This window comes from Equus asinus, chromosome 25 (genome assembly GCF_041296235.1).
Source record: "Equus asinus isolate D_3611 breed Donkey chromosome 25, EquAss-T2T_v2, whole genome shotgun sequence".
NCBI classification, from domain to species: domain Eukaryota; kingdom Metazoa; phylum Chordata; class Mammalia; order Perissodactyla; family Equidae; genus Equus; species Equus asinus.
Window position 1 is genome coordinate 28,190,604 of NC_091814.1, and position 54,957 is coordinate 28,245,560.

At 44.6% G+C, this 54,957-nt stretch overlaps 1 protein-coding gene and 1 long non-coding RNA gene across 3 annotated transcripts; one reads left to right on the plus strand and one right to left on the minus strand.

Moving 5' to 3' along the window:
* Window positions 1-7,970: 7,970 nt before the first annotated feature.
* LOC123280611 (palmitoyltransferase ZDHHC19-like) lies at window positions 7,971-23,760 on the minus strand. Of its 2 annotated transcripts, XM_070496826.1 has the most exons (13): window positions 23,553-23,727; window positions 20,868-20,994; window positions 20,340-20,555; window positions 19,845-20,041; window positions 19,368-19,422; window positions 16,565-16,686; window positions 15,887-16,026; window positions 14,951-15,123; window positions 14,721-14,826; window positions 9,249-9,334; window positions 8,831-9,035; window positions 8,374-8,439; window positions 7,971-8,192 (listed from the first exon to the last, which is right to left on the minus strand). In XM_070496826.1, the coding sequence occupies exons 4-12, from the start codon at window positions 19,954-19,956 to the stop codon at window positions 8,410-8,412; spliced, it is 1,029 nt and encodes a 342-aa protein (XP_070352927.1). In that variant the 5' UTR covers window positions 19,957-20,041; window positions 20,340-20,555; window positions 20,868-20,994; window positions 23,553-23,727; the 3' UTR covers window positions 7,971-8,192; window positions 8,374-8,409. The 2 variants fall into 2 exon arrangements, with proteins under 2 accessions (XP_070352927.1, XP_070352926.1); XM_070496825.1 differs by having other exon boundaries at window positions 19,845-20,555; window positions 23,553-23,760.
* A 5,581-nt stretch (window positions 23,761-29,341) lies between these two features.
* LOC139042020 (uncharacterized) lies at window positions 29,342-37,667 on the plus strand. Its single transcript, XR_011498211.1, has 2 exons — window positions 29,342-32,375; window positions 32,619-37,667. It is a non-coding gene; the product is annotated as an uncharacterized lncRNA (long non-coding RNA).
* The last annotated feature ends 17,290 nt before the right edge of the window (window positions 37,668-54,957 follow it).

Below are 54,957 nucleotides of genomic sequence, written 5' to 3' on the forward strand. Positions count from 1 at the left end.
GCTGTGTGTTCCATCTCCAAAGTCTGACTTTCCCAGGCCATGACCATGACTATGACAATGGTCAAACTTACCTGATTGTTGGTTTTTCATTTCAATCTTTCCTTGTCTGACATATTGATCCAAAATATTTGTAAACAACAACCCAGTTTTAAAGAGCACAAATATTTCTTCACCTGGGCACAGCCTACATATGTAGGACCTGCAAGTGGTCCTACCTATGATCACTGTGAGCCTGAATATTGAAAACTGGGAACATATTTTACCAGCTCATTAACTCTCAGGAAAATTTTAAAATGATGCCCTAATAATTGGAATTCAGAGGAGTGCTTTTACATAAATTTAAGCCTGGGGAAATTCCAGCTGCCCTAGGAACATTCTATGAAACTTTTAAAGAAAAGAATAGGCAAAATCACCCAAGCTGTACAGATAAGAGAAAGAAGAATTAACGACAATGAGGAAAGTCTATGGGACCTGTGGGACAACATCAAGCACACTAACATTCCTATTTTATGTGTCCTAGAAGGGGAAGAGAGAGACAAAGGGGCAGAGGATTTATTACAAGAAATAATAGCTGAAAACTTTCCTAATGTAAGGAAGGAAATGGACATCTAGGTACAGGAAGCACAGAGAGCACCAAACAAAAGAAGACCAAAGAGGCTCACACTAAGATACATTACAATTAAAATGTGAAGAATTAAAGATGAAGAGAGACTCCTAAAAGCTGCAAGGGAAAGGTAACAAGTGACATACAAAGGAAATCCCATAAGGCTATGAGCTGACTTCTAAGCACAAATATTACAGGCTACAAGGGAGTGGTACATTGTATTTAAAGTGCCGAAAGGAAAAAACCTACAGCGAAGAATACTCTACTTGGTAAGGTTATCGTTCAGAATGAAAGGAGAGAGAGTTTCCCAGACAAGCAAAAATTAAGGGAGTTTATCACCAAGAAACAAGTCCTACAAAAAATGATGCAGGGACTTATTAAACCCGGAAAGAGAAGACCACAGATAGGAATAAGAAATTTATCAAAAAAAAACAAAAGCTATAAAATCACTGGTAAAGGCAAAAATACGGTCAAGGTAGCAGATCAATCACCTATGAAGATAATAAGAAGGGCAAAAGACAAAAGTACGAAAATTACCTATTGCTATGGTAAAAGAGTAATGGGTACAGATGCACAAAAGAAGAGGTTAGATATGACACCAAAAACATGAAATGTTTGAGGAGCAGTGTAAAAGAGTAGAGTTTTTAGAAGAGGTCAAACTAAAGAGATCATCAGCTTCTGATAGATTGCTATGTGCCTAAGATGTTATCTATGAACTTCATGATCATCACACACCAGGAACCAACAGAATCGGACACAGAAAATTAAGAGACAGAAATCCAACCATAATACTAAAAAAGGCAGCAAACCACAGGAGAAGAGAGCAAAGAAGAAGAAAGGAGCAGAGAAGAACTACTAAATCAACCGGAAAAAAAGTAACAAAATGGCAAGGACGTCCTTATCAAGAGCTACTTTCAATGTCAACGGACTAAATGCTCCAATCAAAAGGCAGAGTGTGGCATACTGGACAAAAAAACAAGACCCATATATGAGCTACCTACAAGAGAGACACTTCAGACCTAACCACACTCACAAACCGAAAGTCAAGAGATGGAAAATGATCCTCTGTGCAAACAGCAAGGAAAGAAAGTGGGGCTAACAATACGAATATCAGAGAAAACAGTCTTTCAAACAAAAATGGTCCCAAGAGACAAAGCAGGTCACCACATAATGATAAAGGGAAAAACCCAAGAAGAGGATATAACACTTGTAAATATGTACGCACTCAGCATAGCAGTACCTAAACATAAAAAGCAATTATTAACAGAAATGAAAGGAGAAAGAGGCAGCAACACAATAAACAAGAGGGGGCTTCAACATGACTATAGCAATGGAGAGGTCATCCAAACAGAAGAACAACAGGGAAGCAGTGCTGTTCAACAACACTACAGACCAGGTGGAGTAGTAGATGCACAGAGAACATTCCATCCAAAACCACAGAACACACATTATTTTAAATGCACATGGACCATTCTCCAGGACTTATCACTTATTAGGCTGCAAACAAGACTCAACAAAGTTCAGAAGACTGAAATAATACCAAGCACCTTTTCTGATCACAACAGCACGAAACCAGACATCAACTACAGGCAGAAAATCAGAAAAGACACAAATATGTGGAGACTAAACAAAACGCTACTGAACAAGGATTGGGTCAATGAAAAAATCAAAGGAGAAATAAAAAAATACCTGGAGACAAATGAAAATAAAACATGACATGCAAAATTTATAGGATACAGGGGCTGGCCCTGTCGCCGAGTGGTTAACTTTGTGTGCTCCACTGCAGGCGGCCCAGTGCCTCGTTGGTTCGAATCCTGGGCGTGGACATGGCACTGCTGATCAAGCCACGCTGAGCCAGCGTCCCACATGCCACAACCAGAGGGACCCACAACAAAGAATATACAACTATGTTCCGGCAGGCTTTTGGGGAGGAAAAGGAAAAGAATAAAAATCTTTAAAAAAATGTATAGGATACAGCAAAAGTAGTTGTAAGAGGGAAGATTATAGCAATACAGACTACCTCAACAAACAACAAAAATCTCAAATACACCATCTGACAGAGCACCTAAAGGAATCGGAAAAAGAAGAACCAGGCCCAAAATCAGCAGAAGGAATGAAATAATAAATTCAGAGCAGAAATAAATGAAATATAGACTAAAAAACAGTAGAAAAAAATCAATGAAATCCAGAGCTGGTTCTTTGAAAAGATAAACAAAATTCACAAACCTCTAAATAGACTCACCAAGAAAAAAGCAGAGAAGGCTCAAATCAAAAAAATCAGAACGGAAAGAGGACAAATTACCAGGGACACCTCGGAAATACAAAAGATTATGAGAGGATTCTATGAAAAGCTATATGCCAACAAATTGGATAATCTAGAAGAAACGGGTCCATTCTTAGAATCTTACAACCTTCCAAAAGTGAATCAAGAAAAATTAGAGGATTGGAAGAGACCAACACGAGGAAGCAGATCAAAACAGTCATCAAAATCCTCCCCAAAAAGAAAAGTCCAGGACCGGACGGCTTCCCTAGTGAATTCTCCCAAACACTGAAAGAAGACTTAATATCTATCCTTCTCAAACTCTTCCGAAAAATTAAAGAGGAAGGGGAGCTTCCTAACTCATTCTATGACGCCAACATTACCCTGATACCAAAACCAGACAAGGAAAACACAAAAGAAAGAAAACGAAAAGCCAGTATCACTGATGAACATCCACGCAAAAATCCTCAACATAATACTAGTAAACCAAATACAACAATACATTCAAAAAGTCATACCCCACGATCAAGTGGGATTTATTCCAGGGATGCAGTACGGCTCAACATCTGCAAATTAATCAACATGATACATCACATTATGAAAGTGAAGGATAAAAATCACATGATCATATCTATGATGCAGAGAAAGCATTAGACAAGATACAGCATACATTGATGATAAAAACTCTGAACGAAACATGGATAGAAGGAAAGTACTCATCAGAATAAAGGCCATACATGTCAAACTCACAGCTAATGTCATTCTCAATGGAGAAAAACTCAAAACTATCGCTGTGAGAACAGGAACCAGACAAGGATGCCCACTGTCACTACTCTTATTTAATGTGGTATTGGAAGTCTCAGCCAGAGCAATCAGGCAAGAAAAAGAAAGAAACGGAAAGGAAAGGAAGGAAGGAAGTGAAGTTGGAAAGGAAGAAGTGAAACTGTCACTATTTGCAGATGACATGATTTCACTTATAGAAAACAATAAGAATCCACCAAAAAAGATTTAGAAATAATAAATGTATATGGTAAAGTGGCAGGAAACAAAATCAGCATACAAAAATCAGCTGCATTTCTATATACTATCAATGAAGTAGCAGAAAGAGAAATTAAGAATACAATTGAAATTAAAGAATAAAATACCTAGGAATAAGATGAAAAACAATTAACTCCAAATGAGTGAAAGACTCGAATGTAAGACATGAAACCATAAAACTGCAAGAAGAAAATATACGCAGTAGACTCTTTGACACTGGTCTTCACAGCATCTTTTGGAATACCACGTCTACTCAAGCAAGAAAAACAAAGGGAAAAATTAACAAACGGAACTACATCAGATTAAAATCTCTGCAAGGCAAAGGAAACCACGAGCAAAATGAAAAGATGACCTGACAACTGGGAGAAAACATTTGCAAATCATATATCTGACAAAAGTTTAGTCTCCAAAATATATCAAGAATACGTACAAGCCCTCAAAAACACAACATGAAACCTTTCCAAAAATTGGGCAGAGGATTTGAACATTTTTCAAGGAAGATACACAGATGACCAACAGACAGGAAAAGATGTTCAACATCACTAATTAGGACAGAAATGCAAATCAAACTACAATCAGATATCACCGTACCCTGGTCCAAAAGGCTATAATCACCAAGACAAGAAACAATAAATGTTGGAGAGGATGTGGAGAAAAGGGAATCCTCATACACTGCTGCTGGGATTACAAACTGGTGCAGCCACTATGGAAAAGAGCATGAAGATTTCTCAAAAAATTAAAAATAGAAATACCATATCACCCAGCATTCCCACTACAGGGTGTTTATCCAAAGAACATGAAATCAACATTCCAAAGAGATTTAGGCACCCTGATGCTCATTACAGCATTACTCACAAGAGGGACGACGTGAAGCGACCCAAGTACCCTTCTAAAGATGAATGGATGAAGACAACGAGGTGTGTCTATACAACGGACTACGACTCAGCCGCATAAAAGAGACAATCATCCCATTTGCAACAACATGGATGGACCTTCAGGGTATGACGGTAAGCGAAGTAAGACACACAGAGAAAGACAAATATTGGATGATTTCACTCATCTGTGGAAGATCAACAAACACATGGACAAAAAGAACACATTAGTGGTGACCAGAGGCGAAGGGGGCTGGAAGGGAACAAAAGGGGTAGAAGGGCACATGTAGACGGCGAGAGATAAAAATTAGAGTAGTGGTGGTGAGCACGATGAAGCGTGTACAGAAACTGATACATAGTAATGGACGCTCGGAATCACACAATGTTATAAACCATTGTGAACTCAATAAAATAATTGAACACTTAGTAAAACTAGATACCCTGGAGGCTGGTTAGACACACAAAGTGCCTTGATTGAGTCCCTTTACTTATCATGGCAAATGATTATTTTCAAAGTTTCCATCAGAATGAGTCCTCTTTCGTAACTGCATAAATCACATCAGTTATGAGGGCCATGACTGAAGTGTCACTTTCAGAAGGAAATTTCATTTATTAGCTATGACTAGCTCACAACTATGGAACAAGCACCATCCTTCAGAAGTAGAAAAATCCTAAAATTTCCTCCTAGGAAAACGGTAGCTGCCCCCTGGCTTACTTGAGAACACCTCTCCCCCCTCAGTGGGCGAGGGACCTCCAGGGGCGTGTGTGGGAATCAAGGGCAGGTTAGCATGAGTGGGGAGGAGGAAAGGGAAGGTGGGGGCAGCTCGGCTGAGGCCTCCAGCCTGGCACGAGAGAATCTCTGGGGGTGGGGGCAGCGCTCAGCGGAGAGGGTGTGTGGGAGTCAGAGGAGGGGGTGGGCTAGGGCCCTCTTAGCCCTCGAGGGGCGGACAAGGCTGAATGAAGGGGCTTTCCTAAGGAAATCCTAGAACTCTCTGGTGGGAGGGACCACAAAGAGCCAGAATCAGCATCCCAGAGCAGGAGGGGTCATGGCCACCTATCAGCGTCAGAGGAAAGTTACGTCCTTGCCCGGTGGGGAAACTGAGACCCAGGCTGTTACGGGACACGACACACGTGGCTGAGGACTTGGAAGGCCTGGCCTGAGGCTGGGTGAGTCCCCCTTATAGCAGGAGGCAGGGAAGCAGTCGATGCCATCCCGATGACCAGGCACCCGGCTCTGAACCAGGCAGGGCAGTGGAGGGGCGGGCAGCAGGGCAGGGCGGGACTAGGGGTCCCAGACCCTGGGGGACCCTGGGCTTCTCAGCCTCCTGCAGAGCATGGCCTCCAGCAGCTGAGACTCCTACAGCCAGCCCCTTCATGAACATCAACCTCCAGGCCCTGTCCCAGGTCCTGGATCCTCTTCCCATGGAGCTCAGGCACACACCCCCCCAGGACACCTTTTGGGAGTGGGCCTGAGCACCTCTTCTCAGTGGTGGGCAGCCTGGGCTGCGCTGTGCCTCGGAACACACACACAGGAGGCCCACACAGATTTGGGCACCACTCATACACCTGGGGTCGGGGGCTCAAAAGGTCTTATGTCCTCCCTCTCTCTCATGCGCCCATGGACTTCGGGCTTCCCAGACAGATGAGGCTGCTTTAGCAGGACTCAGAAATGCAGGCCCCAAGAAGTTTAACTGTGGCAACAGAAGCCATTTAAGGAGGCCACGATTGGGCTGCCTTTCTGTATGTCAGGAATATCCTACAGCCCTCCCCAGAACCCAGGGTCAACCCTGAGGTCAGCAGGATGAGAGCTGAGAAAATGCTTGCACCCCAAGGGAGCTTCAGACCTGGGAGACCCTGACTCCAAAGCAAAGGGGACAAGGGAGAGCTGGCATCCCTGGGGTTGAGCCCAGAGAGCCAGAACAAGAGGCATGGGTGAGGCTGGGCCAGACACAGAGGTTTCCAAGTCCGTCTCGGTCAGGCTGGGAGAGGAGGGAGGGGCAGCCTGTACGGGGACTCATTGTGTAGAGACCTGGAGCCACGTCCTGCACAGAGGTCACCCACCTCCCCAGATGGGGCTGACGCTCCCCAAGGATGAGCTCCTGCCCCAACACACAAGCACGGGCATGCACACACAGCACACACACCTCCACGGGCCCTGGGCTGTTGATCTGGCCCTCTGGCGACATCGTTCCTTCTTACCCTCCTCCGTTCCCGATTTCCCCTGGGTACAGGGTGCCAGGAAGCAGTGTGGTGGTGCCCGTCCTCCTCTCCTGAGGAGGCAGTTCTGAAACTCCAGGGTGGCAGGATCACACGAGCACCTAACGAAAACTCAGATTCCGATTCCCGCCCTCCCCCACCCGGAGATTCTGAGTCGGTGACCTGGGGCCCTGGAATTCTGAGAAGGTGGCCCTTGGAGGAACACTGGGTGGTCTGTTAGCTGTGTGATGGAGAAAAGGATCATCATCATACTGGCTGCTTTCAGTGTGTCCCTACTGTGTGCCTCGTCTTTGCATGAACCACCTCATTTCATCCACTGACTACCTTCCAGGAAGGTGCCGTTATTTCCCATGAGCAGGGTCACATGCTGGCCACCAGAGGAGCCACAGTTTGATGTACTGCCCTCTCCCTGCCCCCTAAGGCCAGCAGAGGCACAGAGCCTAGGGCACCCCGACAAGGACAGGACGTGAAACAACATCTGACTCCTCAACAGGAGGGAGTGACCAGGGTGAGAATGGCTCGGAGCAAAGATGCAGGGTGGACTGTGATGGGCAACACGCGCACTTCACCTCCCAGGGATGAGGCCGCGGGAAGGCCCCCTCCTCACCTGAGGGCCAGCCCAAGCTACCCAGGAGGCTCCTATGCTGCGATGCCAGAGCAGGCCACTCTGGGGGGATTCCTGGGCAGCGCACGCCCTCTTCAGGCAGACAGGGGAGCTGCAGGGTGGAGGCCAGGACTTTCCTGGGAGGACAGCCAGGCACTGCTGGGTTTTCTCTTCCATCATCTGCAGCTCTGCTGTGGTTGTTAGGGTTGCCCCATTTTAAGGATGACAGAAATGTTGCGTGTCTTGCCCAAGGTCGCAAAGCCAGCCAGTATTGGACCTTGGTCCCTCCTCCCAGGGTCTTTGTCTCAGCCCCCAGAATGCCCCATGTCCCCCAGCTCCGTGGAAACTGGGACAGACAAAGCCCCAAGGCAGTTGGAGGAGGCAGGCAAAGGGTATTTAATGGGCTTTCGGGGGATCCAGGCACTCCCATCAGGGGAGTAGGCAGGGACAGGGCACGGAGAGCCTCCACGCGGGATAGAGGAGTGAGGTTCAGGTGTTGAGGCTCCTGGCATCTCCAGGGGCCAAATGGCGAGAGCAGACCAAGGCTGATATGCAGCCTCATGCAGCAGGGGCAGCACTGGGCAAGCCGGCATGGACCTAAATGCAGAGTGGAGGATGCGGGCTGTCCCAAAGTGCCCACCCTACAGCGCATGGCCCACCAGCTGGGGAGGAAGACGCTGTCCAAGCCGCCACCCCCTACACACAGAGCATGGGTGTGGGCTGGCACCACAGAATGCCACTGCAGGGGCCCTTGGGCGGGGGCTTGTGAATTACCTACCCCCACTTCATTCCTGATGGTCCACTTCCACATGGTTCATACACTCAGCTCCAGATTAAAAGTTGCCTTTAAAGAAAGGAATCGGTCCCCCCGAATTAGAAACCACTGGACCACCTTCAGTCCTAATCTGGGCACTGAGGCCCAGAAAGGGGAAGTGACTGGGCCAAGGCCAACCAGCAAGGTTGTGGTGTGGTCTTTTCCCTTTGTGTCTCCAGGATCCGCCGGATGCTTCTGGAGGCCTGTGACTCTACTTCCAGCGCTCCTGGGGACTACAAGCCCCCTCCCTCGAGCTCTCAGTGCTCCAGCTTCAGGGCTACTGCACCATGCGGGAGCTTCCCCCCACATCCGCACAATCTGGAGATGCCCATTCCCAACACCACAGGCACAGGCAGCTGCACTTGTACACGCGCACACACACACTCACGCACGCACGCACACAAACACACAGACACCTCACCTCCTGGAGATCTGCAGGATGTCGACGCCCTGGGGGAGCCCGTCCCGGTGTGTAGAGACCCCGAGTTTGGATGTGGGGGCGAGCCCCTGGCCCGGGGACGGCCGGAGGACTGGGCCCCGAGGGGCCTCTCGAGCAGTGCAGGGTCTGCATGGGCACCCAGTCAGGCCCCACCGCGCTCTGTAGCCCAACGGCTTCGGCCATGTACCTGGGGAGCACAAGCCAGATGGAAGGGGTCGCAACCCTCCAGGCCTGGTCCCCCTCAGCTTGGGGAGCACAAAGCACCAGCTCGTCCGTGCAGGGAGCTGGGGCCCGTCGCATCCAGGCTGCCGGGCCCTCTGCCCCATTTCTTGGATGAGAATCCCAGCTTCACCCCACCAGCCCCAGGGTCACCACTTGGGCCTCTGCTGTGCCAACTCACTTGGGTCCTCGTGGCGCAAAAATTGTGAAACACCAGTTTCTGGCACAGCCAAGGTCGAAAGGGTTGTTTAGATGCAGGTATTGGTACTGGAGGGGGCAAGGGGAGGAAGAAGAGCTCAGATCCAGCAGGACTGGGACGGCCACCACCACTCCCCACCCTGAGCCCGTCAGCTCAGCCCAGGGCTGCAGCAAGGTCCCAAGGGACAGAAGCCGCGAGTGTCAGCCAAGGCTTCCCCCAACCCACCTCCGAGTAGCTCTCTCCAGGCCACCCCTGGCCCTGCACCCCGTCTCCTGCCGTCTCAGGGATCCTCCCCTCACCCGGCACCCCCTTGGCAGCATCCTCCCCTCTCTGCCTCCTTTGGCCACACACATCCTCCTGCCGCCTCTTTCCAAACACCCTCACACATCGACCGTTTGCTACGAAACTGCTCCAAAGACACGTCCACCCCCCGCTGCCCCTTCTCTGCTGTCCCAGCTCTCAGTTTTTCTACACTTGTGCCTTCACTGAATTTCACTCTCTGGAAGGGCAGTTGGTTGGGGCCCAATCCTACTTCCCTAACCACACTCACATGGCCCTGGACATCTGGGCGCCACGTCCTGAGCACTCAGTGCAGGAAAGGTGAGGCCCAAAGGTCAAGTCCTTGCCTGGACACTGCTGACCAGGCTCTGCTCCTCCCTGCCCTCCACCCATCGGCCTAGCTCCGACCTCCTCCGCAGGGCAGGGCCCAGTCTCACCCCGAATACAAGAGCCCCGGCTACAAACTGTCTGTCACGACCAAAAGTGGCCAGGAGCACCTCTGCTCACCGCCAGCTCGCCTTGAGCCCTGCCCCTGTCACAAAGGTGTTGATCTTCAGAACTATTCTCCTCCAAAAGGAGCCAGGACTCCATGCAGGACAGCTGAGCCCTGGGGCAGGAAAAGTCAAGAGGGCTCCAGAAGTTCCCATGGTTGCCATATAGCAACACTAACCACTGCGAGAGATTGAGTCCTGCCTTCTTGAAGGTGTTGAAAGCATTTAAGGGACACTAAATGGTGAACAGAGTTAGGGGAAATTTACTATCCAAATTTCAAATGTAGAGCAATCCATTTTGACGTCTGAGATGTCTATGCAGCAGAGGAGAACGTTGCTTGCTCGGTGCTTAAAGGAGTGATAACTGTTGGACGGATTCACGAGGACTGACTAAGAGCTAGCGCTCCTTCCCCTTCCCACAGGGGACCAATCGGCCGTGAGTGGAGCCAACAGCTCCGAGCTCCCACCCTGTCCTCTCTCACTGGCTCCACACCTGGGTCTCCTGCCCCAACTGTGAGTCTCAAATGTCCTCACGGTCCGCAGGACCAAAACCAACGTGGGCATCTCGTTGCCCATCTCCTGCCACCTCCCTGCGGCCTCTGCTCTGTCGCCTTCTTCCCCAGGGCTTACAGCTCCAGGCTTCTCTCTCTCTCTCTCTCTCTCTCTCCCCCCCCTTCTATCCCAGAGCCTTATGCATTCCTTTGTCTGCAGTTTCGCTCGTTAGCTCATGAATATTTGGGGCCTCAACAACCTTCCAGGCACATCAGTGGGGACTGAGGACACCCCACAAACAATAGAGCCAACTGTGACCTGCAGGGTGGGGAGGGCAGCTGGGGAGGGAGAGCAGCAGAGAGAGGGGATGAGAACGAAGAGCAGGCAAACCAGGCCAAGACTCCAGTGTGCAGGCAGAGGAGCAGCAGCCAGGAAAGCAGGGGGAGCCGGGCCTGAGGGGCCGGGGACGGCCACGGCAGGCGCCCTCAGCCTCAGGTGGTGCTGAGTGCAGCCCAGAAACATCCATCTGAGGACCGCACACCGGCTTTGGCCACCTGGAGGGCGCAGAATCAGCGTGACAGTGAGGACAGAGGCTGAAGTGGGCTGAGCAAGGTGCAGAATGGCACTCAGGAGCACAGACAACCCTCTCAGGAACTACGGCTGAGCTGAGGGGAGAGGAGGACATGTGGAGCGGAGGATGGTGTGTGATTGGAGGTTTGCTTTGTTTTGAAGATGAGAGAGACGTGAACATGCGGAAACGATGATGGGAAGGAACAGTAACAACAATGACGACGTATAGGACACTTACTTATATCAGCCGCTGTGCTATGTGTCTTACCTAAAGTAACCCACGCGACCTCCTTTTACAGATGGGGAAACTGAGGTACCAGGTGAATAAGTCACATGCCCAAACTCTCCCTGCTGCTATGCTGTGCAGCCGAGATTTCAATTTACGTGGACTGGCTCCAGAGCCCTTGCTATATCAACCACTAAGCAAGCGGCCCAGCAGAAGTGGTGGTCAGGGGAGGCAGGTAGAAAGGAAATGAAGTTGAGGTATGTGAAGAACACCTGAGTGGGTTCTGCAGGTGATGGGGAAGAGTGCCTGGTGAATGTCAAAGAGAAGACCACATTTCCGTTTCTCAAGGCTGGAGAGCCTGGATGGGAGACCCCCATTCTGAGCGGTGGAGGGAGGGCAGGCCTCTGGCCTGACCTAGGACTGAAGAAGCACAGGATGTGCGAAGGGACAGTGCTGCCCAAGAGAGGCTGAAATGATGGACTGAATGTGGAGAGGGAAGACAGGCAGACCACAGGGGGCTGGTGAGTCAGGGCTGAGCAGACGAGGCACAGGTGAGCTGGCAAACAAATATGGGTGGATGGAGTGATGGAGTGGTGACTGGAAGGATGAGAGGTGGTGGGCAGAGAGGATTCCTCCGTCCTTTCAGCTGTCTTAATGTCACCAGCCCCCCGCCCCCACCAACGTGGCCCACTACAGTCTTTCTAAAACCGCATGGTGTCAGGCCATAGTCCTGCCAAAGGAAACCCACGGCAAGGATGTTCACTTTGACCCCTCCAACTCAACACAGGACCAGAGGTCCAAGACATTGTAGTCAGAAAAGGAAAAAATAAAGACATGCTTATCGGAAAGGAAGAAATGAAACTGCTCTAACCCACAGATGACATGTTTTTCTACGTGGGATCAACAAAAAAGCTTGGAGAGCTCATAAGAGACTCTAGCAAGACTGCAGGGTACCAGTCCGATAGAGAAAATTCCATTGTGATTTCTTATAATAATAAACAAATGGAAAAGAAATTTGAAGAACTTTAGAGTAACACAAAAACCCGTGAAGTACTCAGAAAAAACCCAACACAATGTATGCAAGATCTATACTAAAAACTGCAAAAACACTCATGAAAGAAATCAGGGATGACCTAAATGAATGGAGAGGAATCCCGCGTTCATGGATTCAAAACTCAATGTTGTGAAAAGGTTCAATTTCCAAATTGGTCTATGGGTTCCACACAATCCAAATGAAAACCTCAGCAAACATTTTTATAGAAATTCACAAGTTGATTCAAAAAATTATAAAGACAATCAAAGGAACTAGGACAGCCAAAGGCACTTTGAAAAAGAAGGAAAAAGTTGGAGGCCTCATATTGAGTGACTTCGAGACTCAATAGAAAGTTACTAATGAAGCCAGTGTGGCATCGGCCAAAGAGTTCAGAAAGACACCCAAACCTGTAGAGTCAATTGGTTTTGGACAAATGTGCAAAGGCAACTCCATGGGAAAAGGATGGTCTTTTCAACAAACGGTGGTGGCACAACCCATACGCAAAAAAAATAAATCTCAACTCATATCTTGCATCAGATACAAAATTTAAGCTGAAATGATTCAGAGGCCTACCAGGAAATCTACAACTATAAAACTTCTTGAAGAAAACATATGAGAATATCTTGGGGATGTCTGCTTAGGCAACGATTGTTTAATTACAACACCAAAGACACCATCCTTAAAAGAAAAGCTGATATGGCACTTCACCAAGTCGAAAACTTCTGATCTTTGAAAGACGCTGTAAAGAAAATGACATGACAAGCCACAGTCTGCGAAAAAATATTTGCAAAACACATATCTGAGTCCAGGATACAGACAGAACTCTTAAAACTCAATAAGAAGAAAACAACACAATTTTTCTGAATGGGCAAAAGATTGGAACAGACACAAATCACAGATAGACGGTCGGCAAACAAGAACACGAGAAGATGCTCAGCATCATCAGTCATTAGGAACACGCAAACACAACCACAACGAGATCCCACCACACGTTCGTTAGACGAAAGTAAGGAAACAAAACACGGAAGACCTGACGACGCCAAACGACAGTGAAAATGGAGAAACGACTGGAGTTCTCATACGTTGCTTGTGGGAATGCCAAATGGTACAGGCATTTTGGAAGACAATTGGGCAGTGGCTTACAAAGGGAAACATTCCGGTACCATACAACCCAGCAAGGCCACCTTTAAGGATTTATCAACAAAGAAGTGGAAACATGTCCAGGGGCCTGGACACGAATGTTTATAACCACGTTTCATGATCACCAAAAACTGGAAACCACCAAAAGATCCTTCAATTGGCAAATGGATCAACAAGGCATGCATAGGTATATCCATAGGATGGAATAGTACAGAGCAAGAAAAGGAAGAACCTCCTCATATAGGCAACACCACGGATGAATCTTGAATAAATTTTGCTACGTGAAACACAGCAGACTCAAAAGTCTGTGAATTCCATTTACAGGAGGTTCGGGAAAGAGAAACACTATGGGGATAGTACAACTCAGTGGTTGCCAGGGGCAGCAGGTATGGGGACATAGTGACTGCAAAAGACCGTCAGAGAATTTGGGGGCTGACGGAACTGTTCTGAATTTGAATTATGGTCGTGGTTACAGGACTGTCTGTGCTTGCCCACACTCATAGAATCGGGTGCTTAAAAAAGGTGAATTTTACCGTATGTCAAAAAAAAAAAGGAGTCCTGCCGTGGCTCCCAGGTTCCTGGTCCCAAGACTCAATTTCTCCACCTGACGTTCCGAGCCTTTTCCGTCCGGCCAGTGCCAAGGAGGCCACTTCATTTCCCATCCACTTTCTGCTCCCTTTACAACTGTCTCGTCACCATCTCGTCAACAGTCCGCACACTTTCGGGCATCCCTGCCTTTTGGCAAGCTGTGCCCCTCACCTGCAATGCCCTCCCCTCTGCCCTCGCCCACCCAAAACCTCTCCACCGCGGTCCTCTCTGAACTCTCCGTTCCCTCTCTGAGTCTGTGCTGCACAGAGCGGTCAGGCCCCTCTCTCAGTGTTCACCAGCCTCTGGTGGGAGTTATTCTGACTTCAGGCTCCTCATCACCACCAGCACAGGACGGAGCCTTACTCACCACTGCGCACAGCGCTCAAAATACTGCATGCGCGACCTGGCACACAGGAGGCCCTGGACGCAGGGCACCCAGTCGGGAGAGTGACACTGAGCCCCAGTGGAGGCACCACAGGAGCTGAATCAGGGTCTGAAGGGCTAAGGAGGCACCTTCGAGGGAGGGCAGGCCATGAGGACCAGGGCGGTGGAGGAAGAGTGGAAGGTGCGGAGGTCCGGGAGGGACAAGGGGACCGCCCACAGCCCGGTGTCGTGGCTCCCCCGGGCCCACATACCTTGCCCTCGTGGGAGCGCTCAGCCTTGCTAACCGACCAGGCCTTGATGAGCAGCAGCACGAAGAGAGGCACCAGGAAGCCGGCGGCGGGTACAGCCACCACGATGCTGCCCTGGAGCTAAGGAGCCGGGCCTTGAATCTTGCCCCCTGCCCCCGCACCTGGGCTCTCCCAGCCCTCCTCATCGCTCCCACAGTGGGCCCCCAAAGTGGGCCCCACAGCCTGGTGGATACGTGATGATCTTGTCCAGACCGTAGGGCAGGTGGGTCGTGCGCACCAGGACCATCACACAGGCGACCAGCACGGCGAGAGTGTATAGACACAGGGACAGGACCAGCAGCAGGTAAAGCCGGTAATTGCGGTGCCCGACACAGTTATTCACCCACCTGTTGTGGTGGTCAAAGTCCTGGGCGACAGTGAGAGGGGGCGCCCTCCAGATCCAGACCGTGGCCCAACGCCCCTAAACCTGAGCCACAATGTCGCTATCGCTGGCGTTTCTGTGGTGAGAGCACTTTGGGGCTCTGTGGCTCAAGGTCACTTGTCACGAGGCCTCTAGAGACAAGGCGCGCCTAGCCTTCTGTGGGACACTTCCTGCTGTACCCTCAGCAGGACCTCTGTTTTGACATCCACTGAATGAGAGTAAGAATGACACAGCCCCCCGCACCCCCCAGCCTCTCTGGGTTGTGAGCAGGAGAGAAGACAGCACATTTGTAAACCTTGGCAGGCTAGACACAGGAGAGACAAGCTCTCAGAATCCAGAAGATTGTCGGGCCTGGAGCCCCAGAAGAGGACAGGCGAATCTCCCCAGGCCAGATCTGCAGCCAGCCATAGGCCCCCTGGGCATCTAGTGTCAGTGAGGCCTGGGGTAGGACACGGGTGCCTTTCCTCCCCCTGGCCTGACCAGGGCAAGCATAGATGTGGATGCACCTGTGCCTGTCAGCACCTGGGTGGGCAAGGGCCAGCCTCCCAGGACAGCAGCAGGCACAGACGCAGTGACCTGCATGAGTGACCAAGAGTGCCTGGGAGTTACTGCCACCCTTGGCCTTTTGTAGTCCTGGTAGTGTTTTCACGCCTGCCACGGGCACCCGGAGTCAATGGGCCTCTTGGCCCAAGCCGAGTTCAGGGCAGGGGTGGGAGGGGGCAGGGGGGCAGATGAGAGGGGTGCTCACCTCCACACAAATGTTGCACCGGGGGCAGTGGGGGGTCCGGGGCGGGCGGTGGAAGCGGCACTTTGGGCACCACTGCAGGTGGAAGGCCATGTGGTTCACCCACACCACAGGCATCATCATGGGGTCCAGTTCGTTGGAGCCTGGCATGGGAAGAGGATTGGGCAGCAGCAGGAGCCCTTCCGTCACTCTGCTGCTGGCAGGGGTGGGGGCAGCCCCGCAGCATCACAGGGCTCCAGGAAGGGTGGGGAGGAGCTGGGCATGGGAATCCCCGGTCCCCACTCGGCTGGCTGACCGAACCGGGAGACGCTGGCAGCCCAAGGGAAGGTAATTTGCAGCCAGAGGAGCTCTGTTAGGACGCAGGCCTTCGCAACTGGGACTGATGCTTTCAGGAGTGTGTGCAGTGGGAAGGAAGAAGAGAACTGAGTGGTTGTCAATACCTGGCTTCTCTCCCTGGTCTGCCCCGCCCTCCCCTCCAGGGTAACTGGAAACCTCCAGAATTCTCTTTCCCACATCTTGGCGGATTGGGTCAGGAAGCAAAGAAGCAGGGCCCAAGCAGGTGAGGAGGGGGGAGAAGGGGTCTTGAGGCCCGGGAGGGGAGTGGGGAGCACGTTAGGAATCATCCGTGCAGGCAGGAGCCTTTCGGCTGCTGCCTCCTTCTCCCAGGGGCCGAGAACTCACCTTGATGTAGGATGCCAGGGTCTGACCCATTGAGGGCGATGAGACTCCAGAAGCTGAGTACGAAGAGGGGGCCCGTGACAATAGGATAGCCCCACTCGCCGTTCTGGACCAGCCATCTGCAACTGAGACCAGAGCAGGACTCAGCCCTGATCTGCGGGAGGCCCTGAGCTCCCCCCAGGACTCAGTCCACCTGGTCAGGACTCACAGACCTTCAAGCCTGCCATCAATATCCAGGCTAGTGACAGATCCATAGAAGCTCCACCAGATGTCACCCAACACGACCCACCATCACCAGCTCCCAGGGGCAGCAAGCACTCTCTGCCTCGGTGCCTTTGCGCATTCGGGTCCCTCTGCCTAGAATATCTCCCTTCCATGACCCCTCTTCTGCACTTCCCCTGCTCCATGTTATCATCATCTCTTTTTCTTTCTGTGTCTGTCAGAAACCTGCCGGCCTGTGTGGGAGACTCACGGGAAAGCAAAGAACAGGCCACTCAGGACAAGCAGCATCACTGCGCTGAGGGCGGCACACAGGCTCGGGATCATCCAGGGAAGCAGGCCCTGAGGTCGGCCAGCCCGCGAGAGGGGCATGGCGGCACCTCCAGCGCCCACAGGCGCCCTCGCCAACACTGGCTCCAGGAGCCCTATCTCCAAAGCGGTCGCTCAAGAGATAGTGAGCTCCCAAGCTACGGCCCAGGGTAGAAGGCACAAGTCCCAGTGTGATGTCACAGAAGCTGAGAATGTGAGCGAGGGGCTCTGCAGCCTATGACCTGCACCTCCAACGGCAACGCCCCCCACCCCCTCATGCTGGGGACGCAGAGGTCCTGCCCCCCGCCAGGTTGGCTTCGAGACCCCAGGAGAGTTTCAAAGCACATGGGGAGAAGGGGCTGATTCCAATCGCCCTTTCGGGGGAAGTGCTGATCGAAGCAAAGCGTGCTCATTGCTCGCTCTGTCTCCAGTTTTTCCTTTCTGCTCTCATGAAATTCCACTTTGGGGTTGGGGCAGTGAAATAATCTCCCAGCTTCCCTCGTTTCCAGGCTTCTCTTGACAAAAGTTGGGTCAATGAGATTTAAGTGGATCTCTGTGGTTTCTCGAAAAGCGTCTAGCTCCCTGATCAAAGGGGAAAAGGACACCGTTGGCACAGCTCTGTTCCTTCTTCCTGTCTTGAACCTAGATGTGCTGGCCGGGAGTGCCCTCTTGGGCCCATTAGGCAACAAGTCAACACGCTACACAGACACCCTTTGATGACAGTCTTGACACTGCCCCGATCTAGAACTGCCTCCCTCTGAGCTGCTTATGAGGGGAGAAAATCACTGGCTTCTCTGTGACATGCAGCTGACAGTTGTCATTCGTTTCAGCCACTGAGCACCTGAACCCCTCTGTGTCTGGAAGAGTCCCCCAACTGTGAGTCACAGCTCCAACAGACCTGTGACTCAGGGGCCACCAGTCAGCTTCAGACCTGCCACCACCACCCAACTGCGGGGTCTGTGCTGAGAGGCAGCCCCTGCACACATTTTCCCAACTCCGTGTTGAGACGCAGTGGCCGTTTATCTGATAGCAGCTTACTGTCGGATTCTCCTCCTATCCCATTTTATTTTCCATGAAAGCAAGAGTCCTGCCCTATGTTTCTTTTCAGATACTCAGTAATCGAGACTCTCTTGCTTATGCAATTGACTTTGCCGTTAGCAGTAACAGTCCCATTTCACAATGCTTCATTCGAGTTAATTAGAAAAACACAGCAAAATGTTTCCGTTTCTCCTGTGATTTGCTAGTAAAACTCACTCACAGAACACATTATTAACCACCAGCTTTCAAAACAAAATGTTGAAGTTATTCTGCTAAATGCCCCCTAGAAGAAACAGGGACGTGAAGTACGGCATTCCTAATCTCTGGAGCAGAAGATGTCACATCTTTAAAGGGATGACAGGTTCACGGTCAGACAGGCAGAGACTCTTCTCGGAGCCTTTGGTCACTAAATCTCAATTTCTCGTGCACACTTCTATGGGAGGGTAACATCTGTAGTTGGTTGAGCTTTGTAAAAGAATGAACAAACTGTCTAAATTTACCAGTGAAAGATTCGCAAGCTGGTTAAAGATGTCCTGGTTCGTGACCGTTAGAAATTATTAAATATTGTGGACTGACATGGAGACAAATGATCAAATATTAACAAAGATTAAAAGTCACCAAATTTATTTAAAATCTCAGTACGAACAGTATATTCCTTATATATTCCAGTGATTTGAAGCACTTCACTTTTTAATGTCATATTTATTTGTCTAATAACTGAAGTATATCTCATTATGATTACTGAAATTTCAAAATAATCTCAAAGGTGTTGCAGTTGCTTATCGGTGTATTTCTTGTTTATAGCCAATTTTGCTTTTTCTGTACCTTCTTTCTAATTATTATTTAGGTACTTCAAGTTAAGGTGAAGTAACCTGGATGTGGATGCTGCCATCTCTCAATGGGGTCTTTCTAAAAGACACAAAAAATTTCAAAAGAAAATCATAACTTTGTAGCATGCAACTTTTTACTAACTATTCTTATGTACCCTATTTCACATGATCATCACACCACTCTTGGATGTTACGTATTACGATAAAACCCTGAGCGTCTCACCACTGTTTTCTATGACAAGGTTCAACTCAGAAATAAGAGAAAACTCTCCTTCCTAAAAGCTCAGAGAAAGTGAAGCATAAAATCTTTTATAGGCAAGGAAGAGATTCAAAATCACTCTATTGACTGCGTAATTAATCAGACTTCAACATGTGCCAAGTATCTCAAATGTGTTTAGCATGGTACTAACCTGAAGGGATAAAAAGTCAGAAAAGACAAATTCCTTTCTTCAAGGTTCTCATGATCTAGTCAGGAATCATCAACAAGGACAAAAGTAAGGAAGAAAACAAATGATTGAAAACTTAGAACATTAGATTGAAAGGCGTGAGGAAGATGTAAAAATGAAAAGGGATTTGGGCCAACGTTTCTTAGAACGAGGGAGTACTTTTTCACCAAGTTTTGAGGTAGGAAGGAATGGGATAAGTTTTGTCCATGGTCAGTCAATACTGTTATTGTTATTATTACTTATTTCACAAATGTGAATATTTCGTTTTCCTTTCAGGGAACACGTTATTGAGTGTTGAAATACTTACCACTTAACTTGTGTGCTCCATACGGCTCCAGCTATTTACAGAAAGAATAATAACTTTTCCAAATGGAGGTATGGTTAATCTTATTTATTTTATTTTTGGCTGAGGAAGATCGGCCCTGAGCTAACATCTCTTACCAATCTTCTTCTTTTTGCGTGAGGAAGATGGTCCCTGAGCTACCATCTGTGCCAATCTTCCTCCATTTTGTATATGGGACACCGGCACAGCACGGCTCAATGAGTGGTGCATAGGTCCGCACCCAGATCCGAACCCGCAAACCCCAGGCCGCTGAAGCAGAGCGCACGAATTCAACCACTATGCCACCGGGCCGGCCCTAAATAGAGAAATAGCAACTTTTCAAAATAGAGCTACGGTTACTCTTGTTCTTTAAATAAATCATTTGTGAATTGACAGGAATGCTTCCCAAGGAGCAGATGTCATCAAAGCATGAGATCTCCCAGGCACAACAGGAAAGTTCAGAGTCACATTTGTTTTGCCCAAAATCATGAAGCGACAACAAACCATCTGAAGACATATTAATACTCATTAAACCAGCACCAAATGGAATGTTTTCCCCTCCAGACTGGGAAGTTGATATTCCGAATGTTTCATAAGATTGGGGAGGATTTAACCTAAGAACTCTGTAAAAGCAGTCAACACAAGCTGGGCCACAGAGATAGCTGCCAATTCCAGAAGACATCTTCAGAAACACTTTCAGGTCTGTGATAAACCTTTTGGTAGTTCACAAGTGCCCATGCAATGGCAAGAGAACACAGTATGAAGAATAAGAAGTAGGCATCATGAAACGGCCTGTCTTCATTTAACTCCAACCCCAAACAACGTATTTCCTAGATTTGGAAAAGAAAAGATGTGAGAGTAAGCCAGCTCAGTGACTCCAGTTTAAACCCATACCCTATCACTGGAAACAGTACATGTGCTTCCTCTGCCTTTGTAATTGTTTATATTCCTGACCTTCTCTGCCAGCAAAAACAATTCCCAGTCCCACCCTTACCGACCCTCCCCACACACACACAAAGAGATTAAATATTCAGTTGATCTTTGCGCATTTTTCCCATGAAAAACTATAAATCAAAATTCATTAAAGACAATTCTACAAGAAGGCAAAAGAAAAGCCACAGAATTTTTTATCTCCCTTTTACCCTTAGTTTCTGCTCATGTTGATTCTAGTCTGCTGAGAATTCCAAAACACTTTGCATTGCCCCGGTTTTTCTTGGTCTCCCTTCTCAGAGAGTCAGCAGGAAAGTGACAGGCGTGACAGCATTACTCCTGCGAAGGGAACGGACAACAGAGTCTTAGAAAGGGAAACCAGTGGTGCTGAAACAGGAAGTCATTTTTGAGGGATTCAGGTCATGAAAGCAGTAAAGTAGACTAAGGAAAACGTTACTGAGCTCAGGAAATTTTCTCAACACAGCCGTGGGGTTACCATTTGACAAAATATGTTTCTTTGGTTTTCATTTTTCCTTTAGAAACATTATTAAAGCCACTAATAATTCCTATAAGGTACAATAAGAACTGTATAAATATAGATGATTAATATCATGTCCATGTGATTCACGGCCTACAGACTCGATGGCGCACATGCATCCTCAACCACGGATCCCGTTTAACTTTGTGAGTGTTCTTCCCCTACAAATGATAATGTACAGATACAGCATCAAAATGATCTTAGAAAGCTCGTCCCTTTCAGTGAGGAAAGTGGCCTGAAGTCCCTGAAAGGTGCTCCACATGCAGCTAAAACAGTTCCGGTCTCGGCTTTGCCCCTCACCAGCTTGTACTTGCACACATCAATTCACACTTTGACATCTCATTCCCATCTCTAAAATGAGAACAACTGCTTTGTCCACTCCCCTAACCATCAATACTATTTTCAAAAATTATAATTCTTGGTTAAGATTGCAAGGGCCAGAGGAGGACGCCTCCCATTTCTAACTCTGGCTGTCCGCCTTTTTTCCATCCACAAAACAGCAAGACCACCTTGTGTAGTATCGTTGGGCATGTTAATCGTGATAACGTACAAAGCCCATGGGATGCAATAAGTGTTAGAGAAATATCCCTTCCCTTCTCCACCAATTTTCCATTTCATAAATGGGCAAATTCCATTTGAAATGTTGGCAATCCAGATCAGTACCGTCTTATTGTCTCTAGGCTACCGCTTGACCCTATTCTTCTCTCTTCCCACATCACCTTCCTGTATTTCCTGGCCTTTCTCTTCCAAGGACCAAGGTCTTTTCCCATCTCCCTGACCGGGACCATCACTTTGTAGTCTGTTAGCAGTGGCTCCTCTGGCCAGCTTTAGCTCATCAGGCAAGCCTCAGCGACTCCGAGGCCGGACAGAGTTACAGCAATATCTGGGGCTGGGGCTGCTCACTTGCAATCCTGACTCTTCCTGGTCATCCTCCCCGCTGTCTGGCCTCGGAGCGGGAGAAGGGAAGGCGGCACTGGAGTGATGACATGTGGCTCTCTCCTTTCCCCACCCTTCATAGTTTTCTGTCCACGTGCAGAACCCAGAAGGCTCTGACCACACTTGCCCTGGCGGTTGCCATGGTTACACAATAGCAGCACCAGACCTAGAAGGGGTCTCATCTCCTCTCCTCTACCTCCCTCTCAACGCTTTCCCGCCTGTTAGGGACCCCCCCCCCCCCCCCCCAAGGCATAGTCACAGAAGAACCCTTTCCAGGTAAACTTGAGACTTAAAGTAACCCTCTGGGAGGAGTTTGGGTGGAAAACGAAGAGTCCTCGTGGAGACACCTTCCTTTTATTACGGGTTCCCTAGGGTCTAAAAGGCGGCAAGTCCGCCTGTCTAGCTCGGGTCTCCGTGGCGCGGCACCCGGCACCTCCCGGCTGCAGCGGCGGGGCGCGCGCCGCCGTCCAGGGCTCTGGACTGCAGGCTGCAGCGAGACGCCGCGGCTCGGCCTCCAGTCAAGTCCCCTCCGCGCGCTGGCACCGAGGCAGAGCACCTCTGTCCCCGAGGCCGAGCACAAGTCCGGAGAGCAGGAGAACTGGCCAGGCTGGCCCAGTAACACGTCCCCTCCGGGCGCGGCTGCAGCGGGCCGGGAGGGAACACCCGGGGCTCCAATTCCCAGCCGGATCGACCCAGGCTTTTCCTGAGCGAGCCAAGCCCAGGCTGCCAAGGGAGGCCCCGCTCGGGGAGCGCGCGTTTGCAGGCACCGCGCTTCCCTGCCAGCCAGCGCTGGGCTGCCACCCGACGCCAACTTTCCCCTTGGGCTCTGGAAGGAAGGACGCACGCTGCGTGCAGCCAGAGCGCCGCGATTCCCGCCCCAAGCAAAAGGCGTCCCCCATGTCTCCCCAAAAGCACCACAACCAAACTAGCAGCCAGGTCTCCCCATGCCCTTCCGCGGCCCACCCGGAAAGTGGCGAGCGAGGGCGCAGATGCCCTCGGTCGGGTCCTCGGTCTGCACGGAGACGTCGCCAAATGAACCTGCAGCCGGCGGAAGCCTGGGGGCTAGTGCAAACGCGCTGCCCGCCGCCTCCGCTGGGCCGGCGCGAGGGGGAGGGCGAGCGAAGCTCCCGGGTGCGCGAGGAGGCAAACCGCTAGCCGGCCGGCCGCCGGGCTCTGGCCGGAACGGCGAGGGGGCGGCGAGGGGGCGGCGAGGGGGTGGGAGCGACCCGCCTGGGCCCTGGCGCGGCCCCTCCGTCAGCTCCGGGGCGCTTTCTCCGTCCCAGGACGATTCCTTATTCCCCAGCCGCTCCGCATCCTCACTTCGGACCCACAGCCACTCCTAAATTCCGTCACCTTTGCTTACCACCGCCGTTCCCAACGCGCCCTCCTACTGGCATAGCAGGTGACCTGAAACCAGCCTTACCTGCCGCCAACTCCTCACTCCCGCTCTCTCAGCCTGCTGTCCCTTCAGGGACAGAGGAAGGGGATGCGGGCTGGGGGCGTGGGAGCTGCGAGGAGGCGCAGTCCAAGAGGAAGGGCGCCTTTGAAGTTTGTTGAGCGACCACAGCAGCTGTCCGGGGAGAGACTGAGTCTTTCTCAAAAGGGGCTGCTGCAACCGCCAGGGATTACCTCTCCCCTTCCGGTCTCCTCCCTCAGCCCTCGCCCCCGCCGGCGCGCGCCAGCCCTCCTGGGCGTGCTGCTAGAAGGCCATCCCTGCTGGCGGGGCCACAGCGCAGATCCCAGACAGCTCCGGGCGCGCCTAGGGGTCTTCCTCCGGGTAGGGCACTCTGTCTGTAAAGAGTCCTCTGCTGTTTGAGCCTGCGCCCGGATAACTTAGGACCTGTTTATTCGATACCATAAAGTCTCTAAGGAGCTGCGGAAAAAAACGGGACACTGTCCTACGAATTTTAAGGTGAAATAAAGTAGCTAGATTCCAGTATGTAAAACCCCGGTCCACGGTGACTGGCCTTCAAAGAGCAGGCAGGGGGATGAGCGACAAAGATCAGCCCTCCATTAAGGGGCTGGCACCGAGGAAGGAACAAACAGGGGAAAGAAAGAAAAGAAGACCAAGATGTAAGTCTTCTTTCCTCTTTCCCTCATACCAGGCCAGCAAGGATATGTCTTAGGAGGTTTCCTTTGTTGCTTTGTGCATCCCTTGGTGATGCAACAGGAAACTTGGAAGTTTATGGGGACCAGAGTGGATCCACATTTGGAGGAGACTGCAGCTTAGACAATTTGGAGATGGGATCCTCTTAAAGAAAATTATGCAGAAATAGCTTAATTTTACAGATTTTTACAAAAACATATGACCATGTGAATTCATTGTCAGGCCGCCCTCAGGGTCACGGAAAGGGCCTGGGCAAGTGATGAGTCCTGAAGCTTGGGCCTTATCAGCTGCATGGTAAATCCTTTTGTCATTGGAACTCTAGGTCTGTAGTCACACACCTTGCACTTGCTAGTCCAAAACATAAAGCTGACTTGAGATGGAGTTGTAGGAACAACGCAGCCCCGGGGTCCTGCGTTTGTGAGCTTGGTTTAAGAGCACAGCTTGTAAAGTCCCGGAGCTCCCTTGGCGAATGAGAAGGGGTGTTTTGGTTTGGGGGTAGTGAGCAGACAATGGCTACAATGGAAGAACTGCAAGTGGGGAGGAGACTCCTCACTCAGCCTCCCCTCAGCAGCAGAGAGCTCAGGGCCACAGAAACTAAACGAGTCCTTTTAATTCACAGGTACTTGGTGGCAGAGCCAGCCTCAGGAGGGACTCAAGTTTTCTAACTCTGACCGAGGTCTTTTCCTGTATCTCATGCTGCCCCATCTCTGTGACTTTGGTTTTGACTGTCAACCAACCAAACTCATAATTTTCCTCTTTGGATACAAGAAAATTGAAGTCCCTATAGATTATTCGAACCTATGGCAACTTTTTTTCCTCAATGCTTCATAGTTAATGTTCTACCACTCCTTTTTTAATTAACCATATCCTTGGTGTGCTCATTGCATTTTTGTGTATTTTTATATCCTTTTTATTTGTTTATGCCATTGCCTCTCAATCCAAACTGCAAGCTCAGTGTGAGGACAAAATACCTCCTTTGCCTCCCACAGCGTAGTTTAGCTTTTTGCATATGGTGTGTACACAATGAGTAGTTTTTGATCCTTAAAAACTCTCTATTTATGAATTTTCTAATAATTCTGTCACTTCATTGACCAGAATATTGTGTTTAAGTAGAATCGTGGTTAACTCTGGATTTCCCCTTTTTCCTTCCTGTCTAAATTCTAGGTTAATATACACAAACCAAATGATATCTCCCTCTGCTTATTTCAACCTTTTCTACAAAACCCCTACAGAATTCATCACACCCTCCTGTTTTCCCAAAGAAGTTTGATTTCACTATTCGAAGGCCTTTTCATGTTAGATCATAGTTAGTTATGCAAGCCAAGTGTGTTGGCTGTTTTGTGTCTGTGTTTCCTCAGCCCCTAAAACAATGCCTGTAAATTTGTACTGAACTGATTTAGTTTGAAGTATCCTGACTTCAAATGTAGACTGCGTTAACTAGGGCATCCTGAATACACCATGAGAAGACAACGTCTGGAAACCAGGCTCTGTGCTTTCCTTCCTTTTAATTACTCTGAACACACAGCAGGCAAAGTCAGCTGCACAGCCCAGAGTTGTGATGAATGGCCTCGGCTGTGTCCGTGGCTTCCCAATCCTCGAGGTACTTCTCTGAGTGTCTCGTATGTGGTAGGTGTTTAACAAATATTTGGGGGTTAAATGAGTTAATGCAGACAGTGGATATGATGATGATAATCAGTTGCTTTATTTTCAGTCGATTGATTTCTGAATTTCTACTAACTGTACAGGACCCCACCAGCATGGTGGTACCGTCCTCTCTAAGAGTCTGGGGTTTACTGTCACCAGAAGCAATTTGGCAACGTGTCCTGTAAGGCTAATACCCTCTCTGGATTCTTGCAGCACCACTCAGTGGGAAAAGTCTATTTGACATTAAGTTTGGTTCAAATGGAAGGTGTATTCTACAGTGTAGCTGATTTCCAAGAGTGGCTATTCAAGATTCAACAAGTGATCCTTAGTTGCACTGAAAGAGCTGTGTATATCATCAGTTAGAGCTACCTAATTGCTGTAGCTATGCCTGTTTCAGTCTGAGAGGGAAAAAATAAGGAAAGAAAAAACAGTACTTTCCAGGTGCTTGGAAAATTGTTCAATAAGTAATCTTGTCACAACTCTTCCTCTGTGACATACCACCCCTCACCCATCGCCCTTAGGGCTCGCACATTGAATCTGAGTAAGTGATTCTTACCATATGTTAGTAGGTATTTGTTAGATAACGTGAAATACACTATTTCTCAAAGGTTTACATTTGGATGCTGAATGAAGCCAAAGAATGAAGTTCTAATTGTAGAATTTCAGGAATCATGGATCTATGTTGGGAGTCAAAGAGCAAGGCAGCAGGGGTGGGTAGAGCGAGAATGGGGATTTTCTAGGCTTCTCCAACTCCACATATAGCTGCTTCTGCCCAGAAGAAACGAGAAGGATCATTACCGGGTCGAGAATATAAATCTAGCAGGATCTCAGTGGATCTGGCTGCACTTTCAGCAGAAGGTACTAGCCTGTGGTTCTTTTCCAACAAAGTCTTTAGTCCTAGTCTCTCTGTACAGTTTTCTATTCACAAAACAAAGACAACTTTGGAAAATTTGAAAGGAAATACATCAAGACAAATTGCAAAGTCGTATGCGAGAGACAAGGAAAATGGAGATGAAACCCAAGCCTTTCAGTGTCACTTCTATAAAACTAATCATACTTTGGTCATACATAACACCTCTCTGCCTTATGACAAATGCTACTTTATGAATGTGCTCCCGCATCTTAACATATCAGTACTGACAGATGGGAAATGTTGTTATACTCCTATGGGAAAACTGGAATATATGTTAGTTTCTGTCTAACTGGAACCAGTGATGGCATGGGCTGAGAGCAATCACCCACCTCCTGATCTTCCATCAGGTGTTTGCCCTTTATAAACTTCAGATATTTCTTTTGCCATCTGTTTCATTTGATTGTGGCAATCTAATCATCGCTGGATCCTTAATTACATATTAAAATCATTAGATCCTATTTAGTGAGAGAAAAGAACACACGACTTTTATCTGTATTTCGGTATTACTTATATAATCCATAGAACCCTCAGAAGTCAATGTATCCCTGATTCTCATCACCAGATAAGGACAGAAGATCATTTATGGTCAGTTAATCAGAAGGTAAAACTGTTAGAACTTTGCTTTGTGTCCTTTAGTTTTAAACTCATAAGATGATAAATAGTCATAAACATTCAGAGTTAGGAGAGGCCTGGAGACCTCGCAGCCCTGATGTTATACGTGAGGAAACCAAGACCAAGAAGAAGGAAGGATCACCAGCTGCTCCTCCGGCCTCACCGCCCTCCGCAGTACAGCACCCTGCCACAGAGACTTTCCTTGAAACAAAAAGGAAGAAATCAGCTGTTTCTCAAAACCTTTCCAAGCCAGAATCTGAAGGTTCTATTTACTCAGCTGGGTTGGGGTGTGGTGAATAATTAAATTCAGCAGGAATGCACTTCAAAATAAAAATAAAAACACAGCCCAACCCCTTTGGCTCAAGTCCTGAGACCTCAGAAAAGAAAACCCATGAACATTTGCTAGAGATCAGAAAGCCTTTCTGTGCCTGATACAGGACTCCACACAGCTGTTGCAGAAAGGGGCGGGGGGGGGGGGGGTTTATAGTCAAACAAACGACTCCTTGTTTTTTAATTTTTTAAATTTTCAACAATGTTCTTACATCAACCAACATCCCCAAGGAAGGATTTTAGGAAAAATAAACAACTTTCATCATCATATAACTTACATCATATATGAAAAAATGTCATCTTCAACTTTGCTTTTCTTAATAACTCATGCCAACACCGCTCCACCCCTAGAGCATACTTTAGATACAGTGTATTCTTCTAAGACAGCCAGAGAGAAGGTGGGGGAGGAGGAGGGATTCTTAGGATACCTACTCAAGGCATGCCTTATTTGTATAAAAATGATGAAACCAAGAAAATTATGCCCTCTTGTGGCTGATTTGTTCTAGTTCACAAATGATCAACAGTACTCTATTATTTCCTGAAACTCAAACAGACCTATATTCCAAGTGGAATTAAACTGTTTCTTTGTGCAATAACTGGAGAGAACAGGTCCATGCAGACCGCAGGATGGCATTCCAAGACTTCTCCTTTGTTCAAGGTCATAGGCAGCTGCTTAGCGACAACGAAATCAGTATTCCTAAAAACGGGGAAGATTTTTCCAAAATAACCCACAGATTCTTAAGGATATTATAAAAATGTCTTCCAAATAAATGCATTAGATAGAATTTCTTTCCTAAATAGTGAGGTTTGTTTTGGACAAACTTAAGCCATCAGTTTCCACAAATAGGAGAAAATTCCTGATTTCCTTTCCGACTGTATTTGTGCCTCTGTTTCTTTAGCTGTGAGACAATGCTGATTTTTCCATTAAAAAAAGTAAAAAATAAACCAATGAAGAGAAGACTGATTTTCATTCTGTGTGTATTTTTTCTCTTCTTTTCCCTTAGTTTACACAGAAATGAGTATATAACAAATGTGTTACATCGTATGAGTTGCGGATATAGGTAATTTCATGATACCACAAAAAATGCCCACCGTGTTGTCCTAAAAGAGCAAAGCGGACACGGGTTTAGTGGGAAATGACCTCTGCTGATTGAGAGAATGACTCTCACATAACTGTGATTTCAATAACTTGGCAAGTAAGTGAATGTCAAAGATTTAAAACCGGCCAGGTTGCTAACTCCTTAGTCAACCCTATAATGATAATCATAATTATTGTTTTACATGCAAAGAAACTTAAAGTTAAGTCATTTAAATCACATCTTTTCCATTTGACCGGATCTGCGTGCGTAGCGAGTGGGCCAAGGGACCATTTCCTAGCTTGCATCCTTTATGTCGCAAGTTGTGGCTGAAATGGACCAAATTATGTTTTACTCATTGGAAAGAATAAGTACGACTTTCCAAAATTTAACACACAGCGTTCTTGTTTTTCTAAGCTACTGCTAAAATGGAATCCTGTTCTTTATCTCGTTCAATGATCATTCTCACCTTTAAAGCACAGATAGACTTTCATTAGAATTATCACTTGCAAAGAGCATTCATAAAACAGTTCAAGATTTTTAATTTTATTTGCTGTTACTTTAGTGAAAAATAATGAATCACTATAGGATACTATTAACAAATTGAATTCTCTTTCTTTCTGACATTTCAGTGAAATTTTCTTTTCCTGTGTAAAGCAAAGATTTACTTCCCAAATTTTATTCATGTGTTTGCCAAAAAAGTGTCTACATTAAAAATATATGAGGATACATTTATCTTAAAAATCATCTCTAATTTTATCCTATTTAAAACTTCCAATTCAAAGAATGTAGCCAATTTTAAAACACAAAAGCATGGCCACTGAAATATTGCATGAAGAAATAAAATTAACATGTCGCTAATTAAGAATAAAAGGCAAGTCATTCATAATAATGAAAGTCAATATTTTAAGTTACGATGTTGTGGATAGCATGCCCAATGTTAAAAAGGGTGATCTGCCAATATTAGCTATTAAGACATTCTAAATTTAAGATATTAAAACAGTGGGGTGCTGGTTAGTGAATAGATAACCAAATAAAACAAATTAGAAGTCCAGAAAACAGATTTAGATATATGTTATAATCTACGTATCTATTGGGAATTTTTCTGGCTCCAAAGTTGAGTGGACAATAAATGACTCCCTTTCTAAAAATTGCTTTTGTCGTGTAGCATTGGAAATACAAAAAATAGTATATACCAACACACACACGTGCAATAAAATAGAATTCACACTCAAGATACGGTACCCAACTTCAGAATTAGAACATTACAAGTATTTTTGAAGTTATCTATGCATTCCTCCCTGATTCCATCCTTTTGCCTACCACACAGAATTAAACAATATTCTAAATTTAGTGCTTATTTTCTCTTCTGTTTATCCCCACATAGGGATATGGCTCTAAACAATATATTGCATGATGTGTTATTAGCTTTTTATAAGTAGTATCAGCTTCATAAAAACGGTAATTTTCTGTGACTTTCTTTACTCAGCACTACGATTCATCTTCCCTAGTGTGTGTGCTATTGTTTGTCTACTTTCATTACTTTTAATTATATGATTGTGCAAATATATCATGAGTTATCCATCATCAGATTGATGGCTGGTTGTTTCCAGTGTTTTGCTATTACTAACAGTGCTGCATAAACATGCTTGTATACGTCACCTTATTTTCGTTACCCAAGTTCAAGTCTGTCTCAAGGCCTTTGTGAGGCAGTCCTGATCACAGAAACCAGCCCGAGTGTGTCAAACCAAAGGATTTAATATAGGGAATTGGATGAAAAGATATTGGAAGGAGCAAGGGGGCGGGATCTGCAAGAGTGAAAGGAAAGGAAGAATGATACTCAGAGATCAGACGCTACTAATGCCCCAAGGCTGAAAGTCTCTGAATCCACCAGCTGCTGCACTGTTGGGTGTGGTGTTCCGGTACATAACGGATCTGCTGAGATGAGCTGCTTTGACCAGGCCTGGGCTTCTGAAAGGTGTTATCTCTGCAGTGCTGGAGGTAGAAACAGCTTGACCCCGTTATTTCTCAACCTGCAGCTGCCAGAAACTGCCAGGACCTGCCTCATTCTGAGAGCCAGAAGCATAAAGCATTTCCGTTTCTCTTGCCTACTGATCTCCTGAAAATTTCTTCTCCTGACTGAATCTTACCAAGGGCCAGATGGCAAAGTAGCACAAAACGTAATTTTCAGATTCCTACGCTCTGATAAAGTATTAAAGGGGAGATGTTGGGTTCAGAGATCGGCAAATAAGCAACACAAGCCCTCACTTCTAACTGAAAGCAGAAAATTTAGCTTAATTGTTCTCAGGTAAACTTGGCCAAGTAGTGATTTCTCAGTCATTTCAAATTTAATAACATTCAAAGCCAGAGTTCTTCAATTCTTTACTTTCTCTCAATCATAGTATTTAAATTCTAAGGGTGGATAACTAAATCCAAGAGTTGGAAAGAGGCCTACTCATTTGCTCGGGCCACCACAACAAGCAGCACAGGCTGGGTGGCTTAGACAGCGGAGAGTCATTTTCTCATCGTTCTGGAGGTTAGAAGTTTGAGATCAGTGTGTTGGCAGCCTTGGCTTCTTCTAAGTTCTCTCTCCTCGACTTCTTGGCTCAGAGACGGCCGTCCTCCTGCAGTGTCTTCACACGGTCTTTCTTCTGTGTGTGTGTCCCGATCTCCTCTTCTCATAAGGCATCCGTTATATTGGATTAGGACCCACCCACATTGATATCGACCCTGACATCAGTTTCCCCACGTTAAACCCAGCATATATGGGGTTAAAACCAAAACACTCATTCCCTGCTTACTCTCTGGCTTCCTGGCTCCAGAATCCACTATCCTCCATGGAGACGGACACCGTCAAGGACAAGCACCTGGACTATCTCCTCCCACAAAGAGATACAGACTGGTGGGAAAGCTGCTGACCAGCAAGGTCACAGGCTTCCTCCTCTCTGTAAATGTCTCAAGGCCGAAGACAGGCTGGTTGGGAAAGCTCCGACCAGCAAGGCCATATGCTCCCCCTCCCCTACCTAAAACCCCAAATAGAAACCCTTCCTTTTAGCTTTTTGGGGAGTTTGGGATTTCAGCGTTAGCTGCCCTCTCTCCTTGCTCAGCGCTGTGCAAAAATAAAGTTCCTACTTTCTTCCACCACCCCCGGTGTCAGAGATTGGCTTGCTGCGCAACGGGTGAGGGAACTCACTTCAGGTTCAGTAACAATTTGGCACCCCAGATGGGACAATGTCCCAGGTGGACGTCTCGCCTGTGGCACACCGGCCTCTGGCTAAAGGCCTCTCTTGGAAGCTGTCCTGCAGCTGCCTGAGCCCCTTGTCTCAGGGACAGCCCCAAGTGACTGGCTGCTAGCCAGACGTTGGCCCATGGCGCTTTTGCTTTGGTGGTGGAAGAAACCAGGTTTAGGACATAGGAAGACGTCTCTTGTAAGTAGCTGGTAGTTTTTGTTTTTGTCTTTGTGTTAACCTTCTCCAACAGGACCGGCTGGAAATAATGGGTACCCTGGCAGCCCTCTGGGCTCCATTTGTTTTGAAGTCGCCGCGATGCCCCGGCCAAATTTTGGTAAGTGCCCCGGGTGTGCACAACCGAGGTCCCTTGTCCTTGCTCACTTGGGAAGATCTGCATGGCGCATCTTCATTTGTTGGGCACCCACCGAGTGTAGGACACGGACTAAGCTGGGACTGGAGGCGCTTTGGTTTTTGGTTTTGGTCTTTGTTTTGGCTTCCGTTTGTGGCCGAGGGTTTTTGGGAATGTGCGCTTGTTTGGTATTTGTTGTTATCTGTCCGTTTGTCTGTCCTTTTAAAGGTGTCAACATGGGAGATGCTGCATTTATCCCACCTAAGAGCCCCTTTGGGAAAAACTTTGGCTGGTGGTCGACCTAGAGCTATAAGCCAATGTCTAAAGAGGGATGATTTTCTTTTGTAACACCATGTGGCCACAATATTCTTTAGACTCCGGACAGAAAAAAAAATGGCCAAACGATGGATCGTCAAGTTGGGAAACTTTTAGAGAGCTCTTATGATAAACAACTGTTTTATTGGCACCTATGAAAAGCCCAAATTAAGAGGAAACTATAATGACTAGTCTTAAGAACTTAATCCAACTTGGGGTCTCAGCTTCTCGTAGTCTTACAGATGCTAATGAAAATGTTAAGTTAACAAAGAGAAATCAGAAATGGAAGAGTCACAGGACTCGCCCCAATGGGATACATGGAACAGATATGGATGAAGTTAAAACAAAGGTTTTAATGAAACACTGCCTAAGGTTGGATGGGCTAAAGGGACCGCCCTATTGGCTCCCCAACATTAAAGGACATCAGACAAACCTGTTCTATTTACCCCAGTTTGAAAAATTTAAAAGGTCAGGAGGCAGAAATCAAAGTGAGAAACCTGACCAACAATTGTTTGGGGCAACAGTTAGGCTACTGAGATTAATAAGACTATAAAGATTAAAGTGTTTAAGCTAATGTTATATGCGAGGTTATGTCAACTTCGCCTGGATGTTTTCTTTGGGAACAAATGTTATGTCTAACTAGGAATGCTTCTGCTGAACAATATTGTAATACCAAAACCTGTTAATAGAATTCTAATGTAAGTTATAATTAAAAGTATAAGGGTTAGTAAAAGTAAGATAAAGTTTTGTAAAAATTGATATACTTAAACAGGCCAATTTCAGTTCACACAAACTGGTGTATGCAATTGGAAAAGCTAGCTGCAACAATGGGGAGGCTGTTTTAATCTTTTGAGGCTTCTAAATAATATTAGAAATACTTTACTTCCTCTTTAAGAGAAAATAATTAAATAATTAAACATGCCAGCAGCCAACTCAAATCTGCTGCTTTTTTCTACTCTCTTGCTGAGCTTCCCAGCAAGCTGAGCTTCGCTTCAACTCCCCCAAAATTTATGATCTAAAATGGAACGAGTAAAAATAAGTAAACTTCTGAGATAATTTAGAATTGTAATGGCCATTCTGAAAACCCGTTTCAGAAGAGGGTTCAAAATCTCTCCTAATGGAATGCAGTCTTTAATGAATATGCAAAAACTTCTAAGAGACAAGGTTATTTAACATGATATAAAATGATCTTTGATGAATAAAAGCCTGTTTAAGTTTGCTGGTTTCATTTAAAATGAACATGTCCTCAAAGTTATCAGCATTGGCTATAATGCAGACATACAGCCTGGGTTTACTGGTCAAATGAGCTCATGTCATCTCTGTCACAAAATTTATCAGCAAAACTCACAACTCAGTATAATAGCTAATTTTGCTTAATGTCTCATGGAGTTTTTGTAGACGATCTAAATATAATTGTTAAGAACAAGTAAACTAAATAAATATACATATAATTATATGTATAATAATTATGATATATGTATTTAAACAACTGAGGATAATACTTCACTGCTGTAATGTCACATGAAGTTTTTAAGAGTAATTGTTAAAACTGGGTAAGAGTTTTAAGTACAATAATTATGTTTTATAGTCTGTATACTTAAAAAACAGCTTCCAAAATCTTTTTGGAAACTTAAATTTTATAGTTTTACTAAGTTAAATTAAATAATAACGGTTTGTTGGGTATCTAGGTCATTTCCAAGTAAGATAAAATATTAAAGGTTAACTACTAAGCATATATTTATCTGCCTTTGGTTTCTTATATCAAAGAGACTAAAAAATGCTTAGGTTTATTGATAAACATGCTTTATTTGTGCTGAAAAATTTTCCATGAGGAAACATATATTTCTAAAAGGTCTGTATACAAGGAAAGTAAAATATATGTTTTCAGTAAAAAGATACAAAGAATGGGAATATTTTTGTTTCTTGAGTTGAGAAAGATAAATTTGTCCTAAAGTGCTGGGACAAATTCTGAAGGTAAAAAAGTAACCAAAGGTTTGTAAAAGGAAAGCCCTAAAGAGGTTTATGTCTGGTCAAGTTGGCCAGGAGTAAAGTAAATCCAATTAAGTAAATAAACTTATATGTCAAAAGTAAACTGACACAGGGGCTGGCCCCGTGGCCGAGTGGTTAAGTTCGCGCGCTCCGCTGCAGGCGGCCCAGTGTTTCGTTAGTTCAAATCCTGGGCGCGGACATGGCACTGCTCATCAGACCACGCTGAGGCAGCGTCCCACATGCCACAACTAGAAGGACCCACAACGAAGAATATACAACTATGTACCGGGGGAGCTTTGGGGAGAAAAAGGAAAAAATAAAAGCTTTAAAAAAAAAAAAAAAGTAAACTGATACAAAATTAAAACTTGGTTTCCTCTTTCTTAAAAGGATAATTTTCCTAAATTTTTAATCTGATCTTTATAAAAAGATTATAAAAAGGCTGTTTTTTGTTGACTATTTTAACTGTTTCCCCTTGACTGTTTCTATTGTCACTTTGAATAGATACCTGAACATGGTTTCGCAGTGAACTTTGTCTCCTATCTAAACAAATGTTTTAAAGCTTTTAGTATTTCTGACAAGCTTCCCCACACACACAAATATTCAAGTCTTGAATAAAAGCTTTCTTTTTACCTGGAAGAGGAGAGAGAGTTTCTTTGGGGATTTTCAGAGGGCCCCTGGGACTTCTCAGAGAAAGCTCTCTTCCTATAAGAAAAATAATGCTAAACTAATAAGCCTTATTTTTTTTTGTTAAATTACATGAGAAACGTTGTCAAATAAGTAATGATAAGCTTTCTTAAATGGTATTATGTAAATGAGTGTTATTGATACATATATTTAAAAAATTATCTGAGCTGTTCTGATTGCCAGCTATAATCCTGGTTATTATCTCAAAATGTTGTATATCACAGACATGGTCAAATGCCTTTGTCAATTACCATTTTTGTACGTTTTGTTATTTGTGAACAGTGGCTATTTTACTTTGATGTTTTGGCAAATATGTTTCATCTGCAGAGAAATTCATGGAAAGGACTCTGACACTCTGGAATACAGGTTTCCAGTAAACGTTCAGATTGTAAAACTAAACTGGGTAAGAATTACAGAACTCCAACAGAGAAACTGATGACCTCACAAACTGCTGACAGAAGATTAAGATCAAGAACCGATTACACAGGACAGAATAAACTGATAGGGATGATTATAACTTTAATGACTTTTTGATTGAGATATTGCTGATTTTTGATGTTTTGCTTTTTTCAGAGTGAAGAAAACTTTTTTTCTCTATTCTCTGAAAGAACTATGACTTGCAACAATTTATAAACAAAATTGAAACATTTGTCTTTTCCTCCCTATCTGAGCCCCCCAAAACGCAAAAACTTCTGATAAGTAAGTATTCTTATTCTTATGGCAATATAGTTGTTTGCATAAGTGCAATAAGAATCTGTTCTTCTTTCAACAGGACACAATTGGAAACAGTGGTTATATTACCAAGGCTTTGACTGGAACATCATGTTTGAAAAAACAGATGGGCTTGAATATAACAAGACAGCTTTTGAGGAATGAAGGTTGACATTCTGGAATAAAGCCACTTGGAAATATTGGCCTGGTACTGTGCTTATGGGTTCTGTAACCTGGTAAGGTTGAGCAAAGAATGTCACTCCCTCTGGCAGGTACCAGGAACCTCAATATTTTGGGGAACCTCACGAAGAGAGAGATTCACCCAAATCTGCAGGTACTGCAGGCAGAATGTGATACAGGTCCTTTGCTTGGCTTTCCTTGAGAGGCCTTTAAAGATCAACCTGAGATTCCATATAAGGTTCCAGCAAAGCAGATTTAAAAGAGCCTATATGATAAATTACTATTCTTGCTATGCTTATTAAATAGTTAAATAATTATGCCAAATTTATTAAAACTATACATTTTGCAAACCAGAGTGAAATTGAGGGTGATTTTAGGGAGGAAGATTATGTTTCAATGGACACTATAATACATGTTTATAGATATTAGACTTTAGTTTTTTCAATTGTCTTTGAAATTTTTATTTTACTTCTGTTAACTGGACTGGATCTTGAATTCTTCACCTCCTGAAATATCTGGCTAAAAACCTCCAAACTGAGATTTTCAGGGTTTTTTCCCCCATTATTTTCATTTAGAGTCATTGAAAACTAAATGTGCCCTTTTTCTAAAGCCTTACAAACTGAAGCTGGAGGACCTAATAGAAACTTCAGAGAGATTCATGTCTGCTGCTGTGTAAGCCACTCAAAAAGCTACCTGAGTGCCCGATGACACCATGAGAGACATTTCAAACTGCAGAAGATGCTTCGACCCTGACTTCCAGGACTCTTGATTGGCTGCCCCCTGGGCTCAGAAACTGGTTTATAATTTGCTCCAACGATTAACCTCGTTTTTCTCTTTTTGTTTCTCTAGAAAAACTTCGTATTAAATACCTGGTTACTAACTTACATGATACAGGCCCACCTTCAGGAGCCCACCAGCATCACCGCCTTATTAAAAGACTGGTTCAATGAGATGAAATGACCTATGCCCCATTTCAGCAGGAAGTAGCTAGATCCGTCGCCGCCCCAAATCCCTCAAGATTGAGGGAGGACATAAAATAGGGGGGAGTTGATATCGACCCTGATATCAGTTTCCCCACATTAAACTCAGCATGTATGGGGTTAAAACCAAAACACTCATTCCCTGCTTACTCTCTGGCTTCCTGGCTCCAGAATCCACTATCCTCCATGGAGACAGACACCGTCAAGGACAAGCACCTGGACTATCTCCTCCCGCAAAGAGATACGGGCTGGTGGGGAAGCTCCGACCAGCAAGGCCATATGCTCCCCCTCCCCTACCTGAAACCCCAAATAGAAACCCTTCCTTTTAGCTTTTCGGGGAGTTTGGGATTTCAGCGTTAGCTACCCTCTCTCCTTGCTCAGCGCTGTGCAAAAGTAAAGTTCCTACTTTCTTCCACCACCCCCGGTGTCAGAGATTGGCTTGCTGTGCAACGGGTGAGGGAACTCACTTCATGTTTGGTAACAACGTGACCTCCTTTCACCTCAGTTACTTCTTCAAAGGCACTGTCTTCAAACACAGTCACAGGCTGAGGTACTAGGAGTTAGGACCTTGTCATATGAATTTTGAGGGGGACACAATTCCGTAACAAGAGGGAAGGGAATATGTTGTTTCTAGACATTTTCTTTCTTCCACTGGAATACACTCAAATGAATACAAAGTCCCCTCCTAGTGTTTATCCTCTTTTCCTACTGTGTCTCTTGAGTACCCATCATCCAGCCATAAGTTCTTCTCGGGTTGTTCTTTGTTCTAAATGCAAGGCTCCTTTGGGATCATCAGCCCCCTCTCAGATCCTTACATGCCACGTTCTCCCTTGATACTCCAACGTCTGTGAAAAATAGGGGATGGGAATGCTGGTGGCTTTCTTGGGTCCTCCTATGGCTAAACATGTGAGTCTCTCGCTTCTACTTACCGACTCTACACCTTGAATTATGGTGCACAACTGTAAGGCTGCTAGCTCCAGAGGTCCAGAGGTAAGGCCCTAGTCTCCTTTACTATGGTCTTACCAAATATACAGGATATTTTATCATCCCCAGACTTGGTCAAACCTTGGTAAGCTGGAGGAAACCCGTATTCCCATCTAATTTTTTTTGCGTCTTCCACAAAATCCTCACTTCCCAGAAGGGTAAAACTTCATGTAGGCCTTGAGTAGGGAGAATCTGGTTTTTCATCTATTTTCTTTCTTGTCTCTCATTTATGGTATCTACTTTATTACTGAGGATTTACAAGGTTGAAAACAAACAGATTTTTTTTTTGTGCAAATACAAAGGCTTGCCTTTTGAGATCCTGCTAGGAGTTCTAAGAAATCTGTTTGGAAATCTTCAAGCTCAAAATGGATTCTCTTTGTTTCAGGGCATTCCTTTGGGTCTTCTTCAATTAATGACCCCATAGGGCCTGGAATACTAGTGACTCAGTGAATGGTGGCTCCTGAGGTAACCAGGAACAAGTGAGATAAAAATATCTGTACCCCAAAAAATGTTATCTCCAAAATATATGTGATGTATATATATATTCAAAGATGGTATTTTAAATTAGTGAGACAAAGATAAATAATCATTATTAGAATATAATAATTAATTAAATATTGGGAAAATTTAGTACCTTTTCTTTTACAACATTCCCCCAAATAGAATGCATTTATTAATGTTTCGAATGTAAAAATGAACCAACGGGTTCTATGAAAACTGACGATTCAGAATTAAAATAAAAATGAATCTAGAACCCTGCTTCACACCTACACAAAAATAATTACAGTTGGATTTCGGATCTCAAAGTGAAAGGTAAAACAATAAATCCCTTGAAGCCAACAAGGGAGAACATCTTCATGACTTGGAGGAGGCAAAGATAGCTTGAACACTACAAGAAGCTGCTAATCATAAAGGAATGACTTGAAAAATTGGACTAGGTTAGATTAAGAATTTCTGGTCATCAAAAGGCACCATTAACACAGGAAAAGGACATCCACAGGGTGAGAGAAGATATATGCAATCCTTGTATTTCACAAAGTCTCAGAATTCAGAGTATTGTTCAAGTGATTGAGAAAAAGACAGACAATCCAATAGAAAAATGGTCTACTGACTTGAGCAGACTCAAAGGTTTTCAAAGGGCCAATAACTTCTGTAGTCATTAAAGAAATGCAAATTAAAACCTCAATGTGATTTCACTACATATTTACCAGAAGGACTAAAAGAAAAAGGTAAATTGCCAATAGTTGGTAAGGATGAAAGGATCAGAACTCTCATACACTGTGGGCAAAAAGTGTAAATTTATATAACCACTTTGGAAAATTCTTTACCATGATTTCCTAAACACTAAATATATGCATACCCTATAACCAGAAATTCTATGCATAGATAGAGCCCGAGAAAAATTTATACATAGGTCCATCAAAATAAATGTACAATAACATTCCCTGGCAAAATTATGTAAAATAATCTCACATCAGAAGCCATGCAAACTGTCCTCAACAATAGACTGGAGAACATATTGTAGGCAGTTCACACAATCCAAGGTTACACGGCAATAAAAATAAATAAAGGGCAACTATACCACCGATTTACACGAATTTCGGAAAACCAGTGGTTAGTGAAAGCAGACAGACACACACAGTATAATTCATAATTAATCTTGTTTTTCCCCAGAGGTAGACAAGTTGACTTTAAGATTCATATAGAAAATTACCGTGCAAGATTAGGAGAATTGACTTTTGTGATCGTGACTCTTCCAAACAGTAACAGGGAACATCCTTCCATCGGTGTCTTTCCAGAATGTTTTAAACCTTTTCTCATAGCATTTGTAGATTTTTAAATATTTGTTCTAAATATTTTACTTTATGGCTGATATTGTAAATGAAGTTTCTCTCTCATTATGTCTTCTAACTGGATATTGTTTGTATGTGTACAAGCTATTGCTTTCTGTATGTTAATTTTATATTCTGCCAATTTTCTAAATTCTTTTATTCTTTCTTTACTTTATCATGAATTCTTTTGCATTATTCATGAATACTATCATATGATTGTTGTTATCTGGTCTACGAAATTTGGGGTGGAAATCTTTAATAACTTTTTTCTTCTCTAGAAAGTGAACCTTTCTATCTCTACTGGGATAGATATCGGTGAATTGTATTTTCCTAGAATGCTGTCTGTTTCATTTAGGGTTACAAAGTTATTTGTGTAGAGTCAGACAAAATAGTGATTTAATTTTTAATATTTTTGTTTCAATAATTCTTACCAGTTGTAATTTATTATGTTGATGCTTTCTTTCTTTTATGTTTTTAAAAATTTTTTAATTTACTTTTTATTTGAAATCACATTTAGCAAGCAGGCACAAAGCAGTAGGATATCAACTGTTTCTGGCTTTTGTTTAGTTTTCTTATGGTGAGGAAGATTGGCCCTGAGTTCACCTCTGTGCCAATCTTCCTCTGTTTCATTTGTAGGATGCCACTCCAGCATGGATTGCCAAGTGGTGCTAGGTCTGCGGCCAGGATGCAAACCTGTGAACGCTGGGCCCTGATGTAGAGTGCATGAACTTAATCACTACACCAGGCCGGCCCCCTTTCTTTTTTTTTTAGGATTTGTTTTGGTAATTTAATCATTTTCACCCTTCGCTTTTTACTAATATAAAAACATAAAGCTTTACATTTTCTTCTGATTATAACTTTAATTAGAGCCAATAACGTCTGATAGGTAGTGCTGAACTCTTTTTTCAGAAATTCTTCAAATTAATTTGCTATTTCCTCTCTCTCCAATAAATGAGTACTTTTGGGTTTTTGTTGTTGTTGTTGTTGTTTTGTTTTATTTACATTTCATTAAGATTATGACAGTTCACAATTTGTGAAATTTCAGTTGTACACTATTCTTTGTTAGCCATGTTGTAGGTGCACCCCTTCACCCTTTGTGCCCACCCACCCAAACCCCTTTCCCCTGGTAAACACTAATCTGTTCTCTTTGTCTACATGTTTAACTTCCACATGAGTGGAGTCATACGGAGATTGTCTTTCTCTATCTGGCTTATTTTACGTAACATAGTACCCTCGAGGTCCATCCATGTTGTGGTGAATGGGATGATTTTACCCTTTTTCATGGCTGAGCAGTATTCCATTGAATATATATATACCATATCTCCTTTATCCAATCATCAGTTGATGGGCACTTAGGTTGCTTCCACGTCTTGGCTATTGTAAATAATGCTGCAATGAACACAGGGGTGCATGGGACTTTCAGAATTGCTGATTTCAAGTTTTTTGGATAGATACCCAGTAGTGGGATGCCTGGGTCATAAGGTATTTCTATTTTGAATTTTTTGAGAAATCTCCAAACTGTTTCCATAGTGGTTGCAGCAGTTTGCATTCCCACGAGCAGTGTATGAGGGCTCCTTTTTCTCCACACCTCTCCAACATTTCTCACTTTTTGTTTCGCTTATTTTTGCCATTCTAACAGGTGTAAGATGATATCTCAGTGTAGTTTTGATTTGCATTTCCCTGATGATTTGTGATGATGAGCATCTTTTCATGTGTCTATTGGCCATCTGTATGTCTTCTTTAGAGAAATGTCTGTTCAAGTCTCCTGCCCATTTTTTGATCGGGTTGTTTGATTTTTTGTTGTTGAGTTGTGAGAGTTCTTTATATATTATGGATGTTAAGCATTTGTCAGACTTGCAAATATTTTTTCCCAGTTAGTGGGTTGTTCTTTCATTTCAATCTTGTTTTCATTTGCCTTGAAGAAGCTCTTTAGTCTGCTGAAGTCCCATTTGTTTATTCTTTCTATTGTTTCCCTTGTCTGAGAAGACCTGGTGTCCAAAAACATCCTTTTAATACTGATGTTAAAGAGTGTACTGCCTACGTTTTCTTCCAGAAGCCTTATGGTTTCAGGTCTCACCTCTAGGTCTTTGATCCATTTTGAGGTTATTTTGGTGAATGGTGAAAAAGAATGGTTGATTTTCATTCTTTTACATATGGCTTTCCAGTTTTCCCAGCACCATTTGTTGAAAAGACGTTCTTTTCTCCATTGTATGCCCTTACTCCTTTGTTGAAGATAAGCTGTCCATAGATGTGTGGTTTTATTTCTGGGCTTTCAATCCTGTTCCATGGATCTGTGCACCTGTTTTTGTACCCGTACCATGCTGTTTTGATTCCTGTAGCTTTGTAGTATGTTTTGAAGTCAGGGATTGCAATGCCTCCCGTTTTGTTCTTTTTTCTCAGGATTGCTTTAGCAATTCGGGGTCTTTTCTTGCCCCATATGAATTTGAGGATTCTTTGTTCTAATTCTGTAAAGAATGTCATTGGGATTCTGATTGGGCTAGTGTTGAATCTGTAGATTGCTTTAGGTAGAACGGACACTTTAACTATATTTCTTCTTCCAATCCATGTACATGGAATGTCTTTCCATCTCCTTATGTTGTCGTCCAATTCTCTCATAAAGGCCTGGTAATTTTCATTCCATAGGTCCTTCACTTCCTTTGTTAAATTTACCCTGAGGGATTTTATTCTTTTTGTTGTGATTGTGAATGGGATTGTGTTCTTGAATTCTTTTTCTGTTTGTTCGTAATTAGAATATAGAAATGCTACTGATTTATGCAAATTCATTTTATACCCTGCAAGTTTGCTGTAGTTGTTGATTACTGCTAAGAGTTTTCCTATGGATTCTTTGGGGTTTCCTAGATATAAGAGCATGTCATCTGCAAACAAAGAGAGTTTCACTTCTTCCCTCCCTATTTGGATTCCTTTTATTCCTTTTTCTTGCCTGATTGCTCTGGCCAGGACCTCCAGTACTATGTTAAAGAAGAGTGGTGATAGAGGGCATCCTTGTCTCGTTCCTGTTTTCAGGGGGATGGTGCCCAGTTTTTGCCCACTGAGTATGATGTTGGCTGTGGGTGTGTCATATGTGGCCTTTATTATGTTGAGGTAGTTCCCTTCCAGGCCCATTTTGTTCAGAGTTTTTATCATAAATGGCTGTTGGATCTTGTCAAGTGCTTTCTCTGTATCTATTGAGATGATCATGTGGTTTGTATTCCTCAGTTTGTTGATGTGTTGTATCACGTTGACACATTTGTGGATGTTGAACCATCCCTGTGTCCCTGGTATGAATCCCACCTGATCAGGATGTATGATCCTTTTGATGAATTGCTGAATTCTGCTTGCCAAAATTGTGTTGAGAATTTTGGCATCTATGTTCATCAGTGATATTGGCCTGTCGTTCTCTTTTTTCATGGTGTCCTTGTCAGGCTTTGGTATCAGTGTGATGTGGGCCTCTAGAATGTGTTAGGAAGGGTTTTATCCTCCCTAATTTTTTGGAATAGCTTGAAAAGCATAGGTATTAAATCCTCCTGAAAGTTTGGTAGAATTCCCCAGGAAAGCCATCTGGTCTTGGGCTTTTATTCTTTGGGATATTTTTGATGGCTGTTTCAATCTCTTTCCTTGTGATTGGTCTGTTCAGATTGTCTGCTTCTTCTTGAGTGGGCTTTGGGAGATTGCAGGAGTCCAAGAACGTATCCATTTCCTCTAGGTTATCCATTCTGTTGGCATAGAGTTTTTAGTAGTATTCTCTTATAATCCGCTGTATTTCTGCAGAGTCTGCTGTTATTTCTCCTCTTTCATTTCTGATTTTGGTTATTTGAGCTTTCTCCCTTTTTTTCTTTGTAAGTCTGGTTAGGGGTTTGTCAATTTTATTTCTCTTCTCAAAGAACCAGCTCTTTGTTTCATTGATCCTTTCTACTGCCTTTTTCATTTCAAGAGTATTTATTTCTGCCCTGATTTTTATTATTTCTCTCCTTCTGCTGACTTTGGGCTTTATTTGTTCTTCTTTCTCTAGTTCAGTTAGGTGTCGTTTAAGATTGCTTTTTTGGGATGTTTCTTGTTTGTTAAGATGTGCCTTTATTGTGATGAATTTTCCTCTGAACACGGCTTTTGCTGTATCCCATATGAGTTGGTATGGCATGTTATCATTTTCATTTGTCTTCAGGTATTTTTTTATTTCTTCTTTAATTTCTTCAAAGATCCATCGCTTGTTCAGTAGTGTATTGTTTAGTCTCCACATCTTTGTGCCTTCCTCAGCTTTTTTCTTGTAAGGAACTTCTAGCCTTATAGCATTATGATCAGAGAAGATGCTTGTTATTATTTCATTTTTTTTTTATTTGTAGAGGCTTGCCTTGTTTCCCAACATATGCTCTATCCTTGAGAATGTTCCACATGCACTGGAGAAGAATGTGTATTCTGCTTTTTTAGGATGAAGTGCTTTATGTATGACTATTAAGTCCAAAGGTTTTAGTTTTTTGTTTAGCTCCACTATTTCGTTGGTGATTTTCTGTCTGGATGATCTGTCCATTGATGTGAGTGGGCTATTGAGATCTCCCACTATTACTGTGTTGTTTTTAACATCTTCCTTTAGGTCTGTTAAGAGTTGCGTTATGGAACCTTGGTGCTCCTATGTTGGGTGCATAGATATTTATAAGCGTTATTTCTTCTTGTTGAAGTGTCCCTTTGATCATTATATGTGGTCCCTCTGTGTCTCTCTTTACCTGTCTTATTTTGAAATCCGCTCTGTGTGATATAAGAATTGCAACACCTGCTTTTTTTTGCTTGCTATTAGCTTGAAGTACTGTCCTCCACCCCTTCACCCTGAGCCTGTGTTTGTCCTTGGGGCTGAGGTGTGTTTCCTGGAGGCAACAAATTGTTGGATCTTGTTCTTTCACCCATTTTGCCACTCTGTGTCTTTTTATTGGAGAGTTCAATCCGTTTATATTGAGAGTGATTATTGATGCATGTGGACTTAAAGCTGTCAATCTGTTGCTCATTATCTGGTTTTCCTGCGTTTCTCTTCCTGTGTGCTTTAGCCTACCCATTTAACACTGCAATGTTTTATGCTGGGTTTCTTAGATTTTTCCTTACGTGTGTTTTGTGGCTGTGTTCTGTTTGTTAGTTTACTGGCTACCCTGAAGTTTGTATTTAGAATCTCATGTATAATACATTTTATTCTCTGGTGGTCTCTTACTTACTTGGCCTAGACTGATTTAGTCCCTTTGCTCTTCTCCTCCTCAATTATTATTTTCATTTCTTGTTCCAACTCGTGTTATGAGTTTGTAGTTAGAGTGATAAGATCGTCTTTGCTTTGGTAGTTTCCTTCCCTTTATCCTAATGCTATAGTCGAACATTTGCTATCCTATTCTGGTTCTATCTATCTGGTTCCCTACTCTGTGGTTTGTCACCCCTTTTTCCCTTTTTTCTTTTTTCAGGTATGAGAGCCTTCTTGAGGATTTCTTGTAGTGGAGGACTTTTGGTTACAGATTCCCGTAACTTTTGTTTCTCTGGAAAAGATTTAATTTCTCCCTCATATCTGAAGGATATTCTTGCAGGATAGAGTATTCTTGGCTGAAGATTTTTTTTGTTTGTTTTTGTTTAAAGATTTTATTTTTTCCCTTTTCTCCCCAAAGCCCCCCGGTACATAGTTGTATATTCTTTGCCGTGGGTCCCTCTAGTTGTGGCATGTGGGACGCTGCCCCAGCGTGGTCTGATGAGCAGTGTCATGTCCGTGCCCAGGATTCAAACCAACGAAACACTGGGCTGCCTGCAGCGGAGCGCGCGAACACAACCACTCGTCCACGGGGCCAGCCCCTTGGCTGAAGATTTTTATCATTTAAACTTTTGAATATGTCACTCCATCCTCTCCTGGCTTGTAAGGTTCCTGTAGAGAAATCTGCTGAAAGTCTGATAGGAGCTCCTTTGTAGGTTATTTTCTTCTGTCTTGCTGCCCTGAGTATTCTTTCTTTTTAGCCATTTGTACTACTACATGCCTTGCAGTAGGTCTTTTTACATTGACAAATCTAGGAGATCTGAAAGCTTCCTCCACACACATTTCTCCCTCAATCCCTAGATTTGGGAAGTTCTCTTCTAGAATTTCATTAAGCACACTTTCTGCTCCATTTTCCTTTTCCACATTCTCGGGAATTCCTATGATCCTTAACTTCTTTCTCCTCATTGAATCCGCTTTCTCTCGGAGATTTTCCTCATTCTTTTTAATTCTTAGTTCTCTTTCCTCCTCTGCCTGGAGCCATTCAGCCTGTCTATCTTCGATTATGGTAATTTGCTCCTCTATGGTGTCTATAAGGGTACTCAGGAAATCCATATTCTGTTTTATCTGGTCCATTGTGTTTTTCATCTCTAGTAACTCTGTTTGATTCTTCATAATTTCAATCTCTTGTGTTAAGTAACTCCCGAACCCATTGCCTTGTTTCTCTATCTTTCTCTCTACCTCATTGAGTTTTTTGATTATAGCTACTCTGAGCTCATTTTCACTTAGTTTACTTATTTCCCAGTCCTGAGGATTTAATTCAGTGTTTTTGCTGTTTTCGTTCTTGTCTGGAGCTTTTATAAATTGCTGGAGGGTAGAGGAGTGGTTTTTTCCTCATGATGGTAGAATTCAGTTGCACTTACAGCCTGTCGCCAGCAGATGGGGGTTGAGAGCCGCCCCTTCTGAGCTCTCGGTCTACGGGCAGGATGGCGGGGCCCAGCGCGGTTTGCTGGTGGGGAGGGCTGTTTTTCTCATGCGCCGATATGGATTCGGATCAGTTTTGTTCTCTGGTCTCCGGGGCCCTGGGTTTATGTGGTCCCCAAGCACGGAAGCTTTCTCCCGTCAGCAGGTTTCCACTGTACCAGCGGCGGGAGTCCTGGAAAATCTCCAGTCGCGCGGCCCCTCCCCCACTCCTTCTCGCACCCACGGCAGCGATCCCAGTCTCTAGGGGAGAGAGCGAAGTTCTCTCATACCCCGTTCCAGCTCCTCCAAGGTCTGCTGCAGGGTCTCTGTCCTCCATGTTTTTGGTACCGTAGGTCTCTGACGACCTGGCGTTAGGTTTCTTAGCTGAAATTCAGTTTATTTCCAGTCCTTTTTTGTAGTTTGGAGGGGAGAGAGTCCCGGGTCAGCTCACCTCACCATTTTGCTCTGCCCAGTCCCCTTATCTGGCTGCCTTTTGATAGTAAACTTCTTTCCTTGACACAAGCCTGGTGTTTCAGCTTTTCTCCTTATTGGCCCTACAGGGTGGCAGGTCAACAAGCCTGTGTTTGGGCTTGTTAACCAATATGAACAAGCTTTCAGTAAGTTGGTTAGCCCTGCAAGGTGGGGAAAAGCACACTCGAATTCAAGTGAATGGCCCAACACAAAGAATGCCAATCAATTGGGTCTGGAATTATTTCATTTCTCAGTTTAAAACACTCATGTCAATTGGCAGCAGTTGTGGCACACACTTTACATAAGGATTAGTCTGTGTTTTCACTGTACACTAATACATTATCTCCTGAATTTAATTATCAGTGGAGTCTTCCTGGAATAATCGTGGGGACCCTTGCACTTATCTACCTCACCCCAATAGAGATTCCGACCTCCTCCATTCTGACAGAGCTACTCTAATAAGTTAACCTGCCTTGGCATCAACACATGGCTTCTCTTCTTCCTTCATGTTTGACTGAAGGTCATTGCTAGATGCTACAGACCAGAGACTGGGGCTTCTGGAACCCCAGAGAAGGACAGCCTGAGAAGGCGACACAGGGAAGAGACACATGCTTATACCCTTCTTAGAAGAAGCTGACATGACCATCAGAGCAGACACCAAGGGACCTGACACTCAGGACTCCAGGACTCCAAGGGCTGGGAAGAGATGACTTCAGGAATGTAGATTGTGGAGCCAGGGTTGACAGAATGAGAACTCATGCCATATGGCTGAATAACAGTGATGAGAGAAATCTGAGTGTGGCTATGTTTTTCACAATTTGCAGCTATTTGTCTCAAAATATTGTTGATCAGTTTTAATGTTTTCTTTTCTGATGAGCATACAATAAGCTTCTTTTTTATGCTGTGTGTTCCATCTCCAAAGTCTGACTTTCCCAGGCCATGACCATGACTATGACAATGGTCAAACTTACCTGATTGTTGGTTTTTCATTTCAATCTTTCCTTGTCTGACATATTGATCCAAAATATTTGTAAACAACAACCCAGTTTTAAAGAGCACAAATATTTCTTCACCTGGGCACAGCCTACATATGTAGGACCTGCAAGTGGTCCTACCTATGATCACTGTGAGCCTGAATATTGAAAACTGGGAACATATTTTACCAGCTCATTAACTCTCAGGAAAATTTTAAAATGATGCCCTAATAATTGGAATTCAGAGGAGTGCTTTTACATAAATTTAAGCCTGGGGAAATTCCAGCTGCCCTAGGAACATTCTATGAAACTTTTAAAGAAAAGAATAGGCAAAATCACCCAAGCTGTACAGATAAGAGAAAGAAGAATTAACGACAATGAGGAAAGTCTATGGGACCTGTGGGACAACATCAAGCACACTAACATTCCTATTTTATGTGTCCTAGAAGGGGAAGAGAGAGACAAAGGGGCAGAGGATTTATTACAAGAAATAATAGCTGAAAACTTTCCTAATGTAAGGAAGGAAATGGACATCTAGGTACAGGAAGCACAGAGAGCACCAAACAAAAGAAGACCAAAGAGGCTCACACTAAGATACATTACAATTAAAATGTGAAGAATTAAAGATGAAGAGAGACTCCTAAAAGCTGCAAGGGAAAGGTAACAAGTGACATACAAAGGAAATCCCATAAGGCTATGAGCTGACTTCTAAGCACAAATATTACAGGCTACAAGGGAGTGGTACATTGTATTTAAAGTGCCGAAAGGAAAAAACCTACAGCGAAGAATACTCTACTTGGTAAGGTTATCGTTCAGAATGAAAGGAGAGAGAGTTTCCCAGACAAGCAAAAATTAAGGGAGTTTATCACCAAGAAACAAGTCTTACAAAAAATGATGCAGGGACTTATTAAACCCGGAAAGAGAAGACCACAGATAGGAATAAGAAATTTATCAAAAAAAAACAAAAGCTATAAAATCACTGGTAAAGGCAAAAATACGGTCAAGGTAGCAGATCAATCACCTATGAAGATAATAAGAAGGGCAAAAGACAAAAGTACGAAAATTACCTATTGCTATGGTAAAAGAGTAATGGGTACAGATGCACAAAAGAAGAGGTTAGATATGACACCAAAAACATGAAATGTTTGAGGAGCAGTGTAAAAGAGTAGAGTTTTTAGAAGAGGTCAAACTAAAGAGATCATCAGCTTCTGATAGATTGCTATGTGCCTAAGATGTTATCTATGAACTTCATGATCATCACACACCAGGAACCAACAGAATCGGACACAGAAAATTAAGAGACAGAAACCCAACCATAATACTAAAAAAGGCAGCAAACCACAGGAGAAGAGAGCAAAGAAGAAGAAAGGAGCAGAGAAGAACTACTAAATCAACCGGAAAAAAAGTAACAAAATGGCAAGGACGTCCTTATCAAGAGCTACTTTCAATGTCAACGGACTAAATGCTCCAATCAAAAGGCAGAGTGTGGCATACTGGACAAAAAAACAAGACCCATATATGAGCTACCTACAAGAGAGACACTTCAGACCTAACCACACTCACAAACCGAAAGTCAAGAGATGGAAAATGATCCTCTGTGCAAACAGCAAGGAAAGAAAGTGGGGCTAACAATACGAATATCAGAGAAAACAGTCTTTCAAACAAAAATGGTCCCAAGAGACAAAGCAGGTCACCACATAATGATAAAGGGAAAAACCCAAGAAGAGGATATAACACTTGTAAATATGTGCGCACTCAGCATAGCAGTACCTAAACATAAAAAGCAATTATTAACAGAAATGAAAGGAGAAAGAGGCAGCAACACAATAAACAAGAGGGGGCTTCAACATGACTATAGCAATGGAGAGGTCATCCAAACAGAAGAACAACAGGGAAGCAGTGCTGTTCAACAACACTACAGACCAGGTGGAGTAGTAGATGCACAGAGAACATTCCATCCAAAACCACAGAACACACATTATTTTAAATGCACATGGACCATTCTCCAGGACTTATCACTTATTAGGCTGCAAACAAGACTCAACAAAGTTCAGAAGACTGAAATAATACCAAGCACCTTTTCTGATCACAACAGCACGAAACCAGACATCAACTACAGGCAGAAAATCAGAAAAGACACAAATATGTGGAGACTAAACAAAACGCTACTGAACAACGATTGGGTCAATGAAAAAATCAAAGGAGAAATAAAAATATACCTGGAGACAAATGAAAATAAAACATGACATGCAAAATTTATAGGATACAGGGGCTGGCCCTGTCGCCAAGTGGTTAACTTTGTGTGCTCCACTGCAGGTAGCCCAGTGTTTCGTTGGTTCGAATCCTGGGCGCGGACATGGCACTGCTGATCAAGCCACGCTGAGCCAGCGTCCCACATGCCACAACCAGAGGGACCCACAACAAAGAGTATACAACTATGTTCCGGCAGGCTTTTGGGGAGGAAAAGGAAAAGAATAAAAATCTTAAAAAAAAATGTATAGGATACAGCAAAAGTAGTTGTAAGAGGGAAGATTATAGCAATACAGACTACCTCAACAAACAACAAAAATCTCAAATACACCATCTGACAGAGCACCTAAAGGAATCGGAAAAAGAAGAACCAGGCCCAAAATCAGCAGAAGGAATGAAATAATAAATTCAGAGCAGAAATAAATGAAATATAGACTAAAAAACAGTAGGAAAAAATCAATGAAATCCAGAGCTGGTTCTTTGAAAAGATAAACAAAATTCACAAACCTCTAAATAGACTCACCAAGAAAAAAGCAGAGAAGGCTCAAATCAAAAAAATCAGAACGGAAAGAGGACAAATTACCATGGACACCTCGGAAATACAAAAGATTATGAGAGGATTCTATGAAAAGCTATATGCCAACAAATTGGATAATCTAGAAGAAACGGGTCCATTCTTAGAATCTTACAACCTTCCAAAAGTGAATCAAGAAAAATTAGAGGATTGGAAGAGACCAACACGAGGAAGGAGATCAAAACAGTCATCAAAATCCTCCCCAAAAAGAAAAGTCCAGGACCGGACGGCTTCCCTAGTGAATTCTCCCAAACACTGAAAGAAGACTTAATATCTATCCTTCTCAAACTCTTCCGAAAAATTAAAGAGGAAGGGGAGCTTCCTAACTCATTCTATGGCGCCAACATTACCCTGATACCAAAACCAGACAAGGAAAACACAAAAGAAAGAAAACGAAAAGCCAGTATCACTGATGAACATCCACGCAAAAATCCTCAACATAATACTAGTAAACCAAATACAACAATACATTCAAAAAGTCATACCCCACGATCAAGTGGGATTTATTCCAGGGATGCAGTACGGCTCAACATCTGCAAATTAATCAACATGATACATCACATTATGAAAGTGAAGGATAAAAATCACATGATCATATCTATGATGCAGAGAAAGCATTAGACAAGATACAGCATACATTGATGATAAAAACTCTGAATGAAACATGGATAGAAGGAAAGTACTCATCAGAATAAAGGCCATACATGTCAAACTCACAGCTAATGTCATTCTCAATGGAGAAAAACTGAAAACTATCGCTGTGAGAACAGGAACCAGACAAGGATGCCCACTGTCACTACTCTTATTTAATGTGGTATTGGAAGTCTCAGCCAGAGCAATCAGGCAAGAAAAAGAAAGAAACGGAAAGGAAAGGAAGGAAGGAAGTGAAGTTGGAAAGGAAGAAGTGAAACTGTCACTATTTGCAGATGACATGATTTCACTTATAGAAAACAATAAGAATCCACCAAAAAAGATTTAGAAATAATAAATGTGTATGGTAAAGTGGCAGGAAACAAAATCAGCATACAAAAATCAGCTGCATTTCTATATACTATCAATGAAGTAGCAGAAAGAGAAATTAAGAATACAATTGAAATTAAAGAATAAAATACCTAGGAATAAGATGAAAAACAATTAACTCCAAATGAGTGAAAGACTCGAATGTAAGACATGAAACCATAAAACTGCAAGAAGAAAATATACGCAGTAGACTCTTTGACACTGGTCTTCACAGCATCTTTTGGAATACCACGTCTACTCAAGCAAGAAAAACAAAGGGAAAAATTAACAAACGGAACTACATCAGATTAAAATCTCTGCAAGGCAAAGGAAACCACGAGCAAAATGAAAAGATGACCTGACAACTGGGAGAAAACATTTGCAAATCATATATCTGACAAAAGTTTAGTCTCCAAAATATATCAAGAATACGTACAAGCCCTCAAAAACACAACATGAAACCTTTCCAAAAATTGGGCAGAGGATTTGAACATTTTTCAAGGAAGATACACAGATGACCAACAGACAGGAAAAGATGTTCAACATCACTAATTAGGACAGAAATGCAAATCAAACTACAATCAGATATCACCGTACCCTGGTCCAAAAGGCTATAATCACCAAGACAAGAAACAATAAATGTTGGAGAGGATGTGGAGAAAAGGGAATCCTCATACACTGCTGCTGGGATTACAAACTGGTGCAGCCACTATGGAAAAGAGCATGAAGATTTCTCAAAAAATTAAAAATAGAAATACCATATCACCCAGCATTCCCACTACAGGGTGTTTATCCAAAGAACATGAAATCAACATTCCAAAGAGATTTAGGCACCCTGATGCTCATTACAGCGTTACTCACAAGAGGGACGACGTGAAGCGACCCAAGTACCCTTCTAAAGATGAATGGATGAAGACAACGAGGTGTGTATATACAACGGACTACGACTCAGCCGCATAAAAGAGACAATCATCCCATTTGCAACAACATGGATGGACCTTCAGGGTATGATGGTAAGCGAAGTAAGACACACAGAGAAAGACAAATATTGGATGATTTCACTCATCTGTGGAAGATCAACAAACACATGGACAAAAAGAACACATTAGTGGTGACCAGAGGGGAAGGGGGCTGGAAGGGAACATAAGGGGTAGAAGGGCACATGTAGACGGTGACAGATGAAAATTAGAGTAGTGGTGGTGAGCACGATGAAGCGTGTACAGAAACTGATACATAGTAATGGACGCTCGGAATCACACAATGTTATAAACCATTGTGAACTCAATAAAATAATTGAAAACTTAGTAAAATTAGATACCCTGGAGGCTGGTTAGACACACAAAGTGCCTTTGTTGAGTCCCTTTGCTTATCATGGCAAATGATTATTTTCAAAGTTTCCATCAGAATGAGTCCTCTTTCGTAACTGCATAAATCACATCAGTTATGAGGGCCATGACTGAAGTGTCACTTTCAGAAGGAAATTTCATTTATTAGCTATGACTAGCTCACAACTATGGAACAAGCACCATCCTTCAGAAGTAGAAAAATCCTAAAATTTCCTCCTAGGAAAACGGTAGCTGCCCCCTGGCTTACTTGAGAACACCTCTCCCCCCTCAGTGGGCGAGGGACCTCGAGGGGCGTGTGTGGGAATCAAGGGCAGGTTAGCATGAGTGGGGAGGAGGAAAGGGAAGGTGGGGGCAGCTCGGCTGAGGCCTCCAGCCTGGCACGAGAGAATCTCTGGGGGTGGGGGCAGCGCTCAGCGGAGAGGGTGTGTGGGAGTCAGAGGAGGGGGTGGGCTAGGGCCCTCTTAGCCCTCGAGGGGCGGAGGAGGCTGAATGAAGGGGCTTTCCTAAAGAAATCTTAGAACTCTCTGGTGGGAGGGACCACAAAGAGCCAGAATCAGCATCCCAGAGCAGGAGGGGTCATGGCCACCTATCAGCGTCAGAGGAAAGTTACGTCCTTGCCCGGTGGGGAAACTGAGACCCAGGCTGTTACGGGACACGACACACGTGGCTGAGGACTTGGAAGGCCTGGCCTGAGGCTGGGTGAGTCCCCCTTATAGCAGGAGGCAGGGAAGCAGTCGATGCCATCCCGATGACCAGGCACCCGGCTCTGAACCAGGCAGGGCAGTGGAGGGGCGGGCAGCAGGGCAGGGCGGGACTAGGGGTCCCAGACCCTGGGGGACCCTGGGCTTCTCAGCCTCCTGCAGAGCACGGCCTCCAGCAGCTGAGACTCCTACAGCCAGCCCTTTCATGAACATCAACCTCCCGGCCCTGTCCCAGGTCCTGGATCCTCCTCCCATGAAGCTCAGGCACACACACCCCAGGACACCTTTTGGGAGTGGGCCTGAGCACCTCTTCTCAGTGGTGGGCAGCCTGGGCTGCGCTGTGCCTCGGAACACACACACAGGAGGCCCACACAGATTTGGGCACCACTCATACACCTGGGGTCGGGGGCTCAAAAGGTCTTATGTCCTCCCTCTCTCTCATGCGCCCATGGACTTCGGGCTTCCCAGACAGATGAGGCTGCTTTAGCAGGACTCAGAAATGCAGGCCCCAAGAAGTTTAAATGTGGCAACAGAAGCCATTTAAAGAGGCCACGATTGGGCTGCCTTTCTGTATGTCAGGAAGATCCTACAGCCCTCCCCAGAACCCAGGGTCAACCCTGAGGTCAGCAGGATGAGAGCTGAGAAAATGCTTGCACCCCAAGGGAGCTTCAGACCGGGGAGACCCTGACTCCAAAGCAAAGGGGACAAGGGAGAGCTGGCGTCCCTGGGGTTGAGCCCAGAGAGCCAGAACAAGAGGCATGGGTGAGGCTGGGCCAGACACAGAGCTTTCCAAGTCCGTCTCGGTCAGGCTGGGAGAGGAGGGAGGGGCAGCCTGTACGGGGACTCATTGTGTAGAGACCTGGAGCCACGTCCCACACAGAGGTCACCCACCTCCCCAGATGGGGCTGAC

Excerpts from the sequence above, each read along its gene's own strand:
- LOC123280611 (XM_070496825.1), bottom strand. The coding sequence starts at position 19,956 with ATGCACCACTCATTGAGCCGTGCTGTGCCGGTGTCCCATATACAAAAT. Across the intron at positions 14,827-14,950 it reads GGTCTGGACAAGATCATCAC|CATCGTGGTGGCTGTACCCG; the intron begins GTATCCACCAGG and ends GCTCCAGGGCAG. Across the intron at positions 9,036-9,248 it reads TTTGCGCCACGAGGACCCAA|GTACATGGCCGAAGCCGTTG; the intron begins GTGAGTTGGCAC and ends TGTGCTCCCCAG.